Source organism: Rattus rattus, chromosome X (assembly GCF_011064425.1).
Source record: "Rattus rattus isolate New Zealand chromosome X, Rrattus_CSIRO_v1, whole genome shotgun sequence".
Taxonomy (NCBI): Eukaryota; Metazoa; Chordata; class Mammalia; order Rodentia; family Muridae; genus Rattus; species Rattus rattus.
The window spans coordinates 110,365,125-110,437,213 of NC_046172.1; the positions used below are offsets into that span (position 1 = coordinate 110,365,125).

A 72,089-nucleotide genomic window follows, 5' to 3' on the forward strand; every position below is an offset into this window, starting at 1 on the left:
TGCTATATATATATAAAGGAAGAAGTCTTCATCAGATGAACTAGCAGGTCCTTTCAAGCTCTGATTCTGTACCTATGGGAGGGAATTACCCTGAACTGTTCTATTGAAATGATACTTTTCCTAGGATATCTAAGTCGGTGAGACAAAGCTAGGAATGTGGCTTGGATTATGCAGGCATGGCTATGCCCACCTCCCTGGGGTTCCATACACAGCTTCAAAGAGCAGGGGACAGAACAGGAAAGCACACCATCAGGCAAGTGGGAAGACATCCAGGTTGAAGGAGGAAACTGGGGAAATGACAGCCTAATGAGTGCTGCTCTTTCCAATTTCTTTAAGTATATGATTCAGAGGATCAGCTCGCCGTGGACATTCCAGACCAGTGAGGCATCTCAGAACTGTGAATAATATAGATATCCCAGGGAGAAAACAATGGAAGGCAAGATGGAAATGAGAAATGGCCCTTTAAGGTCTCTGGACCCAAATGCAAGCAGCTAAGAGGATATGGTGGAAGAGGTGGAAGTGTCCCTTCCCCGCAGGAAAGGAGATTATGACTTGATAGGGTCTGGGGAAATCAAATGTAAAAAACCAAAGACCTGGAATGTTGAGCCCCTAGGGATGCTTTGTAGGTGGATGAGCCTCAGGAACAACGGGAAGGAGGGGATACCCTCTTTGCTTGTTCACAGTGAAAGCATGGAAGGCATGGACGTAGAAGAATGCAAAACCAACAGGCACACTTCACGGTCATTTGTCAACTGGGTAATGCCTTAAGCCAGTGCCATGGCTGATGGATCACTTAATGGGATGCACCACAAAGACGGATTTCACCCTATCCTTAACCTGACCCGATTAGATGTTTTAAAAGAAGACATTGAGAACCCTAAATACCCGAGATGGCTCCAGGGAATATTTACATCTGAGAATGCCCTTTCCTTCCTGATTTAGAGGATAAGTTATGAGCATTAATCCTGAAAGCACGGGGAGTGTTGTTGTAATTTGTCTTTAGTAGCAGAGCTGTAGAAACTCTTCCCTTCCAGAAGGTTGTAGACTCTAAGTGTCCTTTCCCAGTTCCACGTCTGTTTCTCCTGCAGCCTCTAAGACCTGAGCAGCACATGTCTCACTCATGGGAATGGCTGTTTATATTAGCTGGTGTCATGATTCCTTGAATTGGAAATGTAACTCGTGGTTTTAAAAAGTCCCTTCCTCTCCATTTCTAGGGAGATGCCATCCCACTGGCCTATATCTCCAGTCTATGTCACAGTTTTTCATTTTAATTCTTACTGAGTCTAGTAAGATAGGCATTGTTTCCTCACTTTTTAGAAGAATTTAAGGTACCAAAACACAAGTGCTCTGACCCATTTGTTCATTGTTCATTATGTATTTATTTAGAAAGCAAATTGAATACTTAGTACAAGTCAAATGCTGACTAGATGCTGAGGACAATCATAAAACAAGACAGTCCTAGATTGTGCCCCTGTGGAGCTCAAAGATGACCTCATCATCTCTCTGCCTTTGATGTTATTATAAAATCCAGAACATAGACCAGTCCTCAACAGTCATTACCCTGGCTCAGCACAGCATGTTTCCAGATATAAGATCATGTAATACCCTAATGCAGGTTTTGATAATGTTAGCCAGTAATGCAAGAGGAAGAACGGTTTACTGGCGGATGGGACCTTACGAGATAAACCTGCTGTTCTGGGTGTGGCTCTCCTAGCTCAGTGGGCATTGCTTGGTGAGGAGAGAATTCCCATGCCTAACCCTGGGTACCAGAGTATTTATAGACCCTAGGGGAGAGGAAGGATGGAGGTCCTGGGAGACGTCATAGAGGATGTTCGGAGGAAATGAAACTGTTCTGAAAGACAAACAAGAGGAGTAGCGATCTATGTGGCTCCGAGAGAGTCAGGATCAGAAGGAATCAGACAGGATGTGGGGTTGGGGTGGGGGGAGCACACCTTGGTGTGGCTGAGGCTGGGGGTCATGGGGTTGAGGACAGAGGTGTGGCTCGTCTTGGATCCTTCTTGGCACTTACTGAATTATAAAGGATGAATCCTTCAAAGACAATTGAGATATGACAGGTTATCTGAATCCCACTAACACAAGTTGTTTTTTTTTTTTTTTTCAGCCAAGTGAGATACATCGGTGGGAAGCTAGGGTGCTTCCTAAATATATTGAACAACTGAAGAATGAACATAGTTTGTGAAGAATTTGGAAGAAGCATGTAGTAGAAGAGGATCAAACATTTCCAGGGCACGTGAAGCCGTTTTGAAAGTGGCCCAAAAGGCACCTGTAGAAGGAATTAGCATGGAACAACAACAGTAAATGCCAAGGATATGACTAGAAGCCATGACATTGTTCTGGAAAGTGGGATGCTATACGGATGTTGTATTGGTGATTTGTCTTGTTGCTATGACAAAATATCTGACAAAAGAAACGTAAAGGGAAAGGGTTATTTGTGCTCAGGTTTGAAGGGTTAGCTTAGCAGGATAGAGAAGTGATTTTCTTAAGAAAAGATTTATGGGTTTGTGTGTGTGCACAGGAGTGCATGCATGCCACCCCCCACACATCTAAATGTATTTGAATGTGTGTATGTGTCGTACGGGTGCACATGCCTATGTGTATGCTTAGAGCCCAGAAGAGAGCATTGAGTACCCTCCTCTACCAGTCTCTGCCTTGTTATTTGAGGCAGGGTTCCTCACCGAACCTGGGACGTGTGTTTTCTCTGCCATGCTGGAAGCCAGCATGCTTCAGTGATCCTCTAGTCTCTGCCCCCTTTATAGCTGACATAACAAGATGACATATTGAGGATGCCTGGTTTCTTATGTGGGTTTTCAGATATGAACTCCAGTCCTAATGATTGTGCAACAAGCACCCCTTTTTAATTTATTTATTATAATATAAGTACACTGTAGCTGTTCAGACACACCAGAAGAGGGCATCAGATCTCGTTACAGATGGTGGTAAGCCACCATGTGGTTGCTGGGATTTGAACTCAGGACCTTTGAAAGAGCCGTCAGTGCTCTTGACCACTGAACCATCTCTCCAGCCCGCAACAAGCACTCTTAACTGTTGAGACATCTCTCCAGCTCAGCTTCCTTTCTCCTTTATGTTTAAGCTAAAATCCCAGCCACCTGAAATTTTGGGTAGGTCTTCTCATCTACTAGCAATCCTTTCTGGTCAATGTCCAGAAGTGTGTTTCCATGGTAATTGTAGTTCACATCCAGTTGCCAATCAAGCTTAACCGCCACAAAAGGTTAGTATTTGGCTCCGTGTGCTTGAGAAAAGGGTTCATGTGAAAGACAGGATCTTATTCTTTTGCCAGGGTTAGGTGACAAGAATAAGAAGGTATTGGACACAAGACTCGAGGGAGAATCATATTGCTAATTGAAGGAGAAACACTGGGGGAAAATCTACTAAACCTGAACAATATGATTCGTTCGCCTGAATGGTAATTAGGGTCTTCTGATTCACAACATTTCAAGCCAGGTACTACATACTTAATATTCGCTTCTTTGTTCTGCGATCTTACACCTTACATGGGAAAGCTAAGCCTTAAGCATGTGCCAGGGCACGACCAGCATTGTAGTTGTCATTCTGGTGGGAAAGAGCACAGCTGTCATCAGTGGAATCCAAACAAAACAAAACAAAAGCAAAAGCCACCCAGGTATTTGGACAGGAGACAACGAAAAAATCATAGTCTTTGTTCGTGCTTAAGCAAGTGAGGTTCGTTTGTCATGGGTCCAGTTAGCAAGGCATCGACTCACAGCTGACCTCTTAGGTTCTCCCACCAGGTTTCGTTCGGTTAAGCCTCTCTACCGACAGGGGAAGATTTGAGGCTCTTCTTAAATGACTTAAAAGATCAAAACAATCAAATAAGACAAAAGCGGTGCCATTGCTGCTGACCTATTCTTGCAAGTGTTACTGTGTATTAGGGAACAAGTTGAATGAGGAACACGACTTTAGAAGGACTGGACTGTGAACTGAGTCCTGTGTCTTACTAAGCACAGCCACTGTGAGTACCAACTCTGCTAAGCCAGCCTGGGTTCTTCTAGTGACCCTTTAGGTCAATGCTGGAAAGGCATAGAGAAAAAGCAAGATATGGCAGTTAATGTACCTCAGTCCTGAGCTTGCCACCAGCTTTGAGCAAGCCACTTTTTCTTCCTTGGCTTCAGTTTCTCTTATTGGCCTAATGAGAGGAGTTAGAATTCTTGTTAATATGAAATCTCTCTAGTTGCTGGGCAGGCCCGTTATTACCCAGATGACCTTTCTCCTTACTAATTCCATCATTTGTATTGCTTCAGTAAAAAGTAATCATTGTCCAATTGGGGTTGAGGGTGGTCACGTCGTTTGAGTATTTCTGCTAGCTGTTGGTGTTGACTCATCTAAAAATCCTGTGGGCAAGTTGTGATGAATTTTCCCAAAATACAGATTCTTGGTGTGTTGCCAACCTAGAATGATGATTAGTACAATTCTTTCTTTCATTCAGTGAACAGTCTCCGAGAATTGGCTTTGGGCAACAGTACTACTGGAGAGAAGACAAAAACAAGATGCAGACTCACTATCTTGTATTGCTAAGACATATGCACAGATATCTAGGAGAGTACATAACAGTTATACAATGCTCACCTCACCAGGAAAACCAGCAAGCCCTGGTCCAAGTACTTTATAGTTTCTGATTCATTCAAACCTTCCCCCGGCCCCAGAGAGCCAGTGCTAGGGTAGCCTGTTTTTCACATAAGGCAGCAAAGGCCCAGAAAAGGTTAATGCTTTATCTAAAGTTACTCATTTAGTAAGGGGCAACATTGCTGTAGTAGCCCTATGTCTGTTACCACTATGCCTCATTATTTCCTAACTTAAGAGAGTATGACTTAGACGTTAGAGGCTCAAATATTGCAGTGTATGGTATGAATCCAAGAAGTAAAAAGTTGCTTTTTCTCTTTCTTTCTTTCTTTCTTTTTTCTTTCTTTCTTTCTTTCGACTTTTTTTAAAAAAGATTTTTATTTATTTATTTTATATATGTGAGTACACTGTAGCTGTCTTCAGACACACCAGAAGAGGGCATCGGATCTCATTACAGATAGTTGTCAGCCACCATGTGGTTGCTGGGAATTGAACTCAGGACCTTTGGAAGAGCAGTCAGTGCTCTTAACCACTGAGCCATCTCTCCAGCCCTCCTCTTTCTTTCTTTCTTTCTTTCTTTCTTTCTTTCTTTCTTTCTTTCTTTCTTTCTTTCTTTCTTTCTTTCTTTCTTTCTTTTTTCTCTCTTTCTTTCTTTCTCTCCTTCTTTCTCTCTCTCTCTCTCTTTCTTTCTTTCTTTCTTTCTTTCTTTCTTTCTTTCTTTCTTTCTTTCTTCCTTCCTTCCTTCCTTCCTTTCTTCCTTCTTTCTTTGCCTTAACTTTTTAAATTTTTAATTTAATTTTTATTTATTTTTAACTTTTCTTTTTACTTCACTTTACATTCTGATCACTGACCCTCCTACCAGTCACCCCCCCCCACAATCCCTTCTCCCCTTCTCCTCTAGGTGGGTGGGGACCCTCCTGGATATTCCTCCACCCTAGCACTTCAAGTCTCTGTGAGGCTAGGTGTTTCCTTTCCCACTGAGGCCAGACAAGGCAGCCCAGCTAGACGAACGTATCTCACAGACAGGCAACAGCTTTAGGGCCAGCCCCTACTCCAGTTGTTCAGGACTCGCATGAAGACCAAGGTGCACATCTGCTACATATGAGTGGGGTGGCTGCGGTCCAGCCCTGTACATTTTTTGGTTGGTGATGCCCAGTAACAGGAGAGTATGAGCCCTGAGGTTAGACATACTTGAGGAAATGACCTCTGTTTCCTCCATTGACTCATCTATGAAGTGGAGGTGATGAAGAATCAGCCTTGCCTCACTGATGTGAGGATTAAATAAGTTAATGCATTTAAAACACTCAGGATACTGCTTAACACATAGTACTTGTATAATAAAATTCAAGCTATCATCGTTACTATTATTTTCACCCATGGGGACAGTAAAAGAGGACGGCAGCTGGATGGCACTCTCAAGACTCAGTGGATAGATCTTCGACTTAGAAGTTGATTTTTGAAACCAAGCTAGCTCTATTTAGAAAACTGCAAAATTAAAGTCACCAAAGAGTCTCCTTGCTTGATAGGGTAGAGTTTAAAGCTCTGTTAGAATGAACTTCATACCTGGAAGTTAGCCTTAAGTCACAATCACACTTCAAATCCCTAGATCCTGGATTTCGTCAGATTAGCCTCCAAAAGTATTGACCCTCTGGGGACAATAAGATAACGATCAGTTTTGCTGGCTGTTAAGAAGACAGATGCGGAGGAAGCAGGGCAAAGGCAAAGGCCTTCCCACCTGATCAGTTCCTGGAGGCCAGAGGGCAGAGACTGCCAGATAGGGGGAGGGGGAGGTTGTTGGGACCTAATACCTTTAAAAAAAGCTAACTTCAGGGGGAAAAGTTTTATTTCTGATGCATGGTTTGAAGAGATATATTCCTTAATGTAGAGAATACACGGCAGCAGGAGGGGGAAGTGGCTGGTTGCCTTACACCCATAGGCAGGAAGCAGAGAGATGAAAGTGGACGTGTTCCATTTTTGTCCACTTATTTCCTTCTCCCCACCCACCCCGGAGAGTACTGGGTGTTGAATCCAGGATCTCCTGCACGTGAGACAAGCCCCAGTCTCATTTACTCTTTTTATCCAGTCTAAGACACTTCCTACTCAGGAAATTGTGCCACCCATATTCATGGTAGGTCTTCCAATGTCAGGTAGATCTCTCTAGAAATGCCTTATAGATACACCTAGAGGTTTGTCTCTTAGGTGACTCCATATTCCATCAAGTTGACAATCTAACCATCACAAGGCAGAAGGGTAAGAAAAGAGCATGAGAGCAGGTATGGTGGTGTGGGCCTTCCATCCTAGCACTTGGGAGGCAGAGGCAGGCATATCTCTGAGTTTGGGGCCAGCCTGATCTACAGAATGAGTTCGAGGACAGCCAGGGCTATATGGAGAAACCTTTTCTCAGAAATAAAAATAAAATAAAATGAAAGAAAAGAACATTGGATTGTTTCCTTCATCCTCTGTCCAATCCACCTATGAGGATAGAGTCTTCATGAATTAATCACCTTCCAAAAAGCTCCTCCCCTGGGGGGTTAGTTCCAACAAGAGTTTAGAAGGCTCTGTACCTGCAGTGTGCAGAAGAAGCTTTGAAGCCTCAAGGGAGATAAGTTAGACATCTGGAGCCACACAGCCTATGTAAGGAATTGAGGAGCAGAACTTAAAATCATCTACTAAGAGTCTCAGGTTTAAAAGAAAAGACATACTGGTCACATAAACCCACAGTACACAGAGGTAAGGAAGTCAACTGAGCAGCTAAAGCGCTAATGGTACTGCTATAGGACACTGGAACTGTATAGCATGGAGTTGATGTGGGGACGAATGACATGCTGCTCCCCCAGAGGTCGGACATCTCATCTCTGTTCCCAGCAATACATACACCAAGTTGTGTCCCTGCCTCACATGGATGCTAACTAAGTCTTGTCAATGGGCCATGTTCTTTGCTGCTTAGTCCAGGAGCCACCAGCCATGCATATATGGCTTGAGCAACTCAAAAAAATTGCCAGTATGACCAAGGAACTGAACATTTAACTTTGTTTAGAATGAGATTAGTATCTATCATATTGGAAAGCAGAATTTCAACGCACTCAGCAATAGTCATCCTCATCCCAGTTAACATGCAATGAAATATGAAACTTTCTATTAAGCTTTGAGGGACACTTATTTGCATGTCACAGACTTGCTCCATCAAGAACGAGAGCTATATGTTTCCTAAGGATGACTCTGTAAGGGCCTCTTCCCAATTTGTACCCTGGAATTGGCAGCACAGAGACTATCCTTCCCATAAGATTCAGTAAGTGTGGGTAAGGGCAGCAATGGCCCTCAACAGACACATCTAGAGGACAGTGTTTCTTGTTCTCACTGAACGATTCTTTCCAGTAGGAGAGGGCAAGAAGAGAGTGACATGCTACCCATGCTGGCTGTTTAGATCTAGGGTCCCTCAACTGAAGAGAGAGTCTTCCTGGTCCCTCTTTTTTACAATGTGGCCAGTTGGATCACAGGACACCATCAAGAACCCTGTCTTATTCCCATCCAACTCCCTTAATTTATTTGAATAGTTACTCATATATTTAAAATCATAAATTCTGAAGCCCCAGTTAGCTCTGAGGCCCTGTTCTGGGCCTGGAGCTGCATTTATACAAAAAAAGGGTCACTTTCTTGTAAATCGTTTTGGCAGAGAGACTGACAACGCGTATGTATTGGAATGTTGTAACATTTCAAAGATATTCCATAGTGATATAGCCTACCTTTTCACATCTTCTGTGGTACATAGAAACACTGTCCAACGTACCTTTTGTGTATGGTTGGATGTACACATGGAGCAAACTGCCTGCCTTGCTTCAAGGTGGAAACACCTTTTGATTTAGTCTTTTAATATGTGTTGAGTGCCACCTATGTGCAGAGAGTGATATTGGGGACTTTAGAGAGATCTGGAAGATTGGGACCATTATGGTCCGATCTTAAGGGGTTCCCAGTCTGGTGCATTTCTTTGGGAGCCCCCAGGCTGTAAAAGGAGCTAAGCCTCTAGAGTAGAAAGGCAAATGGTTCCGGGGCCCTCTTATAGCAAGGAATCCCAGTTGAGTGTAAAAAAAAAATCAGCCGAGTTTGAAAGGCGTTGGGAGGCCCCCCTACAATGGGACAAACTAAGTAGGGGACAGCTCCAAGCAACAAGAAGGGGAACGCGGTAGAACCCTGCAGAATGTCTCCCAACAGTGAAGAGGAACCAGGGGGTAGTATCTCCGGAATGGGCAGGGACAGAACGGTGGCTTTTAGATTGGGTGGGACATCGAGGTTTTGCTGTATGCATAAAGAGCTTAGTCATGGAGCCAGGCATCCGGGTAGGGGCACACGCTGGGGGACAGCAGGAGAATTAAAGGGTGGTAGGCAGACCTAGGTTTTGTGCACACCCTAGGCAGTCACCCCAATTCTAATTCAGTTGAAGATGCAGAGGAGAAAGGAGGCGGAGTAGGGAGGTCTTGAGCAAAGGAGCAAACCCATACTTGGGGATGCAGTGTCAAGGAAAGAAAGAACAAAGTTAGATTCAGAAATGGAGGGAGGGTGTTGTGGGGAGCCCAAACAGGATCCTTCTCCAAATGCCCAACTATCCTGACAGCTGTTAAGGAAACCCAGGTGAGAAAGGGTTAAGAGTACCCTTCACTGCTCCAAATGTTTTTTGCGTTTGAAATCCTTCAGGTCTCTACGAACCCTCTGGACCCCGGCCAGGCAGGCATTGTCCGGGGAGCAGTTGTGGGTTGTCCGAGCAGCCGCTCAGCCTTTGTTGTGGGGCCACCTCGGGGTTCTCTCGCGCCCTGGATAGGGCTGCAGCATGCTTCCCGGGAGGGGGGCGGTGCGGGAGGCTCACTCCCTCTCCCTCTTCCTGCCTCCCCCCGCCCCACCCCCGCCTCCTAATGACCACATGACCAAGTGGGCTCGCGGCCAAACCACAAGCTACAAAATGCAGACCCCGAAGTGAGCAGGGAAGCATTCTCTCCAGCAGCCTGGACCAACGGGTAGTTGGGAGTCGCGGGCAGAGCACAGCCAACCACTTGGAGAGTTTTTGCTGCTGACTGGAGCCACCAAGGCCAGCTTCGCGGCGCTGCCCTGCGGCGGCAGAGGAGGCTGCACCAGAGCAGAGGCAGCGAGCAGGCTTGGGGCCGGTAGCCAGCGGTGCGGCTGGGGCGCTCACTCTCTCCAGCCAGCGGTCCGGGAGCCACGCGAGCTCCGTGCCCGCACGCGCTAGCCCCGGCTCGCGCCTTTCTTTGCGTCAGGGTGCCCGGCCTCTCCGCCCACTCGCCGGCTCTTTAGGGCTGCCACGGACCGAGTTGCAGCATGAATCTGAGTTTCTGCGTGCAGGCGCTGCTGCTGCTCTGGCTCTCCTTGACTGCCGTGTGTGGAGGTGAGTGCGTGCCCTCTTGCTCGCTTGGGCTTTCTCCGGGGCTCTCCCGAGGTGCAGCCTGCGCGATCCTCTCTTTCCGCCCCACGCGCGCTCTTCCCGCCTCCGGGGAAACCCGGCGCGAGTCTTGCAGGAGCAGCCACGCGCCAGCCGCACCGGGAGGCCTATTGACAGGGCATCTGGGGCCACGGGGCGACGTGCCATGTAGGCTTTGCTTCCTTCGGACAGCGCGGGGGGCTTCAGATTATCTGGTATCTCACCACTTACCACCCCCATACTCCCGTGCCCCTCGTACTTGAAAGTGTTCCGTGCCACAGACTCGCACTCTATGTCCTGCACCCTGCACCCTGTACCCCACGTGGTGGTGGTTCGGGGTTGGGGGAGAGGATGGGAGCATGTCCAGCTCACCTCGTGAATCAGTGGAGGTGGCTGACCTGAGCTGAGTGGGTCAGGTCTCCATGTTGAAGATCTCTGGGTCTTGGAGTTTAGGGGCCGCTGGCCAGTCCAGGGGCTCAAGCTACTGGGGATGATGTGCCAACATGTAGACGTGACACTTGTTGCATAGTCAGGAGCACGCTGCGGGGGCGGGGGCGACCGCAGTGGCTAGTGGATCTCAGCTGTTGCTCCTTCAGCCTGGGTGTAAGCAGAGGCATAGTCCTTAGGCAGATCTGGACTGGACAGGGCCAGGCTGGTTTCTGTACTCCAAGGTCCTGGATGATTTTGTTCCCTGCTCCATTGTGGGACACCTGGCTCCACAGCTTCTGTCTCTCTGGAGACTTGGCTCTTCTCAATTCTGGCTTCATCCTCCACTCTTGCACCAGGTATAACTGTGGTCCCCTGGTCTCCAGGTACCAAAAAGAGGAAACACAGGCACTTGATCTCATAACCTCCACGCAGCTCAGGGAAGAGGACTCCCTTCACCTCTACCTGTATTAACCTCCTACCTGGAAATTCTCTGCACCGATAATCTCCTGTCTACTTCTGTCTCCCGGGTCCTTAGTGTCCCAACAGCTCCTGCTCGGTCTGCCTGTCCTCTGTGGGTCAGAGCCTCCTGGGGCTTCCAGCTCCCACCTTCAGCTGCCCCAGTCCTGTGATCTGGCTGTCACGGCAGCCTGCCTGGCACAGCCGAAAGGGAAGGCCGAGACCAGGTGGACAGTTGCCAGTGCCAGGGCTGGAGTCACAAGGAGGTGAGAGTGGAGAGAGAGGGAGTGAACAGGACAGCAAGTTTCCTAGAGGAAGGGCCCAGGAACTTTCTTAGTTTGACGACCCCCCCTCACCCCCCAGAACAGGAAGATGGCGCACTGCCCAGGAGCCTCTGGGGTTCTAGCCAACTCTGCCTGCCTCTCTGTGTAGCCACCTCCTTTCTGTGCTTTTGTTCTTTGGCATTGCCCTGAACTCAGTACATTGTCAGGCTTCTCAGGAAAGTACATTGGCCCCGTTGATGCCTCCTGCCTCCAGGTAGTCCAGTGATCTCCGGCAAGACCCTACCTAGCACTGAGGCAGCCCTCCTCCTTAGGAAGAGGAGTAAAGACTTTATCCTCAGAAATTCCTGTCAGCTAGGCAATGGCCAGAAGGGAGCAAAAACTATGAATAAAAATACCACATCAGTCTGCCCCTCCACCATGGAGTTTACATAGCCAGCATGATTGGCAAGACAAGCATCTCATCGTTCAATTTCAAGCAAACAGCCCAAGGTAGTGCCTTTAAAGAAGAAAATGACTGGGTACAGAAAGGGTACCCCAGAGGAGGCTGGACCACCTAAAGCTGCATATTTCTCCAGAGGGTATAAGGGAGACTTTGGCTAGCAGATACTCTGTGAACCCTTTGGGGTGCAGCTATAGGGGTATTACTAGTAAAGTCATGAGCCAATTTCAAGGAAGTTAAGCAGGCTGCCAGAATACATTGGGGTTCTGATCTAGATCCTGAAACTTCTTGCTCTGTCTCCTCCTTTTGCTTTAAATCTTTTGCATACTCTAACAATGTAGGTATAAGACATTTTATTAAAGACTAGCATTGGCTGCTTCTAAAGCTCCTACTATTTTTCCACCCTTGACCACTCCTGGAACCAAGAAGAGCACTTCCTTGGAGGTGGCCACCAGCCAGAGGTTCAGCTCTGCACACTCTACTCCTGTGTCCTGGTCGAGAAAGAGGAGCCCTAGAATTCCCTTGTCCTTAGCACAGACTTGTATGAGCTTTCCGCAGCCAGAGTCTTCGAAGTTCCAGACTCAAAAACCATGCTTCCATTTCTCTTCCCACTTTCTCTTCCGACTTGGAATGTTCTCCCTCCTTCTTTGCCCCTCCTCCAACCACAAAGATTTCTCCCTGCCTCCTGACCTGGGAGACGCTTTGCTCTTCTGAGACTGAGAGTTTCTGGGTCCTCACCAAGTGTCCCTTGGTCTCTGAGCACCACTTTCTCTCCTATTCCCTCTTGCCAGCTTCTGTTTCACCATGCAGTGTAGGGACAGCTTACTGTACCCCTCCCACCATGGAGGACATCATTCCATCCCAGTTTTAAACTCTAGGCACCCTTGGAACCTGAGCCGGGTCTGTCTACAGTAAAGACCTAAGGTAGACAAATTAGAGTCCAGGCTTTCCAGAACCCGATCCAGAGCAACAGAGCTGCCAGTAGACAGCACAGTGTTTTGGAGAAGGTCAATATGAGGCATAAAAGACTGGCTCATATCCCAGAGACAAGCTTTACTACAGAGTAGTTACGTAGTAGCATAGTCACCAGTGGATCTCCCATCAGAGCCTTGGGCGGACTTTTAAAGCAATCACTATACAGGCCAGACCCCGAACAAGAAGGCAAGCGCACCATTCCTGCTGAGGTTGGCATGTTCCTGAAAAGTTGCACAGACTTCCTTCTGCATCTCAGCAGGGTTGGGGTTCAGGTTGCATGAAAATCAAATCCGCTTCTTCCCTGGCTGCAGTTCTCAGCTTGAAAATGCTGTTGTCTTTACTCTCGTGGACAAGAGGTCCAATCCTCTTGGCTTGAGATTCTCTGGGAAATAGCTCCTGCTTCCTTTTGAGGAGAAAATGAGCTTGAATGGCATATTGAAGTGTAATGAGGTATTCTCCGTTTCTAAAGGGGAATGCCTTTTGTACAGCCAGGACCTCAACACTGATGGGAATCAATGGCCTCTAATTTGTTCGTTCAGACTGGACAAAGCCAGGGTTTCAGGTATCAGCTTATCTGACTAGACTCAGCAGTAAAAGTAGGAAACAAGTGGGTGATGGGATCAGAGTGCAGGAGGAGCTCACAGACTTCCTGTGATGAGGAAGGCAACGGGCTCCAACCGAATAGGATAGAAGAGGCCAAGCGGCTTCTGGGGTGGCTACTTTCCCAGGCCTGGCTGAGCCTCAGGCAGCTCAGGGTTACTCTTCTCTGCAGGTCTAGAGTCCAGACATCTTTCTGGCCTGACTCTGAGCTACTGTTAGCATGCTGCTCATCCGGGCTCTTGACCTCTCTCCCTATAGTGCCCTTCCCCCAAGTTCTTCTTGACTCCCATAGACACCAACAGTCTCAGACCATGAGGACATGGGGTGACGGGTGTGGGTGAGTGGGGGGGATGATAATCCTTCCTGGCACCAGTCATCCATGCTTGCCGTTTCTCTAGGATACAATGGCCTGGACCATTGTTCCAAATCCAGTAGTTGAAGGCAGGGACTCGGGAACCAAAGATTCACTTTTTAAAGACCCGTAGGGTCCTTCCCTTATGCATGGCCACATGCTGGACACAGTGCTTACCACCCCATACCTGAAATGTGTCTCTGCTTCTGACTTCTCATCAGTATCACGCAGAGCAACCCCCAAGGCTCAGGGTAAGCGTTGATGAGATCTTAAAGCTCAGGACATCAGCTAGGGCGGGGAGGGAGGTCACAGTGGTGTTCCCACAACCCTTTCACAGATGCTAGCAGGAGAGCAGCTCTAGGTCAGTCAGACAGAAGCAGTCCCTAACCCATCATCATTCCTCTGCTTCAAAAGCACTGTTGTTGTTGTTATTATTATTATTATTAAAATCTTAATTCTTATAGGTTTAGAGTTCAGTTGACACACTAACACACTTTAATCATGAACACGGAAGTGTGGCAAATCAACCCCTGTGAACTCCTGGGTCCTAATAGGCCTAATGGTTTTTCTTGAACAAAAATGGAAGGGTGTTGTATGGATAGAGAGCATGCAGGGGTGTAGGGGCTGGTATGTGTAGTGTTCTCATCTGGGGAGGAAGAACAGCAGCTCTAAAGTCTGTGCAGAGGGCTGCGAGGACAGACCGTGCTCACTTTTCACCCAAGAGGATGCGAAATGCCTGGAAATGGTGTGCAAGCAGAAGAAGGTCCAGGACCAATGGGTCAAGGAAGGAGCCAGAGTGTGGGGTGTTGGAAGCAGGGAGGATTTGGGCGAGGAGGAGTAATCAACTGGATGCTATAAGGAAACTGAACCAGTGGTGGGAATTCATTGATGGATAGCAATGAGGTTCGAGGAACAGGGATGTAGCTGAAGGCACATTTGATGGTGTATAGGGAACAGAGACTGGTATTCATTATCACTGGCCTCAGGCACTTCTCTGTTTTTGAGGGCCACTCCCATACAGGGCATTGCATAAGCATCCTTCTCATCTGCCTCTTCCCCAGAACGGTCTCGTCTCTGCACACTGTCTGCTTCTTGAGTCCAAGAGTGTCTCTGGGTACTAGCTCAGCTTTCCTGGCTACACTGTTGGCTCTGTGAGAGCTGGCAAATGTACCTTCTCCCTCATCTTTCCCAAGAACATCCTGCACAACTTGGATTCCATTGTTAGGGCTCAATGGCATCAGATGACTTCTGCAGTAAGCCAGATGTAGGCAGATGGTGACAGGAGCCTGGGAGAGCATAACAGAAACCAGGTGGCCTTAGAATGCAGAGAGTTTATATCAAATTTTGGATATGAGGTATGATGTAACCCCAACAACCCACCCCTCTCTTGGTGTAGCACAGTGCAACAGGACACAGTTGCCCCACTCCTTTATTTCTTAGCCTCTAAATCTGGTCACAGGCTGAGTAGAGCCCAGTACAAAGAAGGAGGAGTTATATCCCAGCCACACCCACACAAGGAAGCCTAGGGAATAAGGAAAAGCCTCAAATATACCTAACTGCTGGTGAGGTGCTCAAGGTGGGGCAGATAAGATCTGTAGCACACAGAAGTGGGTCACCTATCAAAGGATGTAAGCATGGAGTAACATGCATTTGTTATTTGCTTTAAAAATATTGCAGCCAAGAAAAGAAAGAATGAATGAAAGAAAGAAAGAAAGAAAGAAAGGAAGGAAGGAAGGAAGGAAGGAAGGAAGGAAGAAGTGAAGCCTACAGGATTCCATTTAATAACTGTGATGTCTGGCTGTGTGTCCATGAAGGGGCATCAGTGTCAGGTTGTATGTCTAAAATGGTTGAAGTACACCAGCTGTAGATGTGTCAAGGGAAATTGTCCCTGCACCCCAACCAAGTTTAGGCTTCATGTCTCAGAGTGCACCCCCAATCATGACATTTCCAAAGCTTGTTTGTGCTTGTGGCTACATGGTAGAATGGTCTGAAGAATGTGAAATCCTCAGTGGTAAAAGGAGTGATTCCACTTGCCACAGGACAGTGTTTGAATGGGGACCTCCTTTCATCAGGGTAGAAAAGAAAATCATGAGGGCCACCACCTTGTGGAGAAGTTGTACTGTCCCTTGGACTGTGGCCACCCCTGTCTCAATTCATCTTCCCGGCTAACAGATGTTTCTCATCTTTGCAGTGCCACTGATGCTGCCTCCAGATGGGAAAGGGCTAGAAGAAGGCAACATGCGCTACCTGGTGAAGCCCAGAACTTCGAGGACTGGACCAGGGGCTTGGCAGGGAGGCAGGAGGAAATTTCGCAGACAGCGGCCCCGTCTCTCCCATAAGGGACCCATGCCTTTCTAAAGCAGGTATTGGAGCCCCTTGTGGTTGGTAGCACTAACCGGGGATGGGCAGCCTACCATCAACGGCTAGACATACCAGGGTCTTAGAGCTTCTTGAGAGCTAGTAAAAAAAGTACTCATCTCATTATAGAAGAGGTGACTGTGGCCCAGAGAAACGCTTAGTGCTTGGGATCAATCTCCTGACTCCCTCCCAAGAGCTAAGTGGGATCCGACAGGCTGTTGTCATTGGAGAGTTCTGGAAGCCCTAGCAGGCCTTGGCTGGAGAGGTGTGCCAAGGGTATGGATACAGATATCCAGTGTGCACTCTTAGCAGGGCCATGGGGAAATGGGAAGGCAGCAGAGAGCCTTGGGGTAGTTGGGTGGGGGACCGGAGAGCTTGAATGGTAGCTGTCCAGAGCTGTGAGAAGCAGAGAAGAGCGAAAGGTTGCTGAAGAGAGCAGGGCCTAGGCCTGCCCCTGAGGCCTGGCCTGCTTCTCTTCTCACAACAGCTAGAAACAAGGGAAATCAACGTGGTGCCTTGGGATTATGGGTAGAGTGGGAATGACTTGTATCTCCTCTTTTCCTAAAGGATTCCTTTGACCTAGGATATGTCTTTGATTTCTCTCTGGTTTGTCTCTTTAGGATTGAAGGGCTCTCAGTGCCCTCCGGTGCCAGTCTCTACTCCACAGATGAGTTCTCTTCTCTGGAACCTCACGTCATTTGGCTCTCATCTTGCACCTGTTATCGCTGCTGATGGTCCCAGCTCTTCTTCTCACCCACCAAGTTCCTCTAATGGCGTGGTCTCACCCCTCATTTGGATGATTCCATTTCTCTCGCAAGGATCCCTTTGGCCCATCTTCCTGGCCACTCCTTGGACTGTCCTTGGAGACCCAGCTTCTCCTGGCCTGCTCCAAGCACTAGTTCCTATCTTTTGGCTTTAGCCTTCTCTTGGTCCCTTCCTTTTTTCATTTACCCTGGGCACTGGACAAGAACACTCCCTTCTTCAATGGATTCCTGCACATCCATACTTTCTTATCAATTGGACCTCTCGCCTGGAAGGGAGTACAGAGATGTACAATGAGACTTTGGTTGAGAGGGATTGGGTGTTGGGGTCCAGAGAAGGTGCATTGGGGAAACAGTGGGCATAAGGAAGGGGTGAGGAGAAATAGCTGTCATGACCTCTTCCTTAGCTCTCTCTGGCCCTGTTAAAGGAAGATGCAAAGGAGAGGAACCCATGAAGTGCTATGTCACTGTGTCTCCTAACATCTTTGCTCTCTCTGTTCTATTGCCGCTGGTTCACTCCCCAGGTCAGAAGGGGAAAGTGCTGATCCTGACATGGTTCTATACTCTTCTGGGAGTAATTTTGCCAAAAAAAAAAATTCCAAACCAAACAACCCACAGAAAGTCAGAGCCCAAAGGACCCTTGAAGATCATTTAGCTTCCTTATGCAAAAGCTTGCACAAACAGGCCCTGGAGAGGGAAATGACCTTCTCAGAGCCACTGCAGAGCCTCACAGGGCACCAGGGCCCCCAACTCCCACTTTATGATGCCCTTTTTCCTCTTGATGATGTCCTTTCATAGCAAATGAAGTGCCTTTTGATGGGTTTAGTGAAGTGGGTGGCTAGGAAGGAAAAGCAAGGGCGAGACAAGCCAGTTAGGAACTGCCTCGTGTGGGACTTCTTCCAATGTGGCCTGGAAGAGTCCATAAGTGGTGAGGTGTACCCCACACAGGCCTATTCCCAGGCTCATGCGATTTTAATTGGGGTTCTCAGGAACTGAAACTACCATTTAGCCCCTGAAACTGGTTGTCATGAACCCCTATGTTGACTGGACCCTTGATCTTGAGGCTTTTTGGGGATGGAGAAAGGCGAAGAAAGGAAGGAGAGATGGAAGGACGTATAGGTGGGCTCTATCACTACAAGTGGTCTCATCTCTCACCAGGAGCCATTTGTAGCCCTTCCCTGAAGGGAGACTCTCATCTTCTCTGCTTGAGCAGATGTTCTTCTCAGAGGCCTCTCAGGAGGGAGAAAAGAGAAGACAGAAGCTTGAATTCACTTACATATGTATAGGGTAGGGGGAGTCAGGACCCCCAAGCCCCATAATAACCTGATTGCCTATTCACCCGTCCCCAAATCCTTCCCATCTGCTGCTGCTAATGCTGCTGCTGCTGCCGCTTCAAGGCCCACCCTGGGGAGCTGGGCCAGTCATAGTGTCCTCACTCCTTGGGCTTGAAGTGGGGGCTTGCTGGTGCCTCTTCTACTGCTGGTACCCCTGCCAGGGACCAGGCCTTCTCTGTCTTTGTTGTTTTTGTACCTCTTGCCTTATCAGCCTGCCGTGGCCAATCCCACAGGGAAGGGGAGGGAAGGAGGATGTTGGCTGAGAAAGAGGAGAGATAGAAACAGAAGAGGGGGAGTGAATGGACCCAGTGGGCTGTCTTATTTAAAGTGGTTGTGTATGATTCTTATACTAATTTATATAGAGATATTAAGGCCCTCTGAGTTAAAGAAACTGTCCTCATCCCGTGTGTTCACTATGTTTGTAAAAATTGTTCCATGTAAATATGTCTTTATAATAAAGAGTTAAAAGCTGACAGTTTGCCCTTACTCGTTGAGGTCATATTCAGGAGGGGCCTTCTTTTCCCCCTAGGGCCAAGCTTGTCCCTGTGCCCACAGATTGCACGTGTAGGGAGGTGAGTGCTTGTATCCCAAATTGGTTCTAGGTCAACTGGCCTCAAACCGATTTGCCACAAGCTCACAAAAGGCCTCGCTATGCTTAAGGGCCAGTTCACATAAATTTGAGCCCCTTTTAAGTCCTTTGGCATCTGTTCGAATGTCCTCATTTTTCTGGCAGTGTCACTTAAAGGTTTTTTTTTCAGAAGCAATTCATTTAAGGACACGCTGATCAGAGGTGGGAATTGTACTACATGCTGTTTTGTAACCCTGGTGGGTGTCTTGTGTTGTATCTGCTTTTGAATACTTTCGGGACTTTTTAGCCAGTTTGCCTTTCTTGACAAATGTTGTCTTCAGCCATAAATACATTTGGTAATGACTTTGTATGTATCATTTTATGTTTCACAAAGTGGAGTTGCTTGATGAATGAGATAGCCTGGAAAATAAAATGCGAGGAGTTCAATACAATCCTGCCCCATCTGTCTTACTTTTTCGTGCTTGTTGTCAAAATGTCAATATCTCGAAGAACAGACAGGAACATTGGGTACATGCTAATTTGGCTAATAAACCCATTAGGTACGCACAAGAATACACAATGCAGAACAAAACCCACGGAGGAGACAGAATCATCAGAATAGATGAGTTTGATAAATCTTGTGAGCATTTTCATAGATTTGACAAGTATTTAGTGTTGAGAAGATTTAATTTTGAAGAAAATGCCTTCAGACAAACTTGCTAAACAGTCATAAAACTGCTCAATAGGAGACAGCATAGAAAGAAAAGTCACCCACAAGAATGCTTAAGCACCTCGTCATTAACGGAATGGTGCACATTGTGCCATAGCAATTTTAAAAATATGGCATTTTGTTGGAAGTGCCTCTTAGGAAAACATGTAGTTTTGAAATTGCTAGTTTGCTGTTTAAGTGAACTTGTTATCGGAGGAGCTTAGCGCATGTAGGCAGAGCTTGGCTTGGAGATGGGCTGGCTTTAAACTGACTGGTGTGTTGTCACCCCCTGAGCGCTACTTTCACAGGAAATCAAGGGCAAAGGGACAGTACTGAGCAGCAACTGAATTCTGACCCACAAGTATCCAGGCTTTGGGCAGAGCTCTTTAAAAGTTACTAGGTCATTTAATCGTTAGGACATCTTGGACCAACCACTGCCATGCCCATCTTACAGATGAGAAAACATGGCCAAGATTGGTGATGGTCTTGGCCCAAAGTTTCATAGCTTGTACATGGCTATAGAATTTACGTCACGAATTCCAGAATGCAAACTCTAATGTAGAACAGAAGGTCTCCTATAATGAAGTGTAAAATGTGTTTGTTTGCTTTTTCCACTCAGTGAAACAGAATTTTGGAGTAGGAGGCATGATGGTCTGGTGGGATCAGGGAGAGTGAAGAGAGGCTGAGTGATTAAAACTGGCCTACTAAGACCCAACAGAGTCTGGACGAGGATGGTAGGCAGGGAAGGCTAAGAATGAGAAACAGCAGCTACCGGGGTGCAGCAAGCAAGCGAGGGTGTGAACAGTGTATCAGCGAGTAGGTGTGAGCTTGATTCCCTTGGCACAGAGGACAAGGGGAAGGAATACTAATGTCCCTCTGTTAAGATAACTGGACTTCAGATCTGACTAGAGCAGGAGCATATAGGTTATATCCTTTGGAGATACCTTGTCTTGGCCAAACAAATACAATAGAATCAGAACGGTGGTGGTTGTCAAAATGCTGAGCTCTCCACAGACATCCAATCCATAGCCTTGAGAGCACACGTGGCCCAGGAGTGCTATGAATGTGGTCCGACATAAAAGCTTATGTATACTTTAAACATTATGAGCTTTCTTTGTAACTTGAGTATGTGGCCTTTTCTTTTTTTGCCATTTATTTACTTGTGTATGTGGGCACATGTGTGTGGGCTTGCTTTCCATAGTGCACTTGTGGAGGTCAGAGAACGGCTAGCTGGAGTCGTCTCTCTCCTTCCACAGTGAAGGTTGCAGAGATGGGACTCAAATTTGGCTGAAAGTCTCTTAACCACTAAGCCATCTTACTGGCTGCTTTATACAATTATCAGTGTCACACAAAACAAATGTATGTATACTCTCATAACCCGCAAGTTGTGGTTACACCCTCTTGCTAGACAAATCAACAATTCACCTGATTATTTCTGAACTAGAGGTCCCACCTTGAGCAGAAGAGGGAGGCAGGCAAAGAAACTGAAAAAGGACGCTGCTTCCAAATTCATCTAGAAAGTGGGCAGCCTTTGAAATGATCGAGATTGGGAAAACAGATTTGGGACAGGCATGGCTTTTCAGGTCCCAGGTGTTGCTGTCGAATGAGGCATGGCTACTTGCTATGAAGCCTTTCTCTTTAGACTCTCTGGTAGACTTGAGACCCTCTAATTGGGACTGGGTTCTTCTACTACCAAAGAGCTCATGGGCCCTGGACTAAGTGGCCATTCCAGGGTGCTTATATAATCCTGTTTCTTAGATCTAAAGGCTATTCAGCTAAATTTCTCAATCCAGGGCTTCTCTCTGCCCAGATTGAACCAATGCCAGCTAACTGCCAAAGAAAATGGTAGAGAAGACTTAGTCAATACCTTCCTGTCCTGGCTGGCAAAGGCTGTTCACCCTGCCAGGATTTCTCTGGAACACCCAAAAGAAAGGCCTCTGGAGGTCTCTTTTGAAAACCTACTTTCCCCTTCCTTGTAGCCAGTGCTTGGAGAGGTAGCCTAGCAAGGAACTCCCCTGCTGGTGCTTTGGACTACAGCCGAAAGGTCAAAGGCTCATGGAAGACAGTTCACATCAGGGACCAGAGCACTTTTCCTGTACAGTCTTTTCAAATCTGTCCCACCTATGAATTTTATCTGTCTTTTCCTACAGAAGCAGCCATAGATGGCACATAAATCAATGGGTGGGACTGTGTTCCAACTAAGCTTTACTTTAACAAACAGGTAGCAGGCTATAGTTTGGCCAACCCATTCTAATGAAGCATTGACCAGTTCTTTGACTTACCATTCAGACCCAGACATGGGATATGGGGGCAGGGGATGGACTTTCTGTAGCCAGGTTTACAGTTGAGGGAATGTCATCAACTGCCTGTGATATGACCCCTGCACCAGGATGTGATAATAATCTCACAAAGAGCTTTTAGTGGAACGGGAAGTCTGACTTTAAGATCACGGGTTGAATCCTGGTGCATTTTACTCATATGCATGACACTGAAGGTAAGGTCATGGCCAGGGCGAGCCTGCTTTTCCTCCTTGCCCTGGATGCTGCTGCTTGCTTCTCAGTGCTATGGTCAGGTCTGTGTAGCATCACACAGGCGGAGTGCTCAGTACGGACCTCAGGGGCCAGGCCTGGCTCACTAAATAGGTGCAATTATTATCTCTCCTCAGGGTGGCATGAGCCCTGAGATGCGGATAGAGAAGCCATTATCTCTGCTTTATACGAAGAGGGAAAAAAGCTTGAGGAGGGTGAAATCACTTGTTCAAGTGCGTGAAGTAGCTCTACTTGGCAAGTCATGACTCAAACGTAGGTCTAGCCTCAGCATGGGTTCACTGTCCTGTTCCCAAAAGTTCTGGATGCCATGCAAACTGTGCCTTGGTCACTGGAAACTTCAGCTCTCCTAGATAACACACAAGGCCTTCCCAGGGACATATTTGGCCCACAGCATTCTCTCATGTGCCAGCTTTCACTTGGGCTACAGCCTGGAAGGCCTCTCCAAAGATCCCACGTCCTCACTATCAGCATCTCATCTGGGGACCCTGAGTTGCAATTATGGAGCTAGACACCTGCTCCAGGAGACTTAGCATTTAGGGATCCTTTCTCGAAGGATCAGGGGCCTGTAAACCTAGGTTCCAGTCCTGAATCTGCTTCTGCCTTGGTTTTCCAAGCAGCTTGGCCATGCTTTTCTTTGGCTGCTATAAGCCTCAATCTCCTTCCCTGGTGGGCCAGCTTGAATGAGTAGATGGCTTGGAACCGCCTTCAGGAACAATGCTTATAGCTGGGATCCCAGCAAACAGTGAAAGGGCTTCAGGTACTTTGGGCTGTACTGTGGAGGCCGCTGAGGTCTGGGAGAAGAAATTCACATAGGGTGGGGCATTAACCTCAGCCAGAAAGGAAGGCCACTGCTGGATTATGGGGTCTCCACTACTTCCCTTTACTCCAGAGAGGCTGCTACCTCTCTGTCACCTTTCTCCCATTGTGCAAACTGCTTTCCCTTCTTCTGTTGGAGTTGAAGAATAGTAGGGCATAATCAAGGGAGCCCAGTAGCATGAAGCTCCCAAACTCAGAGCTCTAGATCCTACCCCAGCTTGAACAGCAGCTGACTGGGTCGTCTTTTAGGGTTCCATTTTGCCCTCATCTGTTCTCATAGGACCATCTACCAGTGGTGTCCCTTTCTCAGCCATAGAGAATCCCAAGATCAGAGTTGATGAGCCTGAAAGCTCATTCTGTGAGTCTCACCCTTTCATTTTTGCATATGACAAAGTTGAGTCAGGCCAGGAAACTGACAGTCAAAAGGGGCACGGCTAGGTAACACTAGAGTGCTTCTCATGAGCCGTGCGCAGAGCTTCACCTGCTTTGATTTAGTCTCCGTCACAATCTCACTCTGCAGCAGAGAAAACAGAGGCATTGAAAAACTAAATCACCCACCAGTTTAAGGGTCTTGCATGGTATATGTAAGAGAACTCAGAGAACCAATGTGGTATTGGTATCTTTCTGGGCCTCAATTTTATTCTTTCCAAAATGAAAAATCATAGTCCTTTGCAGGCTGGGAATATACCTCAATGGTTGAGTATGGGCTTAGCATGCGTTACGTCCAGGATTCCATCCCCCCCTCAAAAGAAATCTTAACACTTGTCAAATGGGTATTGAGTGCCTATGATGTACCACATTCCTTATAAGTTGGGGGTAGGGGGAAAGGAGGGAGGGAGGGAAGAAGGAAGGGAGGAGAGAGAGAGAGAGAGAGAGAGAGAGAGGCTATTAAAAATTACAATAGATGTTTAACTATGGTGTCCTAGAAGAAAAGTCCAGGCTTCTAGGCAGTTTCTCTGGGGACTGTGTGGATGTCAGAGTAGGGTTCCTATAGGAGGCTTGGGAGATGGGGCCTCAGGAATGAGTCTGGAGCAAGAAGGAGCGAGGCCTTTGTAGAAGAAGACCAGGGCTCCTGTTGAAACACTGAGGGAGGAAGGGGAAGATGTGACTTTCAAAGCCGTTTTACAGACAAAGAGGAGAGGTTGTGAGAGGCTGTGCGGCTTGCTCAACGAGAGATTCCACTGAATTCCAACATGGACTCTTGCAGTAGACTGGAAAGGCAGGGTACTAAGACATTGTCTCCTGGCGAATTGCTCAAATGCTCTTATCAAATTTATCAGTCGCTTAGGAAAGGCAGTGCCCCTCCCTCCCCTTACAGAAGTGGGTGGTTGAGTTCACCTGGGCCAACTCTCAGGCTAGCAGGACGCGCTGAAAGCTTCTAAATTCTGCAATCCTAACCAGCGGTTCAGCTCTGCTATTCTCCAGTCGGCTTGCTCAGTTTGGGGGAGAAATGTAGCATGAGATGCTTCCCCCTGCTGGCAAAGTGTTGGAACGGCAGAGAATTTTTCCCTGTCCCTGAGCTCCGCACTTGCGAGTGAGCACTTGAATGGCTTCTCCTCTGTATGCATCCAGTGGAATGCTTCCTTCAGTGAACTTCACGTTCCCACTGGTCTCTTCCCTGTCAGCGGCCCTTCTGTTGCCCTGAAGTGCCAGAGGGAAATTCCATCACTTCTACGGGCAGTAGCAGTTATTATTACTGTATGTGTTCTTGGGAGATTAGTCTTTGCTAAGGTTCATAACCTGGGTTTCTCTTGGCCCCTGCCTGCACTGGTGAAGTTATATAGGGTGTTTCTGTCCAGAGAACACGCTGATTAACGGACATTTCGTTGCTGTGATGGCTATCCAAGATTTTCATGGTGTCACTCCAGATACTTCCCACACTCCCAGATACAGATATTCATTCATCTTAACCCAAAGTCCACGAGTTAATGCATCACTCCTGTTCCCAAGCTTCTTTTAAGTGACTAAAAATGCCCCAATCCCTGCTTCTCTGCTGGGGTGTCCATAGTGCTACCTGGAGAAGTCAGGACACGGTCCGGGTCCGTAACAGGAAGGAGAAACAGTGCAATCAACAAATGCTGTGCTTCCTGGTCTGTGTACCTGAACTCTGCTAGCCTAGTGCTGGGAGTCAGGAACCGGGGTCTGGGGGGTTGGGTAGCGGAGTTCATGCTTCCCCTCAGGGCGTTCACACACAGGGCAGGAAGGGGAAGGCAGAGCCTGGGCTGGGGAACCTGGTTTGGTTCGGAGGAGTGCCTAAGGGTCAGAGCGTCTGGAGGGGAGGAGTTTTTCAAGAGTTTAGGCACATGGCTGTTTAAGATGAAGGCTTTTCTGCTGCAGTCCTTCAGGAAGAGCCGTCCTTTTTGTTCAGACTTTATTTGATGATAGATGAATGACAGTTTATTCAGGGTGGGCCAGGTATTGAATACCTTTTGCAAGAAGGAATGCCCAGGAAGGGCTCATTGGCTGAACTCTGGGCTGGACTATCTAAATACCCCAAAAGCATAGAGAACTCCTGGTGTTTACGCTACTTGACCCAGCGTCTGTGGTTCTCAGTGCGGTGTCATGGGGTGTTCCACAGCAGGGAGAGGCAGGTAGGGAATGGGTCCACTCCTGTTGTTCTCAGTTCTGAGATTCTCAGGGTTCGAGTTCATTTAACCTTACCATTCTCATGCCTGTCTGGTAACAAGATCTCACATATGCTACATAAAAATACTACCCTCCCCGCCCAATCTCAGCAAGCAAAATCCCCTGGAGAGGTCATTAGCTGAGTATTTGAGCCACTACATTGACACAAAAATGAATCCCCGAACTTGACTCAAAGGGAAAGCTTCTGGGTGTGTGAGCAGCATGATGGGGGCTCAGGAAAAGCTTCTAGAAATCAGCTTCACGGAAGTGCTCATGCGCAGGCATCACCGTGTGCTTTTTCCTTAGGTCGAGCACAGCAGTCACACCCTTAGCATTTCTAAGAGGTACCCTGGCTGGGTCCCCTAATGGTGGCTGTGACTCTTTCATGCACAAGTGCAAGAAGGGAGGAGGCTGCCCTCCAATTACCACTGCCAGGCAGGGCTCTTCTTTCGCCCACCCCACGCACCTCGCTCTTTCCATCTGCTGTCCTCTACGGTGGTCCCAAGTTCTGAGAAGTGTTGTAGCGCAAAGGAAGCTGTCATGCCAGCTCTGCCACTTGATAACTGGGTCCCTACTCATCCACCTGTCTTCACTTCCCTGACTATACTGTGGAGATGACCCCTTGTACCCCTTGTTTGGGTCTTTAGGCTCGGTGAAGAGATCGAAACTAAAAGCAACCTGAAAAGAAAACCACTACTAGAAGCATGCTAGTGGAGAGAGTTCAAAGCTCCTGGATCGGTACAGAGAGCCCTGCCCTTGGGAAGTCTCTCTCTCTCTCTCTCTCTCTCTCTCTCTCTCTCTCTCTCCCACATGGTGCAGGAGGATGCATAGCTAACAGTCACATAGCGTCGCACACTTGGTGGGAACTTCAGCTGAACCATCATATCATAAGGCAAGCCAATATTTATGGAGTACCGATGTGCTAGGTATTCTGGCTGCTTTACATCTGCCCTACTCACTGAGTCCCCAAGACAACTCCACCAGGCAGAAACTCTCATTCCCTTTTCTATGGACAGGGGAAGCAAAGTTCAATAAGCAATTTGCCTAAAGTCACACTGCTAGCAAACTGTGCCAAGAATTAGAGATTGCACTCCAGGTCTATGACTGAACCGTCTATACAATCCTTGCCCAGCAGTTGTTTTGTCTCTGCTTGCTTACCTCCAGGAATGAGGAGTTCATTATCTCGCAGGGTAGCCTGCTTTGGTTTCACACAGCCGTAGCTGGCAGACTCTTCTGGCAAGTTTACCCAAGTTGTAGTGACACAGACAGCACAATGATATAAATTTCCTGAAGATACAAGTAAGGAATAGGTTATACAAATATTCATCTTGTTCATCCTTGTACAGCAAAACTGAGGATTTCTTTGAGCTCAGAGAAATCTTGATGCCACTCTTGGGGGGCTGGCATTCAGTCACACATCTCCTCTTATCACAGGATCCCCCAAGGGACCTAGGCTTCTTTGTTACCGCCATGGTCCTAATGCAGTGGCTGAGAACTAGGCAGGGTTGAAGCAGGAAGTAAAATGGTTCTATCCACCTCAACATTCTTTTCAGCTGAGAACAGTGGGTAATCAGGCCTTGTCTCTAGTTGTAACCCAGAGCATCCACAGCACCCAGTGTATTAATAGGTGCTCAGTGATGCCAAATGAATGAATGAGCTCCAAGAGTGTGAAGTGGAAGCCTCCTCTCTGGCTGGCCTCAATTGCCTGGAAGAGTTAGTTTTGCATCCTGCATTGAGAGCCTTAAAAGCAGCATTTCCATGGTAACAAAGCATAGACTTGCCACTCTGTAGGGCCAAATTCTTTTCTGTCACACAGAATCTGAGCTCACTCCAGAAAAAAAAAAATACCCCAAATGCCTCCAGTGTCTGAGTAGCAAGCAACTGTCAGTTGGGAGACCTGAGGAATAGGCACTGCCAAGGGCAGATCCCCCAGAGGATACCTCCTCAGGGAAGTTCTTGGGCCCATCAACCTCGCTGGAGTTTCCATGGTAACAACACTAGGCTAATGGGTTGCCAGGGTGACAGCGCGCTACTGCTAAGATTGCACGGGACTGACCACACAGGCCACCTGACTTGAAAAAGATGCTAATAACACCTTCTGAGTCTCTATGACAACAACATCTCAAACACCCTGTCGGCTTTGTCCTGAATGCAGATTAGACCCGTACCCTTCACCCTCAGCAAAGAATGTCCTGGAAGGTGGGCCCCCCAGCCCAGTGTGTTTTGGATTTTGCTCCTGCGCTTCCTTCCCAGAGGGAAGACCCAGATTTGTTTCCTTCCTCAGCCTCTCTCTGCTTACCAGTCTGATTCTCAGAGTGCCAGGTTGAAACAGCCTGGGTCTGGGGAACGGGGCTCGGCCTGTGTGAGCAAATAGAGCTTTGGCTACCTTCGGGGTCCCGTGCTTCTCTCACCGCGGCTGTTTTTAGGCTACTTGAGTTCAGGAGCAAAGCCAGAAATGCCGTGCCAGACTTCTCAAACTCTTTGCAAATCCATAGCCTAGATAAATTGGATCAAAGCAAGATCAAAGCCCTCAGCATCAACCATTGAGTCTCATTCTTCTTCCTACCAGGGTCCCCCGGAGGCACCCACAATCCTGTGAAACACAATTTGAAAAGTCTCAACTTTGGATCATTTCTAACTTGGAATCTTTGACTTCCCAGGGACTACTCCCACTTCTAGGTTTTCTACCTGTTTGTGGAGTTAATTTCTAAAAAGAAAGAAAAGAAAGGGGGGGGGAGAAGGTTCCATGGTGGGGCAGGGCAAAAGCATTTAGGACAGACTTTCCAGAATTGACTTTCACACTTGTTATGAGCTAGTCAGTAGTTTAGGACATGCTTTCTATGCTAGCCATCGTGTCTTCTTCAGAACAAGCTATCAAGGCAGGCATGACTGGCTCCATTTAATGCAGAACAAAGGAAGCTCAAGGCAGGGAAAAGTGAACCCTGGTGCACCAGCCTGGGCGAACATCTCTTCACAAGGGGTGCTACTTAAGAGCTCCAGCCGAGAATTCTGTGAGCAGTGTTGACCTATGACCTCTCTCTGGTGACAATGAGCTGAAGCAGGTGGATTCATCCAAGTCATTAGAGACCTCTTACCCCCCGCCCCACCCCAGGCCCCTGTCATTATCCACACGCAACACACTGCCATGTCAGAGGGAAGCATTCTCTCTTCACAATGTTGTGCAGCTGCGGGCCATAAAAGGCATATGATTTTGTTAGGATGCGGATAGCTATGATGATTCCCAGTTACCATGGAAACTCAGGAAGGTGTATGCCCATCAATTGCATCAAAGGTCTGTACTCATTGGGTGTGGTAGTTCACACCTAAACTCCAAAGACTTGGAAAGCTGAGGCAGAGGCTCTACAGAGCAGACCTTGTCTTAAATTGAACTCAAGTAAAATCGCAATTACAAAAGAAAGAAAGAAAGAAAGAAAGAAAGAAAGAAAGAAAGAAAGAAAGAAAGGAAGGAAGGAAGGAAGAAAGAAAGAAAGGAAGGAAGGAAGGAAAAAAAGTTTTGTAGGGCTAGGAGGATGGCTCAAGCAAGCAAATCATTTGCTGTGCCGGTCTCATGACCTGAGTTCAATTTCTGGAGCCACGTAAAAGCAGAAGGAGAGACGTCTGCAGTTGTCCTTCTGACTCCCACATGTGCTGTGGCAACTGTGCACTTGCATGCATATCACAGCCACGACAATAAATAAAATTGATGTAAAAGGTCTGTAATTCTTCCTTCAGACTTGAGTAGCAGCACGATCACTTTTACATGTTCTGAATGTATGGACTTACGGGGCCGCGTGTCTGACTCAGGAGTCTGGTGGACGCAGCCCCTTCTTTGACCCCTCAGCAATGGCAAAGTGTGTACGCTTTTCCAGGACTTTACCTGGACTGCATTGGCACTGAGCTTCCTCATGATGCAACCCTCCCCGCACCTCAGCAGTCTTTTCTTTTTCCATTGAAATTTTCTTTTCTTTTTTTAAAATTTTTATTGGATTTTTTTATTTACAATCCAAATGTTATTGCCTTTCCTGGTTTCCTGTCCGTAAGCTCCCATCCCATCCCCCTCTCCTTCTTCTATAAGGGTGTTTCCCCTCCCCAAACACCCCTCCTTCCTGCCTCCCTTCCATTGACATTCCCCTGCACTGGGGGGTCCAGCCTTGGCAGGACCAAGGGCTTCTCCTCCCATTGGTGCCCAACAAGGCCATCCTGTGCTACATATGCAGCTGGAGCCATGTATACTCTTTATGTGGTGGTTTATTTTTATGTGTATGAGTGTTTTGTCTGCAGGTATGTCTGTGTATCACATGTGTGCCTGATGCTCGAAGAAGCCAGAAGAGGGCATTGGATCCCCGGATCTGGAGTCACAGACAGCTGTGAGCCACTATGTGGATGCAGAGAACTGAACCCTGTCCTCTGGAAGAGCACCCTTAGTGCTCTCGATCGCTGAGCCATGCCTCCAGCCCCTTCCTGAACATTCTTCCAGCCTTGAACCCTTTAGGTTGTTCTGACAAGATATTGAGCACTGGATAATTCATTAACCACAGAACTTTGTTTCTCATAATTCCGGAACTAGGAATCCAAGAAGGTGCCAATGGATTAGGTGCCTGGGGAGGCCTGCCTGCGGTTTGATTCAGGACAGCACCTTATTGTCAGGTCCAGTACAGAGGAGCACTGTGTTCTCAGGTGACAGAAGGGTAGGATTGGATGCTCAGTCCCCTTCTCAAGCCATCTTATACGTTTCCTAATTTCTTCTCGAAGGTTCTACCCTTGTGACTTACCTCATAAAGACCTTAACTTTTTTCCAAAAATAATTTATTTTTATTTATATGTAACTATGTCTGCATATGGGTGTGTGAATGTGAATGCAGGTGCCTATAGAGGCCACAGGCATCATATGCCCTGGACCTGGTGTTAGAGGCAATTGTGAACCACTCAGCGTGGGGTACTGGGAATGAAATTTGGGTCCTATTGAAAAGTAGTGAGTGCTCTCAACTGCTGAGCCACTTCTCCAGCCTAAAATGCCACCTCTTAACACCATCACACTGGACTTAGAGGACTTATTTTGGTCACAGTTCTCTTTTGAATTCTATCTGTTATTGGGTCACTTTTCTGCCTCTCTCTAACTGCCTCTTATAGATGCATAGTAGGTCCTTAATATGTGTCAAATGGACAGAGATGAGGACATATTGCTACAAAGACTCTTCCTTTGTTTCTTTATATTTCTGCCCCGATTTGGGGTCTTTAAGCTCTGTTATTTCTACAAAGGCCAGACAGCCTCATGAAAAGTTTCCACATAGGAGTCAAGATTGAGTATGTCTTTCCCCTTTGACAGAAGGCCAGGGGGAAGGCCATTAAAGCACCATGGTATGTACAGGTCAGGTGGAGAACTGTGAACCTCCACTGTGACACTTCCAAGTGGAGTGGTCATGAGTGGGAGTGGCTCCTTGACCAGCAGAGGCAGCAGCCCTTACTACAAGCTTTCTTTCTCCAGGGTACAAACAGTAAAGCCAGACAGCCCGGGTTCGAGACCCAGCTCTGCTACTTAGCATCTGTGCATCTATAGATGAGGTGTGGAGCTGGGCGGTTCTTTTTCATGAAACTCTTACACGATAATTCTCTCTGTGTGATGAGACCAAGTAAGCACTCAACAAAAATGGAAGGCTTAGAAGGCCAAGCATTCATGCAGTATTTGTGATGCTCTGGGTTCACCTCTCAGCCCCACAAAAATAAAGAGGGGAGTGAGTCAAGAAGCTCTTTATCCCCATCAAGAGTGAGAAATTCACTCCCACTAATGTCCCACCCATTGCCACCACTGCAGTTTCTGGTCAGAGTTGACCTATTTTTCCATGGGAAGAAAGCCCAGATGGTTATTCTAATTTCACTGCTTGGGACTCAGAGCAGAGCAAAGTTTTATATTTATTTACGGTGCAGTTGTTGAGCACACATGCTATACATGACACTCATGCTCCCCTCAGTGTTGTGGGGCAACTCTGTAACTCTGCTCAAATTCTACAGCTTCCCAATGGTCCTTCCTTCAAACTCAAGACCCTCCCCTTCTGCCCTGCTCCAGTGGTTTTGTGATACTGAACCACGGTCCTCATTGCTTTGTACACCTATTTTCTTTCTAAAACAGGAGAGCCTGGGTGCTCTTTGGGCCCCCTTGATAGCACAGATGTTTACAGTGAGAATATTTCTACCGGCTTGTCCTAAGGTTCCCTGGCTTCTGGAATGGCTCTAGCTCTCTGTCTCCTGGGGAAGGGTTGGGGCAGCCATGGGGCCTAAAATAGATGTTCCAACAAGAGACCTCAATCTCACGGCTAAGCTTCTGCTCCAGCTCCGCCCAAAGCTGCAGAAAAACAACCATTCTAGCTCGGTTAACGTCCACTAGGCCTAACCGAAACTCTTGCACTGGGCCTCGTCAGCTTCCTGAACAGCAAGAGGGGCTGAGCACTTTGGAGAGGGGGACATAATAGGTGGCTCTTAAGCAGGGCTGGCTGGCTGTCTGTTCTCCCTGCAGGCCATTGTTGACGGCCACTGATCTCCCACACAGAATCTCATTAGGTCACCCAAGTCCAACTAACTTCTGTGGCTTGCAGCTCAACAAGTCAGTCTGTAAGGATTTTCCCGCCTTCATACCCCAAATCCTTACAGTTTGAGTTACGACCACTTAATAGTGAAGAAATTCTTACTCATTTCCCTGCTTGGACCTAGACTGGGGTTCTTCATTCAGTTCCTTGCGCTGTTATAATGGTTCATCAGCCTCATAGAAACAAGGAAGCCAACAAAGGTTGGTTTGGGGTTGAGGCACAGGAACCAGCACTGGACTTGAATCACCTGGAGGCAGAATACCCGAATTCTCTATTCTGGTTCATCTCTGTGTTGTGTATATGACTTAGAGAAGATTATTTTTCTTCTCGGCATCTGCTTCCTCATCTGGAGAAATAGGAGGCGATAGTCTATCAACCTCACTGGGGAAATATGAGGCTCACGTTAGAATGGATCTGTGGTAACACTTTCAAGCTGCACTGTGGTATATAAATACCCATTAGATGGTAAGATGCCTTTCTGCCTCTTCTAGGTGTCTGGCTTCCACTGTTCCTCTCCACTCTCTGAAGTGTCCTTCCTTTTGCCAGATCCTTACCCTTCTTCCCTGGCCCTTAAATGTGTGCTCAGAGCTTCACTGTCCACCTCCAACACTCTTCCCAACTAACCTCCTCATACAAATGGTGTTCAACCATATGCCTTCATTATGTTCATCCCTACATTCTTATCTGTAGGCTCTTGGTACCATTCTTCACCTGTCGTCTTCCTTTATGGTCTCAGCAAGTGAGCCATCCTTTTGGCTGTAATGATCTCAGAGAGCACCACTTCCTGGTCTTCCTAACCTTGTCCAATCTAACTCCCTTTGACTGTGGGCTGAACCTAGAAAGGTTAACTAATGGTAAGATGGACAGGCAGGCACTTCTAAGATTACACTGTAAGACAAGGATACTCATCTTTCTCAAATTCTCTCTCTTGCTTGCTTAGAGGAAGCTTGTTGCCATGTTGTGAGCTACCCTCTGGAGAGTTCCACATGGCAAGGCACTGAGGGCTGCCAAAAGCCAGCAGGACACTGAGACTCTCCATCCAATAACCAGCAGGCACCAGGACACTCCTGCCAGCAGTCACATGACAGCGCTTGGAAGTGAAGTCGCTCAGTTGAGCTCCACAGTGACTGCAGCCTGGTTGACAATTCAACCCCAGCTTGAAAGGGAACTTAAGACAGAGGATCAAGTCAAACCATACCAAGATTTTTGACCCAGTGATTATGAAATAAACTTTGTTTTGTTCTTTAAGTAGTAGGCATTGAACGCAGAGCCTTGTGTATACTAGCCAAGCACTCCACCACTCAACTATATCCACATTCTCCTTTTTGGAGACAGAATTTCACTGTGCAGCCCTAGCTGGCCTAGAACTCCTTATGTAGACCAAGTTGGTTTTTGAACTCACAGAGATCTACCTGCCTCTTTGTCCAGAGTGCTGGGATCTAAGGCATGTAACACCATGCACAGCTCTCCTTTCACCTCTAAAAGTTTTGTTTTTATTTCATTTTGTATGTATATATGTACATGAGTCCAGTAACCTCTGTAGGAGCACCTGGAGTTAGAGTCAACAGTGGCTGTGAGTCACTGACATAAATGCTAAGGAACCAAACTTGGGTCTTTGAAAGAGCAGTAAGTACTCTGATTTACTGAACCGTCTCTCCAATGTCCCTCTATTACACTTTTTATTTTGAGATGTGGTAATACTAATTTAACAAAGTTGGTCTTGAATTCTCCTATACCTTAGGTAGGCCTTGAACTTTCAATCCTCTTGCCTCAGCCTCCTAAGTGATAGGAACATAGGTATGTATCAAACCATGCCTGGTAGGGGCTGGAAAGACAACTCAGTGGTTAAGAGCACTGATTGATTTTCCAGGAGACCCAGGTTCAATTCCCAGCACACCCATGGCTGCTCACAACTGTCCAAAACTCTAGTTCCAGGCGATTCAAAGCCCTCTTCTGGTCTTTAGGGTTACTAAGTAATCACATGGTACACAGATGCATGCCAGCAAAATGCCAATAAAAATAAAATAGCAACAAACCATGCCTTATACCAATCATGTGCCATCTGTATGACTAGCACCACAAAGCCTTGCATTACAAACTGTAGAAATACAAGCACAGCATTCAGAAAGTCAAACAGCTGAAGTGATCTCAATAGGGCATAGGTACACAAACTGGAACACATTTACACTATGGACTGCTATAGAGTTAAATTGAAATAGATGTTTCAGCATGCTAAATCTTAAAACATAATTTTGAGTAAAAAGAGCACATTGCAAAATGATATGGACAGGATATATCAAGTTCAAATACTCATAAAGCCATGTTTGACATTGTTTATAGATGGAATGCACTGTAAAAATATATTCTCACTTCAGGTATACATATGGCAAAATTTGAACTATACAGAATGGCATGGCCTCTGCAGACATTTTGAAGTAGTCCATGAAAAATTACACACACACACACACACACACACACACACACACACACACACACACACATATATATATATATATATATATAGAGAGAGAGAGAGAATCTTGCCCAGGTCTCATATTATCTGTGGTGTTTTGAATGAGAATGGCTCCCATAGGCTCATATGTTTAAATACTTGGTACCTATTGGTGGAACTGTTTGGGACTGATTAAATGATGTGACTTTGTTGGAAGGGATATGCCACTGGGAGTGGGTTTTGATGTTTCAAAAGTCTTGTGTCATTCCTAGGGTCCTCTTTGCCTCTTGCTTGTGGATTACAACTGTTCAATTGTTCCTGCTACCATGCCTTTTGCTCTACCATACTGGACTCTAACTCTCTGAAGCCATGTGTTAAATTAAACAACTTCTTTTATAAGTTGTTTTGGTCATGTGTTTTATAAGAACAAAAGAAAAGTATTTAAGGTGACCATTGCTATGAAGAACCTGACCATGTTTGTTATTGTTGTTGTTGTTTTGTTTTGTTAGAGGAATATGGAGCCCTTTGGACTACAAATATGGTTGAATGTTGTAAGCAGAGTTTGATGGGCCATCTTAGTAGGAGCTTGGAAGACAGTAGTTCTGAGAGCTATGTGCAATGTGAAGGCCTTACTCAAAGGGTTTCAGAGGCAAACAATCTTAGCAACTGGGCTAGAGACCATTCTTGTGGTATTTTGGCAAAGACTGTAACTGCCTTTGTCCTAAGAATTTGTCTGGAGCTAAATTAAAAGGTAATGGACTGAGTGTGTTGGCAAAGGAGATTTCAGGACACATGGGTTTATAATGAAAAAAGAAACGCGTGGGGCAGAAATAAATTAAAATGTACAGTTTGAGGAGAAAAAGCACCAGGAAATTTAATACTGGCACCAAGGCTTTTGCTGAAAGAGATAAGGAGACTAAAGCAAGGTGTGACCTTGGGGTAAGACCTCATTCACGTAGGCTTCCAACTTGTAAAAGGAAAAGGCCTAAGGAATTTTCTCTTCCTAGAAAGGAAAAACAAATCAAAGCTGCTGCAAATGTGAGTCAAGGGGGCCAAGTCAGCAGCCAAACTTGACACTGTTATTCACGTGGGGTTAGCTTCAGAGTCATGAAGGATACATGAGTAAAATGGTTGTGGAAGCTTCCTTTATGGTTAAGGACAGTCATTGAGGCCAGACCTCTGGTAGGAAAGTCTCTTCATGGAAGCCCTGAGAGGCCATTCCATTAAATTGTAAAGGTGAAGCCTGAATTGCATTGAATAATCTCAAGATGATAGAATTGACAAAGCTATGGAATATCTCCCAAGAAGAGCAGCACACAGAGAGTGGAACCAGCCCAAAACAAAGAAGTGTGCTGAGGCAACGAAGTCAGAAGGGTGGAGCCATCTAAGCTCTCTAACATCAGACATGGAATGACAATATTTAGAGTCTTTCTTTCTTTCTGGGTTTTGGCCTAGCTTTTGGTCCAGTATTTCCTTAGTATCCCCTGATCCCTTCCTTTTGGGATGGTAATGTATATTCTGTTCCATTGTATGTCGAAAGTATGTAATTTGCTTTTTGATTTTACAGGGGGTTACGATGAAGAGACTGCCTTGAGTCTCAGAAGAGACTTCAGACTTCAGACTTTTAAACAGTGCTGAGACTGTGATAGACTATGAGGACTTTTGAAGTTCAACTGAAAGCATTTCTGCATTATGATATGGCTACGTGCCTATGGGAGCAAGGGAGTGGAATTTGGTGATTTGAATGATAATGGATCCCATAGGCTAATATGCATGAATACTTGGTCTCCAGTTGGTGGAACTGTTTGGGAAGGATTAGGAGGTGTGGTCTTCTTGGAGGTGTACCACTGGGGGTGAGCTTTAAGGCTTCAAAGGACTCTCACCATGCCCAGTGTTTCCCTCTTTCAAGATGTGAGCTCTTAGCTGTTACTGCTGCCATGCATTTACTGTACAATCATGGACTCCAACTCTCTGAAACTAAGCCCCAATAAACATTTTTCTCTTATCGTTGTCTTGGCTGTGGTGTTTTTATCACAGTAGCTAGACACACATCATCCCTGCTGTGGACCAAGACAATAGCAACTTTTACCCAGAGTGTTATAAAAGGCTTGAGATTAGTCTCCTTGCCTCTAGCCCTCCTATTTATTCATTGATTAGTCATGGCCAGGCCTCTACCCAGAATCCCTTGCTACCTTCCATCTTCCTTGGTGTGGTGACAAATGACCCTCCCAGATGTAGTCTCAGTGCTTCCTAGCCAGACCTCCTGTTGCCATTCTCGCCACTCCAAACATATCAGCTTGTTGGTTAGTCCCCGTTCACTCAGCACAGTCCCACCTCACAGCCTTTGTGCTTGCTACTCCCTTGGTCCAGAACGTTCTTCTCTCAGATTATGATTTGGCCGTCTTTTATATCCTTCAGTATTTACTTTATTATCTCCATAAGACACCACAATTTTTAAAATTACAAATGCTCCTTGAACCAGTCCTCTTTCTTCCTCTTTTTTCATCCATATCACTATTACATCATATATGTTTTAATTCTTTGTTGATTGCCTTCTTCCTCACATGAAACTGTAAACTCTAAGACAGTGGTTCTCAACCTTCTTAATGCTGTGACCCTTTAATACAGTTCCTCATGCTGTGGTGACCCCACCAACCATAACATTATTTCATTGCTACTTTATAACTGTAATTTTGCTACCCATATGAATTGTAATGTAAATATATGATATGCAGGATATCTGATATGTGACCCTTATGAAACCCACAGGTCGAAAATCAATTCTCTAAGATGATTGGATTTTTGTCCGTTATGTTCCCGGAGGGGCCTGTGCAGCAGGTAGGGGTATGGAGAGCCTCCATCCAGGACACATTGCTTTTTGGTCATGGAAATTTTCCTGGATGTGGCTTTGTTTCCACATTTACAGCAAAAGCAGCACCTGACTGTGCCATTCCTGAAGGCTTCCCTGAACAGTAGATCAGATAAGAGTATCGCTATGAGAGTGTGTGAAGACCTTTGTGGGTGTGAGTAGGATTGGGAATGGAAGGCAGGGTTTGACTGTGGTGCTAACTGAGCTCCTGCTCTGGAGGGAAAGGTTGAGCCTTCTGGATGGGTAAGGGTAAGGCCAAGGCTCATTGGCCTGGTTAGTGCTATAGATTCCATCTTTGCATCCAGCAGTATGGCTGGCACTAGGATCCACTGACATCCTCCTGGTGTCCCTGGAGGAGCCAGAGAACTGGTGACGAGTAGGCCAAGCATCTCTGAGGACGTGGGGGCCAAGCCTCTGGCATTTCCCCTCATGAGCCAAAGGAATGCCGGAGAAGCCCCAAGAACAATGGGGAACTGACAGCCTCTCAGAGGATCTGTGACGTGGGCCCTAAAGGGGGAATGCACAGCTGCTGGCCAGAACTCGGGAGGGGAGAGGAGTTGGCAGGGTTACAGAGAGGCTGAGGAATCCTTGAAGGAGGAAGGCGGAAGCAGCTGGGATGACACCGATAGGCATTTCCCGCCTCAGGATGCCCTCCCGCTTTCTTCACTTCCACTGCAGCTGCAAAAGCAAAAAACTGCAACTTCCATCCGGCCCCCAAAGTCCATTCTAGAGTTCATGAGTTGTAGGGCCCCAGTGAGCCACCTTCACTCTTGCCACCCCACCCAATCCCAGAGGAAAGCAGACAAATTGCTCACCCCACAGCAGAGTGCCTTCTTGGCCTAGAGGAAAGTGTTTGTCTATGTAGCCCCTCTCCACCTTTGCCAAAGGATAGAAGGGCATTGGGCCTGGAAGGGCAGCTTGCACCTTCTTGTCTCTCACTGAGGGTGCACCTACCCACCAAGTGATATTATTTGTTTCTCAGCATCCATCTTTTCTAGGGGAGCTTTGTAGAGCAATGTTTCGTCTCAGGCAGCTCAAAGCCTTTCTCTTTAAAGGCCCTCTTTTATTTCTCACCTTAGTTCCCCATTTCTGGACTCTACAATATTTATTTTTGCATTCTAGCACATACTAAGCATGCACTTTGGCATGCTTTGGGGCATGATAATTCACCCCCATCAATTTGCAATCACTGGGGCTATATCTGTCAGCCAACCTTAAGGGTATTCAAGGTTTCAGCTCGGAGAGGATAAGGTAGAGTCAAAGTAATTCATAGTGTTGCAGATGTAGACCCTTCTCCTGTCCTACTGAAGAGGGGTCGATGGTGGGAGAACAACTTCACTCTTGGAATAATTCCAACTGCACCCTGGCAATGAATATCATCATGATGCAACATTACATGCAATGCCAAACCATTTCTTTGCAAATTTCTTTCTTTTTTTTTTTTTTTCAGGCTGAGGACCCCGAACCCAGGGCCTTTGCGCTGCTAGCAAAGCGCTCTACCACAAAACCAAATCCCCAACCCCCCAAATTTCAATACTTTATTATGGCATCCTTTACCACTGTCTTGACTCTGCTGTCCTGAAAGGGGTTCCTCCCTGTCATCAACTTTTCATTATTAGAACAATTACCTGAGGTAATGAACTTGTAAAGAGGTCTGTTCTGTTCTCGTGCTTTCAGTCCATAACCAATTGGCACCATTATTTTGAGTCCGTGGCAAGGTAGCACATCAGAGAGGGAGCATGTGGTGAAGAAAATTGTTCACCTCATCACTCAAAAGTGAGAGAAAGCAAGAAGATGACACTGGAGTCCCAGAAGCTCCTTCAAGAGTTGTTCCCTGTGCTGGTTGGCACAGTAGCAATTGTGACCTTGACAGAGGTGGGACACATCTAAGTAATTATTAGCAAAACACACCTTTGAGTGTGTTCATTAGGTTCTTTCTAGAGAGGATTAACTAAGGAGATGTTCTTGTTTCATTCTGTTGTTGTGATAAAGCAGTCTGGCCAAAACCAACTTAAGGGAGGAAAGGGCTTATTTGACTTACATTTCCAGGTCACAGTCCATTACTGAAGGAAGTCTGGGCAGGAACTCAAGTAGGAACTAGAACAGATATCACGGAGTAATTCTGCCTACAGGCTTGCTCCCTGGCTTGCACAGTTAGCATTCTTAAACATCCTGGGACCAGTTGCCTGTGGATGGTGCTACCATAGTAGGCTGGTCCTTCCCGCATCAATTAGCAATCAAAACAATGTCCCCCAAAGACGTGATTACATGCTAATATAAACTGTGCAGCCTGTCAATTAAGGATCCCTCTTTCTGGATGACTCTAAGTTGTGTCAAGTTGACAATGAAAGCTAACTAGCACAGGGAGAAGTCTTATTCTGTGTTGAAAGCACCACAGGCTGCAGCCAGGATGGGAGAGAAGGGGAGAGAGGAGAGAGCCAACAGAACAGTTGCATTCTCTCTGCTTCTTGGCTGCCACAAAGCCAAGAAGTTCCTCTGCCACATGCTCTTTCCATCATGTTGTTCTGCCTGAATGGGCGGGGCCAAGAAACCATGAGACTCCCAAAAATCTTTTCTCCTGTAAGTTCTCTGGTTAAGCATTTTGTTATAGCGACACTAAGTCTGCTTAATATAGCTCCCAGTGACCCAACGTCCTTCTGCTAGGCCCTACCTTTTAAAGGTTTCACTGCTTCACGACAATGCAATATTGGGTACCAAGTCTTTAAGACATGGACCTTTCAGGAACACACAAGAATGATCATACAGCAGGAGGTCCTCCCGTAGATGCTTGAACCCAGTTGGCATAGTAATGACCACAGGTGTACCAGGCAATAGGTGCAACAACAGTTATCCATAGAGCATCAGGGAGCAGCCTGCTCACCACCCTGTCAAACAGCTGGGTCAGCTATAGAGTAGCCTCAACGCTGGAAGGCCAAGAGTAAGGACACGCTTCTGGAGAAACAGACACCTTGGAGTCCTTCAGAATGAGACCTGCCGCCACAGTCTATTTTGTTACTGTAACAGAATACCACAGACTGGATCATTTAAAAAGGAGAAAAAAACCCTTTTTTCCCTCATTGTTCTGGAGACCGGGATGTTCCAAGGCATGTTGACAGCATCTGGCTTCAGTGCTGTGTGGATGATTTCCCAGGAGGGCAAGTGACAATGTGCAAAATAACCACACTGTTTTAAAAAAAAAAGCAACAACCCTCCAATAAGAATGAACATACTCTTGTCAGAACAAACCCACTCCTTAATCCATTCATGCATGCTGTACCTGCCAGGAAGCCTCTCTTCTCAACACTTCTGCACTGGGAATTAATGTTCCAACACATGGAATTTCAAACCATAGCCGAGGAAAAGGTGCTTAGAAATCAATTAAACTTGTGCTGTGTAGAACAAGTACTATTAGCCACATCTGGCAACAGAGCGTTTGGAATTGGGCTATTGCAAAAGATGTTCTCAAAGAGTAAAATATACACCAGAAGTAGAAGCATTTGCCTGAGGAAAATAACATGAAATGCCACATTAATAGTCTGTGTATTGATAATACATTAAAATTATGGCATATTAATATTTTGTACATAATCAATTACATAAAATAGACAGCCAAATATATAAAATTATAGGGGCAGGGGCTTAGTAGTTAAGGAGACTTGCTGCTTTTCCAGAGGACCTGAATTTAGTTCCCAGCAACCATGTCTGGTAGTTCATGACTGGCCATAACTCCAGTTCCAGGGGATTCAACTCTCTGTTCTGGACTCCACAGTGCGCGCACACACACACGAAAAATAAAAATTTAAAACATTCACAAAGGGACAGAAGGAGCTCTTTGGAGTGGAACAATGCATTCACTCTCTGATTATGATGATGGTTTCACAGATGCTAACATATATATCAAACTGAACACTTTCAATATATGTACTTCATTATAAGCCAACTGTATAGCAATGATGCTGTGAAAAAGATCCTCAGTACCTTTGCCATACTGCACTAGAGGCTGAAAGGAGTAATTTTACCTCTTTTTTTTTTCTAGTAAGACTACTAGGACATTTTGAATTACACATGTGACTTACACTGCATTTCTATTAATCATGGCTAACCTAGATGTTCTGGTTCATTTTACAGATTATAAAACTAAGAAAGAAGGCACCTCTTCATGCAGTGAGATGAAGAAAATGTTTTCCCTAACAGCTAGCATCAGCATCCACAGAAGCGGAAATATGTTGCCAAAAGCTTGAAGTCTTCTTTTCAGGGTGGAAAAGGGATGCCTGCTCTGTCATCACACCTGGAATACATACCAAGACCCTAGGAGACAAGAAAAGACTTTGAAATGATGTTAGATAGCTTGAAGGAAAACAACGGGGAGCAGTGAAGAAAGGGAGTCAGAAGACCCAGAGAGATGGAAGAAGTCTGGGTACCTCTACCAAAGATCTCCAGGAAGGTCTTACTTTCTCATTGTGTTCTTGTGAAGAACTGAGGGAAGGCCAAGGTTTCAAACCTCCATCAATACTGTAGGTACAGAGACCATGGCCCCAAAGCACAGGAACTGAGGTGAGGGTGGGGCAAAGAAGACCACAGGATATGCTTTCCCTATTACTTTTCCACCCCATGAAACTGATAAATAGATCTTGGCCCTGACCTGGCACAGAGGTGAAGAAGGCTAGAGATAAGGCCATTTAGGTCTCACGGAGTATGGGGGCCTGGAGAAAACTCAAGAATCCAGTTGGGTGATTAGCAAGGCAAAGGCAAAGAACAAAGAGACTCTAGGTTTGATTATCACCTCCCATCCCTTGATTTAACAATTGGATAAGAATAAACAGGGATTAAGGAAACATCTATGGCATGCAAAGACAATTTCTATCCCCACTCACCATGTTAGGTGTTGCAAACAAGCAAACGAAAAAACAAGCAAACAACAAATCATGTACAGTCACTTGAAGCCCATAGAGAAGTCATTTCGACAAGAGATAGCACAATGAACAGAAATCCGACAGCAGGATAGTTGGAGGACACAGGGACTCTGGGGAGCACTGAGAAAATAGCTCAGCAGAGTGGTAGAGCCCAAGACCAGCTTCACTGGATAATTGGCCTGACTGAGGGGATCTCTGGGTATGTCTAGACTCCTCAGGGAGAGGGGAAGGGGAAGGCAAGTACATGGCATCTGGGGTGCCAAATTACACCCAGGGACTGAGTGAGTTTTTGAGGATACCCGCATTTTCTGGGAAGATGTGTGCAAAATCTTGAGCTGAGTAGGCAGAAAGCTGCCTACACTGGCTCAGGGTATCTAATGGTGGCCAACAGGGCACAATGTGATGGAGGCCACTGAAATGTAGATCGCCACAACTTGATAGGGATGAGTCAAGTCTAGCTTGTGGTGTCTTCCTGAACATACATAAGTACTGAGTGAATGTGTGTTTCTTGTTGACCTTCACATGACCATGTCATGGACCCTCCAGTGCCTCAGACCCATTGTAATAGTAAAACCTTCCCTGGGTCAGGCTCAGGGAAATGGTAAATCCTTCTTCTGGTCCAAATACCAATGTTAGGAACAACTGACCTTTAGCTAAGATCAGGGCATGTAGAAACTCTCAGCCCCAGCTTCCTTCTCCAGGATGACTGCAACCTGAAACTGTTTCCATACAAAGACCTCCTTCCAAGATCAGCTAACCTGTCTCTTCCATGATCAGCTAAACACTATAAACCCACCACATTCTCTGTTCAGATGTATAAATTACATGTGCTGAGTTTTCAGGACTACTTCTTGTAATATGTCTCCATTGGCGTGCATGGCCCACCTGGTCCTAGCTCTCCTGAACATGTGTCTGTCCTTTCTTCATTTCTTCATAGTTAGAAGAAGCCCAAATCCATGTAGCTGTGGCACATTCTTGTAGGTCCTGTCCTTTAATCTCCCCTTTTCACTCCCATTAGATTCTTCACCAAAGACCCATTGAACATTTATTAGATGTAGGCCCTGGGAAAGTTATGGGGGAGGTTGGATGTTCCCTAGTCCTCAGGTCACTGATCCATTGACACCCACTGTTATGATACCATGTCACTAGCTCCCGAGGAAAGAGCCAGTTAAAAAATTGGGGGAGGACATTTCCCTTGGGGTGGGTCAGGAAGACTGCATAAAGGACCTAGCATTTGATTTGGGCCTCAAATGAAGGCACGTATTGCATGTTCTTAATACTTTATGAAGGTGCTGTCTATATATCAGATTTCCTTTTTAAAAGAACATTAGATTAATTTATTTTATTGTATATGGGTGATTTGCTTGCCTATCTGGCATTAGATGTACCATGTGTGTGGCTGGTACCCATGGATGTTAAAAGAAGACATTGTGTTAGCAGAACTAGAATTACAGATGGTGGTAAGCCACGGAATGGTCTGGAAACTAAATGCAGGACCTCTGCAAGAGCCACAAGTGCTCTTAACCACTGAGCCATCTCTCCAGCCCCATGCTGTCTTTTTCTATGGGCACTATGAATAATGAGTAATCTAGGCTTACCACAATCCTATGAAGTAAGTGCCCTTCTGCTCTCCATTGAACAGGTATAGAAATAGAAGCTTCTGGAGGCTCCCAAGTCACTCAAGGCTACACAGCTGGTTAGGGATGGAGCCCAGGAGAAATTTAGCAGATCCCATGCCATAGCTACTACTCAGACTACCTCTGGGATGGGCAGAAATAGGATGAAGGTGAGAGGTGCAAGCTAGGACTTGAATAAGCAGAGTCAGGGAGGGATCCAAGAATACCTGGCATCTCATGGAAAGCAGTGGTACCTGTAGGTGGTACCTGTAGGGGAAATCGTCTAAGAGCAGGTAGAAAAAAAGTAGTTTCAAGCTAGATCTTCAGGTGCCCAAGGTCAAAGAGTGTCATAATGCTTTGAAGGACTCACTAGCAACAACATTCATTCACCTTTGGTTTGAATCAAACAAGACAGCCACCTCCCTTACCTTACCCAGATGCAGCTCATTTCCCAAAGGGCCTCCTAAGCCCCACCGACTATCTACTAAGCTCCAAGGCCAATGTTCATTTGAGGACAAGAATGGAAAATCCATCATACTCCAGGCAGGAAATTCCACAGTGAAGGCCCTTGAGCTTCATCCCTGCAGCAGGAGCCACCCCCATGCAAGACAGGTCTGTTCCTGTTTTGTTTGTTTGAGGACTGGATGTTGTTATTCCCTGCTTCTCCTGTGTTTATGTCAGGGAATGTTTACCATCAGAAAACAAAGTCCAGGCCAGGGTTGGGCCACTTCGGCCCACTGTGGAGCCCTTCACTCTGGCATTTCCGGGCTTGCTCCCTCCTGATGAATTTCTCAATTGAACAACATCAAAGATCTTCTCTTCTAGCCTTTCTCTCATCTTCAAGGGACTGTAGTGCTGAGAGGAAGCCATTTGATTCTTGTAGCAAGGTAACATTAGGCTTGACGTCCCTGCCTGACTCCATCCTGAATGAGAAATAGAATAGTCTTGCCCACGATACCGAGTAAGCAGCAACATAGACTGCCAGGCATGCTCGCTCAGGCCTCTCCTAGGGTGCGCCCTGGAAGAGCACTAAATTGGATCTCAGAACTGGCCTGCAAGACTGGAGCAGCAAGACCACCGGCCTCCAGTAGGGGCATCTTCATTTTGCAGATGAAATGATGGTGGTGGGAGTGGTCTAAAGATGGGAGAGAGTGGAGGAGTGGTGCTGGAGATCAAGTCTAGCAAAAGAACAGATGGAGAATTAGGGAACAAGGACTACACACAGGGTCTCGGCCATCTTGCCAAAAGTCCCTCCATATCTTTTCTTTGTCTCCTCAGGCCTCTGTCTTGGGGATTTGACCTCTGGCCCAGGCCAAACTATCCTCCCCTTTCCTCTTCATCAGCAACAGGCTCCTGCTACCATCTGATGCAGCTAAATCCATCTCCTTCACAGTTCAATGTAAGTCTCTTTATCTGCTAAAGCTCTTACTGCGTTCCCCTCCCCATGGGCTGCATTGGTTTTGCAAATATTCCCAGATAGCTCAGAGGTTTCCCGACACTCTCCTATGTGAGTGAACGCAGTCCATTAGAGTACAGACTTCCCTCTTTTCTCCTCTCCCACTTTTCCTTCCATTCAGTAAGTGACACCCTGTAAGCCAATGAGATACTGATATAATCTAGCAGGTTCCTCATTGACATGGAAATCAACTGACCACTTTGGCTAGTAGTGATTGAGGAAGGGACAGTGAGGAACGGAATTCGAGAGATAATAGAAGGAGGGCCGGAGCTAGCTCAGTTGGTAGAGTACTTTCTTAGCATCCACAAAGCCCTGCGTTGGATATCTATCACATTATTAACTGGGCATGGCAGTATATGTCTGTAGCCCCAGCACAGAAGATAAGAAGCCTGGAGTTTAAGGCCATCCTTCTACACCGTGAGTTCAAGGCCACCCTGGACTACATAAGACTTTCTGTTTAGAAATAAGTAAGTAAATAAACAAATAAGAGTAAATGCTGTTCAGAGGGCAAAATGGACTTACACAAAAGATCAGACACCAAGAATATGGTTAGGTTGATGTTTTAGTGCAGTTTTATCTGATGCTGGAGTCAGAATCAACTTATAGTGTTGACTAGTGAAAGACCGTGATTCTCTGACAATGACTTCAATTAGCATTGCCCTGAAAACAAAAGACATTATAAATCTTTCAAATAGAAGACGCTGAGATATATAACCCCTTACACATGCACACACATACACTGAGCATTGGCGATAACCCCTTTAAATGCTACAGATCTTAATGACTGCAGTTTAGAGGCTGATGGGGGACGCCTATGCCAGGGCTGTTTTCACACTGAAGATACAAACCAGTAAACTGAAGGCAGGCTGAATGCTTAAAGGTATTTGTCTTTTGGCTCTCGGCCTGTCTCTTCCGTGATAGGGAATGAGGGTCCTTCAACTTGGTGACACCTCCTAAAGCTCAGGGTGAAGTTTGCCTTTGAAGCACAGCCTCGTGTCTTACCAGCCCACCAAAAAAAGTCCACAAAGGAAAAAAAGATTCTCCCTGGGCCATGCCAGGCCACTGTGAAAGGCCTTGTGTATACAAAAGTATGGAGCCTGGCTCCTGGTGGCAGCCCTGCACCTTCTCATCTTTGTTCAGGAAGTCACTTCCTTGGTAACACCTTCCCTGACCACCATATTTAAAATGGCTCCCAGTCCAAGTCTCCTATGTTTTATTTTTCTCCGGTGTTGTTTATCACCCAGAGACATTTCTGCATGTTCATTTTCTTCGTCTTCTGCCCCTCTACTGCACCATGCACACCCCTGGAGTATAGGACTCTAGGCTGTTGCTTTCACGGCTAGAATCTCAGGAGCAAGTACTGTACCAGGCGCACAGCTCGCCCTCAGGGAGGAGTTGCTGTATGGGTGAGGTCACGGCTTCAGCTGTTTATGAGCTGTGCATGATGCTGTTCACACTGTAACAGTCCTTGGCTATTCTTCAGGGGAGGTGTGGGGTTTAGGAGCAGCCTCTATAGAGTCCACTAAGCTGGCCAGTGTGAGATCCCTGACTTCAAGTCAAGACGGTCTTGCGTGCAGGACTTCCCTGCTGAGATCTATGTGCTTAGAGAAGGGCTGGCGTTCAAAAGTTTCATCAGGTATGAAACGGATGCAAAAAGGCCAGCAGTATCGGGGCCGTTGTTTGTTTAGCACAACTGTCAGCAGACAGGATCTAAAGTGCAGGAGGAGTTGATGTAGCACTTCCTAAGCAACCTGGCTCAACAATAACCACAACAGAGACAGGGGAATTCCCCAGGTTAGTGACTAATAATAGCTCATTTTACACTAGCCAGCTGTGTGACCTCGGGCAAGTTCTTTGACCTCTCTGAGCTTCAGTAGTCTCATCGGTGAAAAGTAAGCTTCTGGGACAAAGATGAATTAACAGAAGGAAGGTGTCTGGAACAATACATAGTTCATGGTAAATGGGCCATAAACAGCACTGTTTAGGTATTTACATTGTTTGTAGATCCATAGTGTCTGAGAGGGATCATAATCCCATATGGCTAGTACAAAATACGTAAGGTGAGGGAGGAGACCGTGATGTTGTTGCAGATAGTCAGGTCACTGTGAGTTGACCTGAGACATCACTCATCTCACTATGAGGAGACCTGAACGATGACAATGACCCAGCCCTCGAAGACCTGGGGGAAGAACTTTCCAGGCACAGGAAACAACGAGTGCGAAAGCCCAGAGGCATCAAAGGGCCTGTGGCTTTCCTGGAGTGGAGCAGAGGCCATTGCTCCTGGGTGGCTGAAGGGTCATCAGCTGGGAGCAGCAGGTATGAGCTGATCCCACAAGGCTTCATAAGTCACAGAAGGAAGGATGTATATGGGTCATGAGCACAAGGGTAGCCTCATAGTACTGAGGTCATCCCGTATAGCAACTTGTCATGACACATTGCACAATCATTCACGTTTCACATCCTGTCAGGAGAAAGATATGGCGCCCATCATCCATTTCCCCATCCGGGTTTTAGACATCTCAGAGCAGCAGAGTCTCCATCTCAGATTTTATCAGTTCAAACTTTGCACCCATTCACACAAAAACTCAGCTTCCGTTTTTTGTTTGTTCATCCTCGACCCCCACCCACCCCCTTAAAGTTCCGATCTCTAGTAGCCCAGGCCAGCCTTGAACTTGATTGCTATGTGGCTGAGGATGGATTTGAACTCCTGATCCTCTTGTCCCCCATCTCCTGAGTGCTGGGATTACAGGTATGTGCCTCCACATTTGGCCGAGGCTGGGCTTTGTGACAGTAAGCTTGCTATGCTCCCTCCCAAGGCACCCAAGAAAGCCAAGCTCCCGTGTTGAAAAGAGCAAGTTCTCTAGCATGTCTGAAAACACACTGGGCAGTTGGGCAGTTTACAAGGTAGGCAGTTTCCCCAGGCATGTCCTTGGCATTAGTGTCATATACTACTCCCATTGATGTGCAGAGGTGAACAATTCTAAGCCATGTTGGACAACCTGGCTGTTTTTTTTTTTGTGCAGGGATTACAGAGGATATGGGCAAGCACATTATCACCAGGATTTATTTACCCTTTGAAACTGCACTTGCTGCTTCTATATGTCCTCTTTCCTCTCTCTTCCTACTCTCTCTCTCTCTCTCTCTCTCTCTCTCTCTCTCTGATGCACTTCCTACCTGATATTTTAGAATTGTCCTTTGACCTTCAAAAACTCTCTACAAGACTCAGTCTAAGAGCACAGTATACAGTAAAGATTATATGTAACAAATATTCTTTTGTTACCCTATATACCCGAGCATTCCTTGTAGTTAAGTTTCGGCAACATATTAGCTCTGACTGAGAAAGAATCAGTGGAACTACTGTGGAATATTCTTGGTGTTGTGAATATGTCTGCGGTGAGAGGTACCTTTGGTGGCCTGAGCCAAGGTGCACCCCTGAGAAATGTGCCATGTAAGAGATCTGGTGTCAAAGGGGGTTTACTGAGAGAGAGGAGTGAGGGACCTAGGGAAGGGGTTGAGGCGGCGAGAGAGGCCATATAGATAGGCAGACAGGTGGGGCCAGAGAGCATGAGGGGCAGAAGAGCAGAGAGGGGGCAGGCAGGGAGAGGGGGAGGGAAGGGACAGAGAGAGACAGACAGACAGAGATATATGCGACACAGACACACAGACACTGACAACACTTTTACACACACACACAGAGAGAGAGAGAGAGAGAGACTGAGACAGACTGAGAGAGACAGAGAGAGAACACACCAGAAAAAGAGAGCGGTGGGGTGGTGCTCAGCTCCCTTTATTCACTGTGTCTACCTGGCACACGTGGCAGTGTGGCAGGTGGCTGAAGATAACATAGGCAAGTCCCTGAGAGCAGGCCACTGGAATCACTGCGCATCATCATCAAGGGTTACCGTGCTGCTGTGGGCTGGATTATATCTCCCAAAGGAGTTTTCATAGAGTGTCTGGATCTGGAGCAAAGAACGAAAGGCAAGTGAGCTTGGAAAGATGGGGTCCTGATGCAGAACCATTAACACTATTATCAGAGGGTATCTTTCTCTTTCTGGGGTGAGGATGCCACGAAAGACACCATTTGCATGACAGGAAGCTGACCCTGCCTAGACACAAAAGTTTCCAGTGGACTGACTTCCCAGGATTCAGACCAAAGGGATAGATGCCACATGGTTAGGAGGTGGTTTTTGGCTGTTTGTTGTGGCAGTCTGAGCTAGCACTCCCTGCTTCCCCAGGTCTTTCTGACTCTGGTTTGGAGTTCTTGGGAGGCCCCTGGTTTCAGATAATTTCCCTAGCTGTGGTTCAACCTTCGCTAGATTGTGTGAGGAAGAGAAAGCCTTTTCTGTACACCTTGATTTCAGGGCGTTTGTTATTGCAGCTTGACCTAGTGTATAGAGATGGCAGAGAAAAGGACACACCACACCACTTCTATCCAAACAAGAATAGAAGTAGGTTAAGTGGTACCCACAATTCTCCCTAGCTGGGGGAGGGGGAGGGGTGTGGGGGAAATTGCAAGTCCTGGGAATTAAGACTCGTAAACCTTGCTTCTTGGCTCCCTGGATGCAGCAAGCAGCGACTGTTTAAACTTCTCAAGGAATTCATCAACATTTCAAATATGAAAACAAGGGCAGAACTGGAGCTGGGGGGCCGGTGGGAGGTGGGCCTTGTTCCTTGAAGCCCATTCAGGCCTTACCACTTCTACTTAAGTGCCTTCATCTTCTAGGACCAAGCTCATTCTTCAAGTTAGAATTTTTTTCAGGGAGCAGAAGGACGGTCTACCCAGCTTCAGAGCTGCCCTCTTGGTCCCAAAGCAGGAAGCTGACTGACTGCATGCCTTGGCCCACAGTTAGGCCTCTGCTGCCCCGTGAGGAAGTCTGAATATCTATCAAGAATAGAAGGCCTATGCTGCTACTTGGACTTCCCTATGACTTCCCTGTCCTTGCTGGGATCTCTTGTGCCATGTCACGTGCATGACAATCTCTTTAGATCATTCATGGGAAGGGGGGAGGGTTTAAAATGGGAATCTTGTTCAATTTCATTTTTTGCGAAGACTTACCTATGAGAATATTCTTCCACCAGAAGATGTCTTCAAAAATCTTTTTTCTCCATTCAAAAGGGCTAAAAGCTCAAGTCCAAGCCCCCCCAAGGAAAGCTTTCTGTACTGCTCACTGACCTCTTAATAACACAAGTTATAACTGATGTCTACCAATGTACTATGTGTCATTAGTACACGGTGCTGGCTCATTTTGCTTCTACTCTGTCTACTCTGATCCTCCTAGTCCTAGAGGGAGGTGTGGTTGTCATCCCCACTTTGCACCCAGGGAAACATGTTCGGAGAAGGGAAGTGACTAATCTAGACGTGCACAGGTAGCATCTGCCCTAGCTAGAAAGCAAGCATTTCTGATTCCAGGCCTTGATACTACTCACTGCTCTCTACTGCTCCCAGAAGCTCAGCCACCTGTCAGAATCTGCCTTGAATTGCACTGAAACAAAACCAAAACTAGACAGATGGACTTTAAATTTTTGACATGCAAGGGAAACGCATCTGGTGAACTAACGCAACTTGCTCTCTTCATCCCAAGGTGTTTCTTACTTGCTAGTGGGTCCCTCCTAATCCTTTTGCTTCTCCCCTGGCAATTAGGTATGCTAAGCCTTATGATCTAACATGGCTGAGGTTAATAATGGTGCTCATTTGATCTCCAGTCTCCGCTATCGGAGCCAAGGCACAGCAAGTTGTTCAGTGGGCATTTACCGAACTGGGTGTGAGTGGGTCTTCTGGAGACCCTGGAACTGGCCAGCAGGCCTCATAGCTGAGGAAAAACCTCCAAAAAGATGTGCTGAGAAACTTTCCACCACAGGGCAGCCAAAGTTTTCTGTAGGAACCCATTAAGAACCTCTCTGCTGCTCTCACCATCTCCTTCCCTTGATCCAAGTGGAAATTTGGGGACATCACAGCATAAGGAGACTGTGACTGAACTTTGTCTGTTCTTCCCCACCTCAGCACCCAGAAGGGTGAAGAGTTGCCAGGAGATTTCCACCCAGAAGGGCAGGACTTGAGCTTTGAAGAGGGAAGAATGGCAGATCTATCAAAAAGCCATACCTGGCTGGGCATCTGCTTGGGTTACAGGTTTGTAGCTCTGGCCTCAGTCTATGTATGAGAGCAAGGCCAGGCAAAACTGAGCAGTGAGCACTGTGGCAGGGGGAACCCCATGGCTGGCCTTTTTTTTTTCCCTGCTGTCAGGAGACCTCAGAACATAACATGTCTGAGTTGTTCCAGCCAAGGAAGACTGGGCCCCTAGGAACAAAAGATCTTGGAGGCTCCTCTGGAAGGAGGATCAAAATGTATAGCAGAGATAAACGTGTGTGTGTGTGTGTGTGTGTGTGTGTGTGTGTGTGTGTGTGTGTTCTGATTACCCTGAATCCATCTTACCTTCTTCTTCTACTTCTAGGGGCCCCTGTGCCCTTCAGGTTCCTCTAAGGCCCGGCTGGTCGAGCACTGGGTGAAAAGACTAAGGGTACGTGTTTCAATGCTCGTCCCAGGGTCAGGCATACAAGTGAGGCAGGTGAGTCTTCTGGGTATGGAGTAAGACGCACACGCCGAGCTTTGCCCTGCACCTTCTCAGGTTGCACTTTTGAGTGAGCACAAACCCCCCTCCACCCCCACCTTAGTTTCTCACCCAAGGGCCTCACTTGCCAGAATTCAGAGGCTCCACCTGGATTCCCTATATGAGAACCTTCTGAGATTTGGTGCTGAGAACGTTGGGGTCTGCAGAATAGTCTTGCAACAGTCGGGGGACTCTTGCAAAAGCACCCAGAAAGAGAAGCCTCCAGTCTGTACCCCAACGTTGGCAGTTGTCTGACTGTGAGGAAGGACAGGGCATGAAAATGGACATCTGGAGACCTGGGTCCAAGCCCCACTCTACCACAGCACCTTGGTGCCTTTCCTCCATCTGCAATTTAGGAACAGCACCTCTCTCTTAGGGCGGCAGTGAGAAGGACATGGGGTCTTGCTTGCAGAACTCTGGACATCAGACCTACTGTTACCACTCACTGGTTCTCCGACATGAAAGTAAATCTCCAACCTGTGATTTATTCCTAACCTGAATTGCATTTCCTGGAAACAAGGAGTTAAATAGAAATAGGGAGATTTCTCTCAACTGTGTGAACAGAGGCGATTGAATCAACTGCTTTTTTTAAGGTTCCTTCCTGTTTCCTGTTTCCATGATTTAAAAACAAAGCAAAACAAAACAGCAGAAAATCTTCTCTTTGAAACCGATGCGAGAGCCAAGTCAGGTTTCGGCTCCATTTCCCCTACAGCCCCGCCCACCGGACAAAACTAAGCTTATACTGCCCTCTGGTGTCCACTACTGTTACTGCACTCACTACTATTGGCCTACGGAGCCTTCGGCTTTAGAATCAATACTTCATTCATTCACACCTCTTGGTTCATTCACACCTCACACTTTTATTGATTGCTCCACGCTGGCCAGCAGCTGCGCTCTATGCACCGTGACAACTACGATGAAGAAGACTTAAATACTCTTTTAAGGAGGCTACACTTCTGTAGGAGAAATAGACACAGATTTTAAAAAGATAATTTCATTTGTATTTATTTGTGGTGTGTGTGTGTGTGTGTGTGTGTGTGTGTGTGTGTGTGTAGTCCACACGTGCATTTATATGTTGATCCATCTCGCTGACCCACATAGGTTGCTTTAATAGGAAAATAAGTGTAAAGGGTCATTTCATGCTAGGTTGCATTGTGCTTGGGAGGCAATGAGTAATATGGAGAAGGAAAAGGACATGGTTTTTAAGCTTCATTTTAAAAATTACATTGTCGTTACCTGTTATTTCCTTGAGATAAATTAATAATTTAAAAATTAAATTTAAAGTCATCATATTAATTAATGGATTATGAAATGTGTGTGTGTGTGTGTGTGTGTGTGTGTGTGTGTGTGTGATTATCTGTTGTTATTTGTCCCTCTCCCAAATACCTGTCTCCTTTTCACCTGCCCTCCTCTTCCGGATACCCTCTTTCCCCCAGGTAGTTGTTGCCTCTTCGGGTATTGGGTCACCTGTACTCCATTACTCTTTTTCTCTCCGTCCCCTCCCTTAATATCTCATCTTCTCTCACAGTCGCCTATGCCCCTCCTCACACACGGGGGCATTTACATCTATACTCCACATATGAGACAAAACAGAAAGGGTTTGTCTTTCTGCGCCTGGCTCATTTCACGGAATGTAATATTCTCCAGGTCCTCTCCATTCTCTCATGTCATGATTTCAAGCTCCTTCACGTCTGAATAAACTTCTACTATGTGCATTGTACTATTTTTCCCATTTACATGTTGATGGGATTTTAGACTGGTTCTATCTTCTGCTATTGTGAATAATCCAGCAATAAACATGGTTGTGCAACTCAGGAGCGGGCTGGAACACTTTGCTGTCTTATTTTCAGCATGCTGAGGACCCTCCATATTTACCCCAGTTCACACCCCACCCAATTTATAAGGCTTCTCTCCCCATATCCTTGCTAGCATTAAAAAAAAAAAAAACCCAAACCTTTGTTCTTATTTTGTATGTGTGGATATTGACCTGCCTTTATGCATGTGTACCATGTGCATTCCTAGTACCCGTGGAGTCTAGAAGAAGGTGTTAGGTTCCTTGAAACCGGAGTTATAAGTGGTTGGGAACTGCCATATTGGTACCCGGTTTTCTGTGAGAACAGCACGCGTCCTTACCGCTGAGCCATGTTGCTAGCTCTAGCATTTGTTTGTTACTAGCCACTCTAAGTGGGTTGACATGGAATCTCAAAACCAATTTTAATTTGCACTTCCCTCACGACTCAAGATGCTGGATACTTGTAAAAAATATTTATTGGTCATTTGTATTTCTTGTTTTGAGAATTGACTATTCAGCTCATCAACACGTATTAACTGGGGGGGGGTTGTAGGGTTTGGTGTTTACCTTTTGCATTTCTTTATACATTCTGGATAGCAATCCCCCATCTAATGTGTGGTTGGCAAGGCTTTCTCCCATCCTGAGGGTATCTTGTAGACTCTGGTGTTTGTTTCTTAATTTCACACAACCTAGTTTGTCAGTTCTCAGAGTTGAGTCCTGTACTTCCCTTAATGAAAGTTGATGCCCAAGTCCAAGTCTGCGTCTCTTGATGCCCAAGTCTGTGTCTTGAAGTGTTTCATCTATGCTTTCCTGGAGCACTTTCAAAGCCTCAGGTCTTACATTAAGGCCTTTGATCAACTTTGAACTTTTGTTTGTATTAGGGGGGAAGACAGGAATCTAGTTTCATCTGTCTTCATGTGAGTACCTAATTCCCACAGGACCATTTGTTGAAGAGGTTGACTTTTTTTTCTAGTGTATGTTTTTGACACCCTTGTCCAAAGATCTGGTAGCTCTAGGCACTTTGGGTTATTTCAGGGTCAGTCCTCTATTCTAATCCTTTGGCCTATATGCCTTTTGTTGCGTGTCAGTGGTGGTGGTTGCTGGCTGGATGACTTTAATTCTTCAGGTAACGTGACAGAGTTGGTATATGTAAAAGCAAAGAAGCACGTTGAGAAGAGTCTAGGGCATCTGGTATGTTGGGGGCATAGCGTGGATTCGGGGTAACAGAATGAGATGAAGATGAGGGCTGGGAAGCCTTCAGGCAGAGATAGTTCTTGTGTGTCGTGTGAAAAGCTTAGACTTGATCCATGGGTGAGCAGGGATTTCATGGTGTTGAGTAGTGAGTGACAATGGCCATATCTAAATGTCTGTAAGTTCCTTTTGGCTGCTTTGTAAGGGATGCTGGGCTGTGAAGCTCTTGGTCTGGTTGCTAGGTTTAGAAACAAAACAAAAGGAAAAAATGAGAAACAAACAAAATGAAACACAGATGGTCCAGTTACACTTAAACTTCACAGAGAAAATGCTTTGTTTAAGTGTAAGTGTGGCCCAAATGTAGTACAAGATAGGCTGAAACTGATTTTCTGTGTCTGAGATTCAGATTCAACTAGGTAGCTTAGAGTCTGTCTGCCATCCCTGTCTTAATCATCGCAGAGATGATGGTTAGTGGCTTGGGCTACAATGGAAATAGAGTTGAAGAGAAGTCGGAAAGAATTTGGGGCAAAAAGGGTGTGGGATCATGAAACCAAAGGAGGTGTCAAACATGACAGTGTCCAGTTTTGTCATCTAGCCACACCTTCAACCTACCCACCACACTTTCTGAGGTCGTGTCCTTTAAAAGCACGTTGAAGAACTATGGAAGCCAGGAGGACAGTCATCGCCACAGCCCTGGCATTTCCTGTCCAGCTTTGCCTCCTGCTTCATTTTACATCATGCTTCATCCCTTGCTCGGCTCAGGTTAACTGTCTCACCTTTCTGCCCTAGTCCTTGCAATGCAAGGAGGAGGTGCCAGACAGGTCTCTGGGTGACCATGGGACAATGCAGGACAAAGTGACTTGGGACTAGTTTCTAGACTGGTGGGAAAGCTTTACATTGGGAGGCAGAGGCCCTGTGCCTGCAGTTGGCCATGCATTAAGAATGCTATCGGTGCTCTTGCCCTTAAGATTTGGGCTCACACATTTTCTTGGCAGTCTGGTGGTTAAGAGCCTAAGGTAACATCCATGGAATCAGCCACGCCCTCAGCTCTGCATGTTTGGCAAGACTTGGGAAGAGGCTCCAGGCTGAATTGCTTAGACTTTTCAAAATCACCAGCCTTTTTCCACGTCTCCCAGATCCCACCTTACAAACAATGCTACTGTGAACACTTTCATCCAGAGGCCTGACATGGAAATCTCACAATGTGGTTCCTCAGGATGGGCATGTGGCTACCACAACAGATGACTGGCCACTTCTCCAATATACCACTCTCCCTTCTACAGTCACAAGAAGTCAAAAAAGAACCATATAGCTTCTCCACAGAGGAGACTGGGAGGATGTAGCAAGAAGCAATTCTCGAGACTCAAAGAATGGGAAGTGAGAGAAAACCAGGCATTGGGGGACTTTGTGGGCTGGCACTCTTGAGTGTTCTCATTACCAGAGTTGTTAGGATGAGAATTTGGCCCTTCACAAACCAGGCTTAGCAATTTGTCTTCAATAGACAAATAAGGAAGAGCGAAAATTTGCAGGAGAAAAGGGTTTTACTTATGTATTTAATGCTGCACATTAAGAAAAGGGGACTAAAAGGACCAGTAGCTCTGACTCTCCATGTCCCTTTTCTGGATACTGTCAGGTAGATTTAAATAGGGGGCCAGAGATATGTATAACTAAGCAGTTCCAGTTACGATATGGTGTCGCCTGCCCATCACTGCCCCTTTATTGTCTGCATGGGCTCCACCTTCTCTCTCCTGTAAATTGGTCTGGCAAGTTGTCAGAATGGTGTGGAATCTTGGGAGATAAGTTTCTCCTTTGGTTGGCACCATGGCCTCAGCCTTTCCTTTTACTAGCCTGTATCTCCCATGGGAAAAATTTTTAGGGGTCTGTCGTTTCAATTGACTTAGAGCCAACGGGAGGGACCTAAGCTTGTCTTTAGAGTATCTTCATTCCTGTCAGGATGGCCACATCCTGAAGTGGCTGTGAAAGACTTCAAAAGGAGCTCAACTCAGGAAATTCAGCATCTTTCCTTGCTCCCAGACTTCAGGGGGTACCCAGACTTTGAAGCAGAGGCTGAGGTAATCACTGTGCCCCTGTCTCTCCCCTGCCCCTCCCTGTCTCAGGTGTCACCCAGCTGAGAGGGACAGCATGCCCCTTTGCTTTTGATCATGGTTCAGGTTTGGGTTGGTTTCCTATTTTCCTGAGCCGAGATATGGATTAAACACAAAATTCGTCATGTGGTGTAACTTTAGACTGCGAGTAATAACGACTCGCCAAGAGTCTGGACAAACTAAAGGAAGTCAAACATGTAAGGTATTTTTAAAATTACTTCTAATGCTTCTCAGATTGTAAGGTTTGAGTCTCTAGGATCATCCTGCTGGCTTTGCTCTCGCGTTCCCATCTCTCTCCTTTGTCCGCAGGGTCTCTAGCTGTCTACTTGAAAAATGAAGCAGGGATCACTTCATCTTTTCTGGGATTACCTCAGTTCCTGGAGCCACTCCATGGCCTGCGAGTTTTCCAGAATGTGAGCCTCTGGGGGCTTGGTGAATCAGGGGTGGGCGGCACCACAATCATGACCCCTGAGTTACGCAACATCCTAGCTATATTCTAGGAACTAATGTTTGCCCAACCCCCTGGCTAAGGAGCCTGTGCTCTTCCTGTGTCAGTGAGATCCACTTCTTGTGTGTCTGGCCTGCTCTGATCCCTCTGAGACCGTCAGCTTTAGCCCTACTTCCTGGCCGGTTCCAAATTGTACACGTTGTATATACACATTGTTGGCTCATCTTTTTTCCAGCCAAGGGGTCTGCTTGCTGTATACTAGCTCCATCAAACCCCAACCCCCTGGCTCCCACAAGGCATTTGCTTATCTTCTGGGTCTCTAAACTGATCATCCATCCAGGGACTTCCTCAGGCAAAGGAAACTCCTTAGTCTGCAGTGGTGGGAATTTATCTTGCTCTCGGTGTATGGGATGGATCCAACTCTGGGTTCTTCCAGATGGCTATCTGGTTGTCCCAGCGCTGCTGATTGAGTGCAGACATGAGAACCAGTCCAGTACAGTGAGAGGCGCACAGGGACTGAGAAGCAGCGTGGGAAGAGCAGGTGCACCAGCTCACACTTGCTCCATGCTCGCTCTGGATGTGAGTGATGAGGGGCGAAATGGCTGCTCCAAACCGTATTTGTTATCACTTTTTGTTGGTCTTCTGAGCATTTATGTACGAATTCTCTCGAGTTAAATGTTGGATGACATGGACTTGCTACCAAAGCTTGTGCTAAAGGGCCCAGGCACCACTAGTAGGGCTCAGAGCAGAACAGTCTAGTGTACAATGTTTATAAAATTTTCCGTAGAGGGTCAGGTAGTAAATGTTTTTGTTCATGAGTCTCTGCAGCAACGAGGCAATTCTCTTATTGTAGTAAAACACAGTTATAGATAACGTGGAAAAAATAGCATTGCTGTACTTCAATCAAACTTAGCTTACACAATTAGATTGTATGTTAGATTTGGCCCACGGTTTCCCAACCCCTGAGAGCCTCTAGAACAGAATTCTACAGGATTTGTTCAGAGGCAAATTATACATTAGTCTTATTGTGTAGTATAATACTAAACATTATTACCAAGGGTCCTTGTGGCGAGGCAGGTGGGCAAGGCTTCTGGATAAGTCCCCTCAGTAAGTGTGCCCTGTGCCTGCTCTCTCAAAACAGGTTATTTTGGCATTCTGGGTTTCCTAGGGTGTCCTTGAATTTAGTATAAATCTCATTACACGCAGGCGCCGTTACACCCAGGTGCGTTCACTCCCATTCACCCTCACCACCTACAACAGACTATTTCTGTTGGTAAGACTGCACTGGCATTCACTGAGGACACAGAAAACTCTGGAAAAGCTTGGTTTATGGCAGTATGACAGGTTCAGTTTGAGATAAATGTGGGGCATCTGGGTGGAGCTCTCGAGTCTGGAGTCTGTAGTGACATATAAGGATTCACTTAATGTCAACTCAACCCGATTTATGCTTTCATAGAGAGAGAAAATACTGGTGGAAACTATTCTGTACCCCACCCATGCTCGGGCCAAGCAATTGTGTTCTGGGAATCAATGTGAGAGATGTCACACTGCCATCCCTTTAGCAGGTGTCAGTTCTAAGTTGTGTTTTGTGGTATGATCATCTCCCTGATCTGAGCATGATTCCTGTATTTAAAGAGAGCAGTGTGTGCCCGATGGTGTGGCACATACCTGGGATCCCCGTGTTCATGAAGACAGAGGCAGGTGGATCTCTGAGTTCAAGATCAGCCTTGTCTATGGAGTGAGTTCCAGGACAGCTAGGGCTACATGAGAAACCCTGTTTTAACACACACACACACACACACACACACACACACACACACACACACACACAGAGAGAGAGAGGGGGGGAGGGAAGAAGAAAGGAGGGAGGGGAGGGGCACTCATTCTTTTGTATTGGGAATAGTTAGAGGATAGCTCTTGTGATCATTCCTTTTTTTTTTTTTTCTTCTTCCAGAGCTGAGGACCGATCGGACCCAGGGCCTTGCGCTTGCTAGGCAAGCGCTCTACCACTGAGCTAAATCCCCTCCATTTTTTGAAGTAGCAGACTTTAGAACATCAACCAAGTAGGAGATGACAGCACTGTAAAATGGATCTGAAGTGGACGATGGCAGGGCTGGATATTGCTTCAGATAGAGAGGTTTGGGACTTGTTAGCCTACAGGTGGGAACGGCAGGCAAAAGAATGAGCTCGGTTAATGGAGAAATGTAGTATGAGAAGAGATGTGACCAAATCCCAGGACATGCCACCAGTTGGTGGTAGGGCTGAGAAGCAAAAGGAGCGTGCAACGGCACCTCCAAGCCATTGGAGGGGAGCTTTCCAAATTAGGTCACATTCATGGGTGCTAAGGATTAAGACTTAAACATGTGGATTTGGAGGGCTCCAGTGCAACTCACAACAACCTCGTCCACCTTCAGCCTCCCCCGTTCCCTGTGCTCCTCCAGCTACCTAGTCAGGGGTCATTTGCTTTCTTCCCAGTTCTCATGTTTCTCCCCAGCCTCCTTCTCCACATGGTCCAGTCATTTCCATTTTCCTCTCCGCAGAAGATATAAGTCACTAGCTCTAGGCAGCAAGATTACTTCTCAACTGTGGTTGGCGCTTTCAAAATAACTGAGGGAGGAAAATATTATTTGATTTGGCATGGTGTTCTATGAAACACAGGGCTAAAATATCCACTGCCTTTTACCCAGTTTCAATTTAATCTTTTTTTTCTTTAAAAAAGCTTTGTTTTGTTAGCTTTTGAGCCTCAGTGAAAAAAATGATGCCAAAATGAAAATAATTCCACTTTTTAAATGCTTTTAACGAGAGAGAATAGTCATGTCCTGCCCTCTACTGGCCGCAGCTTAATCTGCACATGATCCTTGTTCTACCAAAGCCAGAGTGCGTAATGTGTGTGTGTGTGTGTGTGTGTGTGTGTGTGTGTGTGCGCGTCTGTGCTGTGTTGAGGTGTTATCTTGAGCTTTATACTCCCATAGAGGCTATTCCTGGGGTGCAGATAAGAGCCCTGTGTCTTCTTTGTCAAAACACTTCCAACATGAGGTTGAGGGGCATGGGGCGTTGACAAGGACATCTCTAGTCACCCCCTATTCTTGAGGGAGAAACCGTGTTCATTCACTCCAACACAGAGACATCCCTTTCTTTCTCAAAATAATGTTTTCTTTAATCTTTTTGTGAGTATAAAAAGCAATATGTGTTCATTGTCAGAAACAGCAGGACAAACAAACACCAGAGACAGCCTGATGGCAGGATGCAAGCACAGGAACTAAGCAACAGAAACCAAGGCTACTTGGCAAGAGTTCTCCCAACAAAGCAAAAGCAAAACAGAAAAGAAAGATTTAGATTTAAAGATCCATTTTAATGATGGTGGAGGACTTTAAGAAGGACATACTAACTCAAGAAAAACAAGTTCTCCCAACAAAAAGCAAGGAAAACACAACTGAACAGGTGAAGGGAATTGAACAAAAACCATCAGGATTTGGGGAAACAAAAGAAATAAAACAAGGGAGATAGCCCTGGGAAAATCATGAACAAGTTAGACACAAGCATCACCTAACAGAATACAAAGACAGAAAGAATCTCGGGGGGCAGGAGATACCATAGAAAACATTGACACAACTGTCAGTAATAATAAAAACAAAAGCTCCTATTAAAACATCCAGGAAATCAGGACACAATGAAAGATCAAACCCTAAGGATAATAGGTATAGAAGAGCAAAAGATTCCCAACTTAAAGGGCCAGTAAATATCTTCAACAAAATCATAGAAGAAAACTTCCCTAACCTAAAGAGGATGCCCATAAACATACAAGAAACCTACAGAACTCCAGATAAATTGGACCAGAAGAGAAATTCCTCCTGTCCCATAATAGTCAAAACACCAAATGCACGAAACAAAGAAAGAATATTAAAAGCAGTAAGGAAAAAAGGTCAAGTGACATATAAAGGCAGACCTATCAAAATTACACCAGACTTCTCACCAGAGACTATGAAAGCAAGAAGATCCTGGACAGATGTCATACAGACCCTAAGAGAACACAAATGCCAGCCCAGGCTACTATATCCAGCAAAACTCGCAATTAACATAGATAGAGAAACCAAGAAACCATGACAAAACCAATCTTTCTAAAAATCCAGCCCTACAAAGGATAATAGATGGAAAACTCCAATACAAAGAGGGAAACTACCCCAGAGAAAAAGCAAGAAAGTAATCTTCTTGCAACAAAACCAAAAGAAGAGAGACACACAAACATAATTCCACCTCTAAATACGAAAATAAGAGGAAGCAACAATCACTATTCCTTAATATCTCTCAACATCAATGGACTCAATTCCGCAATAAAAAGACATAGACTAATAGAATTGATACTTAAAGAGGACACAACATTTGGCTGCATACAGGAAACACACCTCAGAGAGAAAGACAGACACTACCTCGGAGTAAAAGCCTGGAAAACAACTTTCCAAGCAAATGGTCCAAAGAAAAAAGCTGGAGTAGCCAGTATAATATAGAATAAAATTGACTTTCAACCAAAAGTCATCAAAAAAGATAAGGAAGGACACTTCATATTCATCAAAGGAAAAATCCACCAAGATGAACTCTCAATCCTAAATATCTATGCTCCAAATGTAAGGGCACCTGCATTCATAAAAGAAACCTTACTAAAGCTCAAATCACACATTGCACCTCACACAATAATAGTAGGAGATTTCAAATCCCCACTCTCATCAATGGCAGATCATGGAAACAGAAATTAAAGAGAGACATAGAGAAACTAACAGAAGTTATGAACCAAATGGATTTAACAGATATTTATAGAAAATTCCAATCTAAAGCAAAAGGTTATTCCTTCTACTCAGCACCTCATGGTACCTTCTCCAAAATCGACCATATAATCGGTCACAAAACAGGCCTAAACAGACAGGAAAACAGAAATAATTCCATACATCCTATGAGATCACCACGGACTAAGGCTGGTCTTCAATAACAACAATAATGACAGAAAGCCCACATATTCATGGAAGTTGAACAATGCTCTACTCAATGACAACTTGGTCAAGGAAGAAATAAAGAAAGAAATTAAAGACTTCTTGAGAATTTAATGAAAATGAAGGTACAAATATACCCAAACTTATGGGGACACAATGAAAGCTGTGCTAAGAGGAAAAACAAGCTCTGAGTGCCTGCAGAAAGAAACAGGAAAGAGCATATGTCAGCAGCTTGACAGCACACCTAAAAGCTCTAGAACAGAAAGAAACAAATACACCCAAGAGGAGTAGAAGGCAGGAAATAATGAAACTCAGGGCTGAAATTAACAAAGTAGAAACAAAAAGGACTATACAAAGAATCAACAGAAGGGGCTGGGGATTTGGCTCAGCCAGAGGCGCTTTGCCTAGGCGCCAAGGCCTGGTTGGGTCCCAGCTCCGGAAAAAAGAAAAAAAAAAAAAAAAAGAATCAACAGAACCAGGAGCTGGTTCTTTGAGAAAATCAACAAGATAGATAAACCCTTAGCCAGACTAACGAGAGGACACAGAGAGTGTATCCAAATTAACAAAATCAGAAATGAAAAGGGAGACATAACTACAGATTCAGAGGAAATTCAAAAAGTCATCAGATCTTACTATAAAAGCCTATATTCAACAAAACTTGAAAATCTGCAGGAAATGGACAATTTCCTAGACAGATACCAGGTACCGAAGTTAAATCAGGAACAGATAAACCAGTTAAACACCCCCATAACTCCTAAGGAAATAGAAGCAGTCATTAAAGGTCTCCCCAACCAAAAGAGCCAGAGGTCCAGACGGCTTAGTGCAGTCTATCAAACCTTCAGAAGACCTCATAATATTGTCCAAACTATTCCACAAAATTGGAAACAGATGGAGCACTCACCGAGGAACTCTTCTATGAAGCCACACCTCTTATACCTAAACCACACAAAGACCCAACAAAGAGAACAGACCAATTTCCTTATGAACATCGATTAAAATACTCAACAAAAATTCGGTAAAACGAATCAAGAGCACATCAAAACAATCATCCACCATGATCATGTAGGCTTCATCCCAGGTATGCAGGGATGGTTGTTATAGGAAAACACATCAACGTGATCCATTATATAAACAAACTGAAAGAACAAAACACATGATCTTTTCATTAGATGCTGAGAAAGCATTTGACAAAATTCAAACCCCTTCATGATACAAAAAAAAAGTCCAGGAAGAATAGGAATGCAAGGCCCATACTAAAACATAGTAAAAGCCATATACAGTAAACCATTACAACATTAAACTAAATGGAGAGAAACTTGAAGCAATCCCACAAAATCAGGGACTAGACAGGCTGCCCCTCTCTCCTACTTATTCATATAGTTCTTGAAGTTCTAGCCAGAGCAATCAGACAACAAAAGTTGAGGTCAAGGATACAGATTGGAAAAAGAAGAAGTCAAAATATCACTATTTACGGAGATGATAAGGATAGTATATTTAAGGATCCCAAAAGTTCCAGAGAACTACTTTTGATAAACAATTCAGCAAAATGACTGGGTATAAAATTAACTCAAAAAGTAAATGGCCTTCCCTTCTCTAAAGGACAAACAGGCTGAGAAAGAAATTAGGAATGACCCTTCACAATAGTCCCAAATAATATAAATATCCAAAAGACTTAACCAAGAAAGATCTAAAAGATTTTCAAGAACTTCAAGACTCTGAAGAAAAGAAATTGAAGAAGACCTCAGAAGATGGAAAGATCTCCCATGCTCATGGATTACAGGATTAATATAGTAAAAATGGCCATTTTGCCAAAAGCGATCTACAGATTCAATGCAATCCCCATCAAAATTCCAACTCAATTCTTCAAAGAGTTAGACAGAACAATTTGCAAATTCATCTGGAATAACAAAAAACCCAGGATAATAAAACTATGCTCAACAATAAAAGGATTGGGGAATCACCATTGAACTCAAGCAGTATTACAGAGCAATTGTGAAAAAACTGCATGGTATTGGTACAAACAGACAGATGGATAATGGAACAGAATTGAAGACCCAGAAATGAACCCACACACCTATGGTCACTTGATTTTTGACAAAGGAGCCAAATCCATCCAATGGAAAAAAAAGATAGCATTTTCAGCAAATGGTGCTATTCAACTGGAGGTCAGCATGAAGAAGAATGATCGAGTCCATGCTTATCACCCCTGTACAAAGCTTAAGTCCAAGTGGATCAAGGACCTCCACATCAAACCAGACACACTCAAACTAATAGAAGAAAAACTAGGAAGCATCTGAACACATGGCACTGGAAAAAATTTCTGAACAAAAACACCAATGGCTTATGCTCTAAGATCAAGAATCGACAAATGGGATCTCATAAAACTACAAAGCTTCTGTAAGGCAAAGGACACTGTGGTCCAGGACAAAAGGCAACCAACAGGATTGGAAAGATCTTTTACCAATCCTACAACAGATAGAGGCTTATATCCAAAATATACAAAGAACTCAAAAAAGTTAGACTTGAGGGAGACAAATAACCCTATTAAAAAATGGGTTCAGAGCTAAACAAAGAATTCACAGCTGAGGAATGCAGTTGAATGGCTGAGGAAACACCTAAAGAAATGTTCAACATCCTTAGTCATCAGGAAATGCAAATCAAAACAACCCTGAGATTTCCTCACACCAGTGAGAATGGCTAAGATCAAAAACTCAGGTGACAGCAAATGCCAGGATGGAGAAAGAGGAACACTCCTCCATTGTTGGTGAGGTTAAAAACTGGTACAACCATTCTGGAAATCAGTCTGGAGGTTTCAGAAATTGGATATTGGAACTGGGGAGGATCAGGTAGACCTCTCTTGAAGGCCCTATACCCAAAAGATGCCCCAACATATAAAAAGCTCCGAAAAAAAAAAAAAAAAAAAAAAAAAGAAAATTGATATTCCAGTGCCCTTCAACAGGACCCATGGATACAAATGTCCTGGGCATCTACCCAAAAGATTACTCAACATCAAAACAGATACTTTGCTGCACTATGTTCAGGGCAAATGGTTTAGCCAGAACTTGAAAGAATCATTCTGGAGACTCCTAACAGAGAATGTGCACTCACTGAAATGTGCTATTACATCTTGAACACAATGGAAAATGAAACTCAGCGGATGATCAAAAAACAATCACTCCTTCTTGAAATCTATAGGCAAATGGATGGAACTGAAAATATCATCCAGAGACTGAAGGTAACCTATTCAGAGCCTGCCCACATATTGTATACATATAACTCAATTGACAAGATGGATAATAGCAAAGAATGCTCAAATTGCGACAGATGCACAGAATCAGACCTGAAACACAGCCAGAATGACCAAAATGTGATGATGCCACCTTCTTTAAAAGGAACTAAGAATACCCTTGGGAGGGAATCAGGAATGAACTGGAATAGAGCTTGAAGGAACAGACTCCAGATGTGCCCCAATGCAACAACCATAGCTATATACAGCCACCAAACTAATAAGATGGATGAAGCCCTGGACTCTGACCTCATGCAGACAGAAACCATCTATTAAGTGCACCAGTGGAGATACAGCCAGAGCATGCTAGGGCCAATCACAGAGGAACTGGTAGTGGCAAATGGGGAGGTGGGAAATGGAACACCCATAAGGAAGAATTAGAGAAGGGATGTTTGCCAAATGTACATAAAGGGGCTTCAAGTTACATAAAAAAAAAAAAAAAAAAAAAAAGAACAACAATGCCAACCAACCAGAGCTTCCAGGGACTAAACCACTACCGAAAGACTATACATGGACAGACCCATGGCTCCAACTGCATATGTAGTAGAGTATAGCCTTGTTGAGCACCAGTGGAAGGAGAAGCTGTTGGTTCTGCCAAGGTTGGACCCCCAGTGTAGGGGAATGTCGGGGGTGTGGATGGAGGAACACCCTTATGGGGGAGGGGAGGGGATAGGGAGCTTATGGACAGGAAACCGGGAAAGGGAATACTATTTGAAATGTAAATAAAGAAATATATTCAATAAAATAAATAAATAAAAATGACTAAATAATATTCTATTATTTCTACATACCACATACTACTTGTCCCCCCTGCCCCCTTGTGGATGGATATGGTGGCTTCTGCCTTCTGGCTATTGTGAATAATATTATGAATATGAGTGAGCAAATCTGTTTTCAAGAACTTTCTTTAAATTTATATATATATATATATATATATATATATATATATATATATATATCCAGAAGTATGTTTGCTGGCTTATATTGTAGTTTCCTTTTTAACTTTTTGAGGAATTTTGAGAAGCATTGGAAGAAAAGGATATTCAAGGGCCACTAAGATGACTTTGCAGTAAAAGTGCTTCCTACCAAGTCTAACAGCCTTAGTTTGATACTTGGAACCTACACAGTGAAAGGAGAGAACCAACTCCCATAAAATGTAATTTGAACTTCACAGTTGTGTGGTATGCATGTATGTGTATACCATGCATATGTTTCTCACACAAATGTACACACAAATGAATGAATGAATGAATAAATAAGTGAAGTAAACATATTAAAAGGAAAATTCAGGGCTGGAGAAATGGCTCAGTGGTTACGAACACCCTGCCCTTCCAGAGGACCTGGTCTGATGCCTAGCACCCACATGGTGGCTCACAACTGTCTGTAATTTCGGTTGCAGGAGACCTGACTCCATCTTCTGGGCTGCATGGGCATGAGGCATACTTGTCACACTTGTACATACATGCAGACAACACCCCCATACACATTAAAAAAAAGAAAAAAAATCAACAAAATTGCATTTGACCAAGAGAAATGATAGGACTACATGGCTGCTAAAGCTATGATCTATGTTCTCAGATGACATTAATGGAATCCACCAGTGTCCCACCTACGCACAACTTTCTCTGAAGTTAACAGAGCTCAGAATGAATAATTAATTGTACACATCTTTTGGGAACACATAGTAAATAGACTTATGTCTTCGTGTATTTTCAGGAATATTTTCATTTGTTAACCAAATATTATTGAGCACTTGTCCTTTGCAGGGTGCTCTGGGAAAAACTCCAAATATGGTTAGCTTGGTTCCACGTCTCTTGGGGCTGGCTTCCAGTGCTGAGGGGTGACAATACTCTTTGACAGTTGTGTTTTAAAATAGTGGCCCAGAGTGGAAGTTTAAGGAGTGCAGGAGTAGGGAGGGAAGGAGGGAATGACAATACATTTGCTTGAGCCTGAACAGGTGTAGAGACAGGAGCTAGAGCAGTGGTTCTCAACATGTGTCGGAAGCCCTTTGGGTACTAAATGACCCTTTCACAGAGGTCACATATCAGATATCCTGTATATCATATATTTACACTGCAATTCATAGTAGTAGAAATATTAAGTTATGAAGTAGCCATGAAAATAATTTTGTGGTTACTGCAACATGAGGAAGTGTATCAAAGGGTCACAGCATTAGGAAGGCTGAGGACCACTGGCCTAGAGAGACCAAAGGACTGTTCTGGACTAGGCTAGAGTAGAATATAGGTAGGTTTATGCAAGGGGAGTGCATGAGAAGGTTGAGAGTGGCAGATTCTTCCACAGCAGTGGGCAGAAGAGACTGAGAAGGTTGAAGACTTAGAACTTCTGTGGTGTGTGAGTAAGCAGGCACGGAGAGGTAGGACATCCAGAAAGTGCCATGATGTGCAAGGTAAATTGAAAGGGAGATAAACTGGCAGCTGAAAAGTTAGGCAGGGGTTAGGAAGCATATCTCAAGCTTTGCTCCTCAGAGCTGAAGTAATGGGGGCTTGAATTCTGTGGGGTCCAGGAAGTGGGCAAGGGCGAACAGGGTCCAGATGTGGGTACCTTTGAATGTCCCACCTTGGCTCCACTTTTTAGGATGTCTCTTCCTTCTTACATCTACTCTCCCCACTCTTCCTTTTCCTCTTTTCCTCTTTAACCCTTTTTCCTTCCATCTCTCACTACTCCACTCTTTCCCTTCTCTCATTCATTTTCTCTCAGCCCCTTCTTCCACATTCTTGTCCCCTTCCTCCCCACCCCCTGTATCTTATCTTTTCCTGTTTTTCAAAGGAAAGAGTCCACATATTTGTCTTATCTCCTATCATATCCATTTCACTTTCCTTCAGAATCTTACACAATGGCCTGCAGTTAGTGAGTGCTTGATACGTACTTGCTGAATTCAAGTTAGTACATGATTACAGGTGGGGCCCAGAGCCCTGATGTAGCAAAGTCCTAGGCCTGGGCTTTGAGAGAGAGCAAGGTAACAGGAGAAGCTGGTTAAAGGCTAAGCTAAGTTGAATATCAGCTACCAGCTGGATATTAAGCTGATGCTATGTATTGGGGATAAAGCTAAAAGGGATGAAAAGGGGGCTTCTCCACTACTGTGGTTAGGATGTTGAATGTTCTCAAAAGATCCATGTGTAAGAGGCTTGGGTCCTCAGGGTGGTGATACAAGGAAGGTGTGGTGAAACTGTCTTCAAGGCAGGGCATGACCATTGCCATCTTGGGGGCAGAGCAGTGTGATTACTTGCATGAGACCACCTGATATTGTCTACTATCATTTCTGCACAAGTGGTGTGTGTGTGTGTGTGTGTGTGTGTGTGTGTGTGTGTGTGAGAGAGAGAGAGAGAGAGAGAGAGAGAGAGAGAGAGACTCAGATCTCTCAGATCAGCCCTTCTTGACTCAGCCACTGCTTCTCTCTTAGCCCTCCCTAGTCACACGTCATCTAGTCCCAGCTGCACACGGTTTAGGGAAGTGGTGGAGTGTATATAGGAGGTAGAAGGCTGGACTGGGCAGGAGACTCCAGAGAGGCAGCTTCTGAGTCATTGCTCATGTTAGGGTGGGGCTTTGAGATGCAGCTGCCTGTGAGTCACTCATGCTCTTCTAAGTAACTGGAATAAACTCACTCGTCCACCGAGCTAGACTTGGACAGAACTGGCTCCTTGGCCTATTGGTATTCTGTCTGTCTTGGGGTAAATAGAATTCCCAGGAAAAGTAACACAACAGAGTGTATTGGAACTTTTAGGAAGTAGAGCCTACTGGGAAGTCAGTGAGAACATGTACATAAAGGACTCTAGGGATCCTTAATTTCTTTTGTCCTGGTTTAGGACTTTGTCTCAGGAACTTTCCCACAATTGCCTTCAAGCAGCCTCAAGCAGAGGGCAGGAAGAAAGGGCCAATTGATTATGGATAAAACCCTCCCAAATCAAGAGCCAAATAAGCCCTTTCTCCTTCAAGTTAATTATTTCAGGTATTTTATCACAGAAGGGGAAGCATACATACCTATCTTCACTTGCAATAAAGGAAGAGATAATATTGCTTCTAACAGCCTGAATTTGACTTGGAGCTGGCTGTCTACTCAGTCATTAGCAGAACAATAAGTTACATAGTCTCTGAGCTTGGTTTTGGCTGTGAAATGGGATAAAGTAGTAATTTGTGAGCAAAGGCCATTAACTTAAAAGGATGAAAATACATTATAACAGCATAATACCATTATTCTTGTGAGTAGGCCATTGACACACAGGAAAAGCATGAGAGAGAGAGAGAGAGAGAGAGAGAGAGAGAGAGAGAGAGGAGTTATTTTAGGTCACTATTCTGACTAGAACACCCATAGCATCTTGTTGCATGTGAAATAAATGAGCACCGTCAGCATTTCAGCTCTCAGATTCAGTCCCTGATTACTCTCTGTCTAGTACAGCCACCATCACAGTTTCTTTCCTGGCTATCTCAGAATATGGAAACTACTTTGTGAACTCACTTCCCTTTCTTTGTGGGATTTTAACTATATGGAGCCTAATGTTTGACTTGGGATGTACTTGTAACCACCATCAAACAATGATAAGGTATCTGGTTTCCAGGATTTAGGAAGATTACATCCTTGAAGGCACCTTCCTGACTGGAAGATCTCTTCCTGTACCCGATGGTGCTTACCCTGCTGGATTGTCTCCATTGTGTTTGTGATGATCTGAAGTGGTTGTGTAATTGTTTAGCTACCACTGATAAAGGTAGCATCAGAATGGGGACTTTGTCTTGTTTATTTGTGATTCTGGCACTTGAATAGCAACAGGACATATAGGATGTACCCCAGGAATATGTATCATGGATTACTGTTATTGAAGATGGAGGAAGGTGATACGGAGGTTCAAGGGTGGATGGAGAAACCTCACAAGCAGCAGGTAGAGTTGGCTTTAAAGGCGACATCTTGCCATGAGAAAGCATAAGTGACTGATTAGAGATCTGGTCCTACAGAGTACAATGCCACCAGGAATTGTAGGAAGGCTACCCACTGGGTAGATGGCTATAATGAGTCAGACCTGGGGCAATCTGCAATCCTGGCACTCAGAAGGCCAAGGTAGAAGCATTGTTGCTAGTTTTGAGACTAGTCTGGGTTTCATGACACCTTGTTTTAAAATAAGGAGAGGTAAAGGTACTAGCATTTATCAAATACATATTATTAATGTAGACATCTGCACTGGCAGGAATGATGGCAAGGGGTAAAGTAGACAGGCCAACTGGGAACTAGGTAATGGTAACTCTACTGTAGAGCTCAGTAGGCAAGCTGTGTGGTCCATCAGTTTCAGCCTCACTGCTATGATGTCAGCTTGATTGTCAACTTCATGCTGTCCCAGAATCACCAGGAAGAGGCCATTGAGGCTTGTATACATTGGGTTGGACTGTGATGTCTTAGGTGAATGTAAGCTTTTTTTTTTTTTTTTTTTTTCCGAGCCAGACCTAAACCTGTGCCTGGCTTGCTAGGCAAATGCTCTACCACTGAGCTTTGGTGAATGTGTTAAACGATGAGAGGAAGACAGAGCCCTCTCTGGGCAGCACTATTTACTAGGCAAGGGATCCCAGACTATGAAAGTAACCAAGCTGAGTAGAAACAAGCATGCAAGCATGTATGCATTCGATTCTCTCTGCTCTTGACTACGGGTGTAATGTGACCAACTAACTGTCTGAAAGTCTTACCATTGTGACTTCCCCAGCACAGACAGACTGTAAGCCTGAGGGCCAAAATAAACCTTTTCCCTTAACTACTTTTTTTGCCAGGATATTTTATTACAGCAACAGAAATGAAATGGGACACTTGAGAACTTGTCAGGAAATAGATGCTCACTTATTCTCCTGCTAGGCTTTTAAATATCTGTTGCTCAAAATTAATGCTGAGGCTGAGTCTCTGTCATCAGCACAAAGGATGTTAGACCTAATGGAAGGGGATTAGGGCTATAAGAACAGAGTCACACATTGAGATTACACGTTTTTCTTGTAATGGGTTACCTATAGTGAGTTCAATCCCCATTTCTCACTTATAAATGTCTCCTCCTGCCCGTCTACTTCCAGCTAGGAGTTGAAGAACCAGGAAGCCTATAGCAGAAGCCAAGCAGATGCCAGTGCCATGCTCCTGGGCTCTTGGCAACATCCGCAGTTGTCAATCACAACAGTATTCATGCCTCTTTTAAATCACTCTAGTTCTGTGTGTCTGACCATGGCACACACTGACATTCCGATGCCATCTAGATTACTAAGTCTCAATTCATTCTATAGCTTTTAACAACAGAACATGGAATAAAATATCACTCCCCTAGGACCTACTCTCTGGGAAGCCCAGTAGGTGAGTTCTAGCCTCTTGGTAGTTCTTACCTCAGGTGATTCTGTGTACTTGAGAAACAATGTCCCAGGAAACTTTAAGACATTTTTATGCTCAAGTCCTGACAAGGAACCTCATGGGTTCAAGTGGGGCTTATACGTTGTGGCCACAAAGAAGCCCAGGGCTGAGAGA

General features: G+C 45.5%; 1 protein-coding gene across 2 annotated transcripts; it reads left to right on the forward strand.

Annotated features, from left to right (window-relative positions):
* Positions 1-9,570: 9,570 nt before the first annotated feature.
* Apln (apelin) lies at positions 9,571-42,034 on the forward strand. 2 transcript variants are annotated; one of them, XM_032890298.1, is made up of 3 exons: positions 9,571-10,009; positions 15,769-15,940; positions 41,328-42,034. In XM_032890298.1, exons 1-2 carry the CDS (start codon positions 9,943-9,945, stop codon positions 15,933-15,935), a joined length of 234 nt encoding a protein of 77 aa, XP_032746189.1. In that variant the 5' UTR covers positions 9,571-9,942; the 3' UTR covers positions 15,936-15,940; positions 41,328-42,034. The 2 variants fall into 2 exon arrangements, with proteins under 2 accessions (XP_032746189.1, XP_032746188.1); XM_032890297.1 differs by lacking the exon at positions 41,328-42,034 and adding an exon at positions 16,556-19,050.
* The last annotated feature ends 30,055 nt before the right edge of the window (positions 42,035-72,089 follow it).

Bases quoted from the DNA above. Each gene is read 5' to 3' on its own strand.
- Apln (XM_032890298.1), top strand. From the start codon at position 9,943: ATGAATCTGAGTTTCTGCGTGCAGGCGCTGCTGCTGCTCTGGCTCTCC. The intron at 10,010-15,768 runs GTGAGTGCGTGC...TCATCTTTGCAG, and splicing joins CTTGACTGCCGTGTGTGGAG to TGCCACTGATGCTGCCTCCA.